The following is a 70,391-nucleotide window of genomic DNA, read 5'->3' as shown; positions in this document are numbered from 1 at the left end:
ACTCCTCCTCAGATTTTCCTGAAGATTCTGCACCATAAGGGACTGTGTTATCAGAGCTGAGTTTAGGATTTTCATTCACTGTTGGCTCCACAAAAATTTCATCAGAAACTTTTTTGTTTGTTTGCATTTGCTTCATTTGCATTACCAAATTTGTAATTGTGGATGAAGGAACAGCCTGGTAGAGATCTTCATCCTCCACAGCACTGCTAAGAAAGTCAGGCTGTGACACAGTCTGACGAGCAGGCAATTTATTGTGAATACTGATGGTGATCTTCTGTTTTCTTGACGTATCAGTAATTGAAGGCCTGGTAATTGCCTGGTTTTGAACACAGGCCATTGGTGGTGCTGAAGATGGCCTTTTTAGGGTGACACCAGTGGTCTTTGCGTCCTCTTTTATGGATCCATTTCCATTTAAACGGCTTGAATTCTGTATTTAAAAAGAAGAAATTGCAAGATGGATTAACGCAAACACTGCATGTAACATTTTGAAACACAAAACTCTCCTACTGAGTGTTTCTACAAATGGTCTTAACACCTAAAAAGAAAAACACACTGCCCGTTAAGGATAAATGCAAGTCCAATAAGCGTATTCAATTCCTGCTTTTGGTTTACTGCAGATTGGTATCAAATTAACATCATCTTTGAAAAACAGCCAAGCAACTTAACATTACCTGCTGCTATTCCCAAATATATTTATTTTCCCCTTTAAACATACCCTGAAAAGCCTGAAGTAATCGTTCTGGTGCTCAGGAATAAGACATTTAGTTTTCCCTGTCTTAGCTAAAGTGACGAGGATAGGAAAAACAAGTCCTCTTTTAAATGATTTGAGGATTAGTACACTCTGCTTAAATAGTCAAAGAGCGTAGCTCTCTGTGCTTTAGAAAGCTGTCTTGGAGGTATAAAGTAATGGAGTCGCATGGCTGCACAATTTAGCAGTAACCACTGTTTGAATGACTCTGGCTGTAGCATGAGGGCTGTGAAGAAAGCTGCAGCGTGGGAAGGAAAACAAAACTAAGATGCCGAAAACCAAACAAAAAACCCCACACCAAACCCCAAACCCACTAGCAGTTTGGTGCCGTTATCTGCCCTCCCGCTTCCCTGAATTACCTTAATCATATGAGGAAGAAGTCGTGGTCCCAGAAATCCAGCCTGCTTACTATTAGCCCCCTGCTGACCAGGAGGGAATGAACAGGGATAAGATGGTGCTGGCAAGTAAAACGCACGTTCTCCAAGTGTCAAATCATAGCGCCTTCAGAAAAGAGCAGTGATCGTAGTTTAGTTTTTCTTTCAGCCTACTCTTGGATTAAATCCCATCCTATCATTTTAGAGGAACAGCTCATACGATATGGAAGCCTTCTCTACAGAAGGCTTCGCCATGACTACAGACTGAAAAGTAGAGAACAGTCTTCCTACTAAGACTATCACTTGCACAGCAATAATTCATTCTTACAGCACAGATGGCCTTCATTTCTCTCCTTCTCTAAATTAGCCAGCTACAGATAACACATAGATAGCAATTTACACAAGTGCTGCAGTTTAAGGCCAAGCAACAAAAGATAATAAACGACACAGAGAATTTCAGGTTAGACAGAACTGAATTAGACAAATAATAATCTTCTCCCGGGATAGCAAGAAAAACACTTGCAAAACAGAAAAATATCAATAACAGGAAAGTAAATCTCTTCTGAACACATTTTAAGATTTGTTATTACCTGATATAAAAAAGTATGTAAGCTTGCTGACCAAGAACTCTTTTAATGTCAGTATGCACTACTTTAGCATCATTCATCTGATACCAAAGTCCATTACCAGCCTGCAAATAAAGACAACGATTTCTTTAGGTGAATTGCACGTTTTCCAATTGAAATCACGGATAGGAACAAAATACACACATGTCAAATAAAAATATAATGAAATCTTTTTCCCTAGAAACAGTAGCTGCTAGTCATGCTTTAATTGGTTTGCCAGCACAACCTTTACCCTGTTAGAAATGCTGTTGACTTCTACCTTTACATAGCATATATAGTGTCCTGAGTGACAGCTGACACCGTGATGTACCAGCACCGCGTATAAGGCATAGAGCAGTGGTTCTCCCATTGACTGCGACATGTAGGCTCTCAGGTCCAAATACTCCGGATATTTCACCTCCTAAAGAGACATCAAGAAGATAGAAAAATTATCCCAGAGTACTTCGTGGACTAGCCAGAGAAAAACACTTCCAAAAAACACAGACTAGAATTGATTTCTAGAATATATTTCTCGAATATATTTCTTGATTCACTACAAATAAGTCTTCCCATAAACAACGGTTAAGACTAGAAGTTGCAGAGAACTGTTTCCTGATGAATCAGCCTTCTCAGAGGAAAGCATATGCTTCTTGTCAAGCGGGAACTTTATTGATATTAAGAGAAAGAATAAGCCATAGTCGTTAGTCTACAATTATTGTCTGAAAATATTAACAACTTTCAGCTTTGGGGGATGTCCCATTACACAATGATATAGTTGCATTACAGTGGTAAATATACCTTGTTGATCTTTCCACCTGTGAAATCTGCAAATCTTTTCAGTGATATTGTGAGAACCTTGGAAGAACGGTGTATGGTAAATCTCTTGGACGCAGGAACCATCTTTTTACACCTTAAAACCAAGCAGAGATAAGTGTTTGAAGGCATCTTCTTTTTTCGCCCCCAAAACAAACTCCTTTTAATGTCTCACGCATGCCTATGCTATTTGAATGATATTTACTTGCATAATAGGTTGGTCTTTTTTCTTTTCATAAACCCATGCACTGCGTGTCAGGTTTGTTAATACACAGAAGAAGGTCAATTTTCCCAACAACTCAGAGCATAGCGGGAACAGGAATCTCTCACAAAAGGGTATGACCAGGTTGGATGGCAAGGTACCATTTCTTGGTCTACAAAAGTGGCTATTTGAACTCCAATCCTGGATACATTCTTTCAGCTTTCAAGGGAAATACAAATACTGAAAGCGGAACGAGAGAGCCTTGGTCCCCAGGGCTAGAAATTGCAAATAATCTCCAACATAGGTCGACTATCAACATCAAAAATACAACAGAAGCACATGGTCATTCTACAGGAGGGAGACATTTAACAGTAGGAAGTCTTCATGTACTGAGCTTGTCTGGAAAGACACTGAACCCATCTGCCATCCTTTGAAACAAAATAGTTCAGTTTGACACATTGCCCGCTCCAAGGTAGGACCTACGGTGTAAGCAGTGAAAATTAGCCACTAGCCCAGAGAACAACGGAAACTGGGCAGTTTACATCAAGAAAAGTACTGTCGAGAGCTAATAAATAGAAAGAACAAAAGTAGCTCTTTTTGAATTCTGATGGCAAAATACAAGCCAGAGAATTGCAAACCCATAGGGAATGCCTATGAACAAGACTTTTCCCCTCCAAGGAAACAAAAATCCAAGTCTTTTATAAACTTCCACAAAACTTGTAAGTAGATCCAAAGTTTAGAGGTAGTCCAACAGAGTCATGCAACATAGAAAACTGACATCTAGGATTAAGACCTAATTCGTCAAAATCTTACTCGCTACATTTATAGCAATTCTCTCCATCCAGCTCTTCAGGTTTCACAAAGAGTTCCAGAGCTCTGCTAACAGACGAAACCGCCTAGAGCAGCGAGAAAGAAGAGCGCAAAGTCACCGTAATTCAAAATTCCAGACACATACTAGTAGTTTATAAGAGAATCTTACTAACATACTCAAGCGATCTACTAGGAGCACTGTGAAGAAGGAGGCAGAAAGAGCATGCTCAGCATTGACCTCACCTGGAAGGCATTTGACTTTGGAACAAATACTTTTCCAGTAGCCTAGACAGCATCTACAGTGTGCTTTGTCATCAATACTGGGGACAAATTCATCAGTCTAACAATTAGATGTATATTGAGGTAGAACAACAAAGAAGTATGAAAGCATTATAATTTTTGCAGAAAGAGAATTCTTTCCCCTTAAACCCAATGCAAATGTGGAGACTATTTACATGGGTTCCACGGAAGGACAAAGTCCAATCCACTTCCTTAGCACCACCAAGCTCTTACGTTTTAACATTATATGTGGTTTGGTTTTTTAAGTTAAACAAGTTTAATTTAGAAAGTTATGCATGTACTTAAACATCATGAATTATATTTAGAAAACATCTTACCTTTATATCCAAAGTGATATCAAGAAATGCCTCATACGTATCCGAAACTGCTTTGCAATTCAAGCACTTCACTGGAAACAAAATATAAATGCTTAACATTATGTGAAGGAGACTAACTGTCCAAATTCAAGTTGTTGACAGATACTACTTTAGACAAACTACAGACTGCTTTACTACCGACAAAAGACACAGATCAGTTCTAAGGACAGGAATATTTTTTCAAGTACCTCTCGATCTTAGAAATCCTCCAAATATTTGATGAATGATGGTGGTAGCTTGAGAAGATCTGTCCAATCTGGAAATAAATTATAATCAGACCTCAGAAGATTTAAGGCACAGAGTTAACTCTTCAAAGAGTTTGATGAAAACCAAGGATGATGTAGACTTGCGTTGCTGATAGTAAATAAGGCACTAAAAGGTGCTAGAGATCATTTCTGAGAGTAAATAAAGGACTAGAAGGTGCTAGAGAATGTATGAAAGTGAACTTGTTTATGCTTACTCGGTGCTTCCGTTCAAGCACGCTTCCTGCATAGCATCAACAGTATAGCGCAAGAACTCGTGTGCGTCTTCTTGACTGCCAAAACGGAAATGTTGTCCTATTCCTAAATAAGAAGATGATAGTATTGACCTCATTTAAAAATGAAATCATTCTTGTATTTCTAAAATCTCTCTTCATTGGAGTGTTAAAACCACTTAGACACATCAAATAATTATTTGAAGATTACAAGCTATTGAAAAGAAACACATCTGAAGCCACTTACGACTGAGATTACTGATAACATGCGTAGGCTCGATGGCATCAACAGTGCAACGCAGGGCCTGGTTAATGTGAGTCTCCATCGTGCACATCATGCAAAAATCTTGTTCACGACCTGAAGAGTGAAAGAGCAAAGCATCCCAGTCCAGCGAAATATCCATACCTACAAACATCTAAGTACAATTTAAACTATAGATACAATATCCACTCTCCTTGCTACATTCTATTCTCCCAAGATGCCAATGTCCCAACAGTCTTGTAACATTTCATTTCACACAACTTGACAGAAGAAAAATATCCACTAAGCCTGTATTCAAATGCATTTTGTGATGAGAAATCTAAAAGACTACTGCAAAGTCGCAGTTGTAAAGGCTGACAGGAATGTGAACTCCACAGGCTGCAAAATGTATTACTCTCTAAAATTACTACCAAATGCATTACTGTCCAATGCACTTCATTATTCCCATGAAGCAATAAATGATCCTTTAATAAACAAACAAACAAACAAACAAACAAATAACTAACTAAATAAACCATGGTGCATTAATTGCACTCCATATGCTATTCGGAGCCCACTGCTAATACAGTGCTCAAAGCCAGCTGCTACAGGTAAAATCAGGCAAATAAGCTTATCTCACAGAATCACTGCTGTTCTTTCACCTTCAGAGCTATCCAACAGATTCAAAATACTGTTAGAAAGTACTCACATGACTGGCTGTGCTCAAGAGAAAGCATGTAATTGGCAAGTGGGGGTGTGTAGGTCAAACACTGTAGAGTAGAATTAAGAAAACATGTGTTGCCAAGATTGTACAGGCCAACTCCAACACTTTGTGTTTCTCGCCAATCCATACAAATCTTCTCAGGTGGAAAAAGAATGCTCTGTGGCGGAGCAATTCCATCATTAACGACTGCAAGAAAGTTAAATTTAAAAAGAGATCTTGTTTGTTTGTTTCGAAGAAAGGTATTTAAAAAAATACTATTCTGCAGGAGCACCTAGAGGAGCTAGCTACAATCCAAACCAGAAAAACTTATTGCAGACAGCTTTAATACCACCAAATTCAAATTGGCTGGTCAACACAATGTTTTGGGGAAAAAAAAAAAAAAACAAAAACAACTTTAGTCAACCATTTTAATTTTTCTAAGGCAAGGCTAACTGCCATTCTGTTTGTAGCACCTAATGCCAAGTTCCTCTCCATCTATAATCTTTAACCTGATTAACTCAACTACTGTTTTTTTCCTTATTATAACTTAAACCACAAACTTAGACTTGAAATTATACGGTAAAAACGTAAAAACTAGGAACTAGGAATGACGGTACCCCTACAGATACCAGATTTTTTCCTGAGCAATGTTATCCTTCAAAAAACCTGTGAAAAATGGAAGCTGTGAATAGCAACAATCAAACACTTTTCTCTGCAAAACAGAAAAGACATGGAGGAATCTGTGCATTACAAAAAGCTCCCCATATTTCTCTGTTGACTGTAAATATATCAAAATTAATTTCTGTAACATCAGTCACTTCAGTTGCCTTAGGGGATTCGCTTTTGAAGTCTTTGTTCACAGTAGTCCCCTTCTCTATCAGTGCAACAAGTAAGAACTGCATTTTCTACTTTTGCTTTGAAGAAAATGGAGGCAGGATAAAACACACACTTACTTAGATCTCTTGGGGCAAAAGCCTTAGAATTTTCAGATGATCTACAGTAAATAGCACCTCCACGTCCTTGGGCCACAGAGACTTGGCTTGAATCTTCTGCAGGCACTATCCGGCCCCAGTTGGCGGTGCGTGACATCAGTATTTTAGGACTTGGTTTCTTGGATTTGCCAGACCGCCTTGAAGAGGGCTTTTTAGGCTTTGAAGATTTGGGCTTCTTAGCTACGGTCATTGTTCACATCTGCAACAGAGACAGAAGTTCTGGCTGACGTAAGACTATCAAGAAGCATTCCAAGAAGAAAAGAGTAACAGAAGTCCTGTCACTTAATCTCAAAGAAACAGCCTTAAGAACTAAATCGCTGGTATGAATGATTTAAAAAGAATCCCCAAACTAAACACACAAAGTGAAAATTTCCATCTAAACTCTATCAGTATTACTTTTCGCTTCTGCAGAACTAGTGGCTGATGCCATTTCTTTCCCTTCCGTAGGATTTTAATCCATTACAACTCTGGAGTCTTTTTAATATAAAAATGTAGAAGACATTCTCTGAGGGGAATCAGTTATTTATTGATTTCCGGAGTTGCGCAATTATCTGTTAATTAGTACCTATGATCTAATAGATAATTGTTGCAATTATCTATTGCTGGCATTAGTAACGGAACACTATTACTTCACTGCCTGCGTTTTTCTGTTTCGTCTGCACAAAGGTACCCAGAACTCACTGCTACTTTTCTTCTGTCTTTCCAGGGCTCGCCCTCTACCTCACTGTCTACTGCACCAGTCATGAGGGGTTTGTTGTGATTCTATAATGAGCCTAGCTTTTAAATACACCTTTTCTGGGCGTCACTTGGTGACGGCAAGTTAATTTGTGAGGGCTCCTCAGTCTACATCATGCGGTCGCTTTTTCCAGGTGAAAAAGCGGAGCTGTAAGTGGCAGTACACTAAAGCCCTGGCATGCTGAGATCCAAGAGGAGAGATGTTTGGCCCTCCTTTTCACTCCTGGGAACCATATACCTCAAAACCCACAAAGGATGGGCTATATCTCAGAGAAATCTTGGGAAAGGAGAGCATGAAGAGCATGTTTGCAAATTTATTTCTCCCTGGGCTTCTTCTGCTTCTCCAAGAAAGACGAGTTTGAATATAACTTTGGCAGCAGTACTTCTGGTGTTTTACTCCTACCACATTTAAAACTCCTACGAAAAACTGAAAAGTTAGACTAAAAAGCAGCTCTTTCCGTTCTCCTTTCTAAAGTTGCACGCTTTCCTCATGCAAAATAACAGGGGAATGTAAGCTAGAAACGGAAATGCTGAATGTAAAACAAAACAAAACAAACCTCAGCCCTCCAGGACAAAAGCCAATAACTGCTACAAAGTCCTTTTTAAAATGCTGATTAGGTTTCAAGGTGATACCGCTTTAAATAAGCGTAGTTGTGTGTCCATAGGCAGAAGCTGAATAATGACAGGATGAACTTCTATACTTCATGTTTTGTTACTGTCTTACTGTAGCACACAGGGACTTGTTACCTTTAGGGAAACCACTAACCTCATGGAGGGTTTAAAACATAAGCTAGTTTGTTATACCAAAATGACGGAGAGAACAAAGCATAAAGTGCTTTCAGATTTCTAGCACGCCTTGATTGCTGTCCATTAAACTTCAGACACGTTAAACAAAACACAGTAAATAAGAAAACTCCTAGTCCCACGGCTGGCAAATTGTGTGCAGAGGTTGTAATTAGAACTTTTTTGCCTTGACGTTTTACATTTAAAATTGATTTTAAATCCATTCTATACACACTTTCCATTCCTGAAAAAACAATACGCAAACCTGACAAATGCATTTACATGAGAAATGAAGTCGTCCTTGTCCGATTGGAAGACTAAGGTGACAGCTCCTGGGCTCAGGGATAAGCTCCGATCTTCACCAGTGACAGCTCCTTTTGTAGGATTGAAAGGGAAAATGTTTCAGCAACACTTTGGAAACATACTTAAGGGACAAGAAACAAAATCAAGACTGCAGTGAGAAGGAGAACAGAAAAACAATACTGCAGGGAAAGGAAAGGAAAGGAAAGGAAAGGAAAGGAAAGGAAAGGAAAGGAAAGGAAAGGAAAGGAAAGGAAAGGAAAGGAAAGGAAAGGAAAGGAAAGGAAAGGAAAGGAAAGGAAAGGAAAGGAAAGGAAAGGAAAGGAAAGGAAAGGAAAGGAAAGGAAAGGAAAAAAGAAAAAAAGCGAAGGGAAGGGAAGGGAAGGGAAGGGAAGGGAAGGGAAGGGAAGGGAAGGGAAGGGAAGGGAAGGGAAGGGAAGGGAAGGGAAGGGAAGGGAAGGGAAGGGAAGGGAAGGGAAGGGAAGGGAAGGGAAGGGAAGGGAAGGGAAGGGAAGGGAAGGGAAGGGAAGGGAAGGGAAGGGAAGGGAAGGGAAGACCTTGATCTTTATACTGACCAATGAGATAAGCCTTACACATTTTTAAGTTTATTTTTGACAACTGGTTGAGGTGTTACCAGCTATTAAGTACGATTCAAGAGCAAATATTAACACTAGAAAGAAGAAATCCGATCCACCACCACTGTTTCAAAATACATCCATTTCTCATTTGGAGATGACGTCTCTCTGGCAAGGTAGTAGAAAAACTGTAAATACCGATGGAGCTTCCTCTCCCGATGTTCCATATACATACCGATGCTGTTCCTACACCTACGCTCTGAGCATAAATTTATGTTGACATGAGTGACAAGAGAGGGTGTTACTCCTCTCTTTGTTTGCCTTGAGAGACACACCTCTTGTCCATTGAAAAGTAAATTCAAGATTCCAGATCACTTAAGACAGTTGCTATCCCCCCATTCAGAGTTCTGCAGCAGCACTCTTCAGATGTGTTTAGCAGTCTCTTTAGAAAATGTTATCACTTAGGACCTGCTTCTCAGTAGGTCCACGTTTGGCCTCCGCTTAGCAGAGAGTCAATCCCAGCTTAAGCTTTCGTACAAGAGCCCCTTCACGAAACGGAGTTGAACCCTGACATAACTGAGTTGAACCTTTAACCTTGAAGCTTCCTTAAAGAAGAAAGCAGCACCCAGGCCAGGAAATAGAAATTAATCGTCACTTTACCCTGAAACGCAGTGGGCTATTCTGTGCTGGCAGGATTGCTGCCGGGCTGGCCGACGAGGCGGCGGGCAGCTCCCCGGGGCCACAGGGCCTGGCACAGGGAGCCGCCGGGGGTCTCCAAGGTCCAGGAACAGCGGCAACAGCGGCAACAGCAGGGACAGAGGGGACAGCAGCGACAGCAGCAGCCACCTCAGCCGGGGCCGTCTCCACAACCGCCACAACGGCCTCGGAACGCCGCCGAACTCGGAGCTCCAGCGTGACGCCTTGTGAACCTGGCCGCGCTGCTCATGGCTAAAACCAGAGCGTTTCCTCCGGCGTGTGTTTACTGTCGGTGCTGGATCGGCCCTCACCCCGAGCTCTCCCTGCCGGGAGGGCTTTGGGGTTGGGGTTTCCCTCCCGCCGCCGCCGCGGGCAGGCCCCGCGCGCAAGGGGTCCGCGCTGGGGAGCAGCATCTCACCCACGGCGAGAGACCGAGGGCACGACATGAAAAAGCCCCGACATGAAAAAGCCACGACATGCGGCCGAGGCGGCGGGGAGACGGCTCTGAGGGAGCTGCCACTTCGCCCCGCCGTCCTCCCCTCCCGGGCCGCCCCGCCGAGCCCCGTGCGCCTCAGGCGCTGCGCTGAGGGGGTGGCTGGCTACTGAGACAGCTGCCCAGGGCACTGCTCATGGCACCGAGCCTGACGGAGGTCAACAAGTGTTGAACAATGCTCTCAGACATCGGGTCTCACTTTGGGGTGGTCCTGTGTGGAGCCACCAGTTGGACTTGGTGATTATTGGGAGTCCTTTCCACCTTGGGATGTTCTCTGATTCTAGGTCAGCAATCCAGTAGCTGATGAGAAGTGTGGAGTCATTCAAAGGGAAGAGAGAGCACAACACTTCTCGTTTGCAGAAGCGGCTATTTGGTAACCAAACCGATGATTCCTTTGCTTCTAGAGCAACTAACAGCAGGGATCCGCTTTACAATGGAGGGAAAAGAGTCGTTGGCATGTCATGTGAAGTAAGCTTCAAATCCCAGAGGATGATTTTGTTGGAACTTTATTCAGCTGAAAACACAGAAGCCTTGCTTCTGCTTGTGTTAGGTACAGCTCCAGTTTACTTTGGTTGGGAGGGAAGGCATTCCAGGCTAATGTGCTGTACCTGTTCCTTCAGCTCATTGTCCATAAACGGAGGAGCAAACGAAATCAGTTTAATCTCCATTAAATGCAGCAGACAAAGCGGAGTAGAGGGCGATCTAGCACTTAATTTTTCCTGTAAGCAGGAAACCCAGAACTCAACAACACTTTTCAAATCTTGTCCTGCAGTAAATGACCAGCTGAGTGAAGCTTGCATTTAGAGGATGTGCTCCTCCAGTAGACGGAAATAGCTTTTCCTCTTCACAAGTGCAACTGAGTGGTGGACTGGCAGCTACGTGGTTAACTAGTTGTGCCAAAGGGGTTGTGTTGAATGCACAGAAAAATATGCAGGTCCCAACAGTAAAGGGTTGTCTGTAGGCATGACACTGAGTACAGATGTTGTCTGCAGGTTCGTGCAGAGTGCACCGCGCCAATAAGCACCGAGTCGGAATGCACACGAAGGTCTTTTAATTATATAATTACTTATAGAACTCTGCAGAGTCAGGTACTTGGCCATCTTTCGCAAAGCAAGCACACCTCTGACTCGAATCACCGTCATTTATACACAGGAAACTTGTGAAAACTCTCTCTTTGGCTCCTTTGGATTGGTTATTACAGCTCACCTAACTTATCTCCACTGAGCTTGTGCATTACAGAGGAATACCGGGGGGGAGGGGGAACAGGAGAGGGGGGACACACACCGAATCCCACATTAGCATAGATTAGCATTTTGACAGGTGTGATTTTTAATGTGCTAATGACCCTTAATGAGAAAAAGGTTACTAGAGGTCAGTCTGGAGCTGGTGTTCTCCTTCCTGTTTTTTCCCTTTTAGCCCTTCTCTTCCTTGCTTCTGCTAGCTCAAGGCTACCTGTCTCTCTCCTTCTTTATTTTCTCAGCTAAAAGACTGCACAAGCTACACGCCTCCCTATTTGCTTCAACATTTCCTTGGTTTTGTTTTTGTTTTTTTTTTTTTTTTCCCAGCTCTGGGACGACACAGGTGTGGTTTGATATTTGCCAGTATAGCTAAAACTCACGCCAGTCTGCTCACGCACAATAAGTAGTAAGATTTAAGGACTGGTTTCATCGGCTTCTTCCATACTAACATCCTTCTTATGTTTTAGATATGCTGTAGTTAAATCAACACTAAGTTACTACTTGTGGAGTAATCGCCTTAAGCGACTAGGCATCATAAGCACACCTCCATCCCAAAAGCTACCCGCCTCCAAGGTGCAACCACCCCTCACTGAGCACGCCCTCGGAATTTCTCAGAGCCTGTACCTTTAAACGCAAGTGAGATCATTTCTACCACGCACAACCAAGATATGCATGACTAGAGTCACTCAAGCTCCACCTTAAAGATAGAAAATAATATCAATTGCTTTAAGAGAAAGGGGATGTTAGGGAAGATACTATCAGGAAGGATTCCTTCTGACATCACTCGACAGGCTGAGCCTCTCACTCCCCCATCCCCACTCCATTGGGACGCCGTGGGGTAAGATCTGAACGCTTGCTTATGCCAGGCGTCTCTGTGGAATCTTAGAAATCTCTAGAGTTTTGATGCTTTTTCATGTCTTAATACCTAGGCTGTGTACCTGTGCATTTCATGCATGCTAGCTTGCTTTTGCAGACAGTGAATTTATCACTGACAATCCAAAGAACCTGTGTACCTGTCGCCGTAAGAAATTGCACTTAATTGCATTCTTCCTAGCTGTGAGAGTTCTCCTTGAATGCGACTAGAGCGAGGCCGTACTGCGTTGTTGGTGAATCCGTGACCGTGATAGTTCAGCACCCTGAATCCGACGGGACCCATGACGGTCAATCGGCTACACCCCTTAACGTGACACTACTAGACGAAGAAGATGACAGGGCTTGCATGCACTGCATTAGGCTTTGCATGTGAAAACACCCCCAAATAATTTCACGTACATTTAACGTTTTTAAAGGGAAAAAAACAGGAAGGTGTAGTCTCTCTGTAAGCTACAGCCCTACATAGTTAAGGCATCAGCATTCATTCCTTTGCTTGATAGCAAAGTATGAACATACAGAAGAGTTAAATATTTTCTTTGCATTCTTAAAGGCGATTTTTCAGACTTGGGCTTCAGTTGTTGGAGTTGAAGAGATCAGTAGACATCCTTACTTTTACGTTAAGACCAAAATCTTTATCTAAGATTGTGTTATCGAACGCAACTAAACTCCCACCCCCACATGGTTTTTTTGTAACTTCGCAATGATCTTGCTGCAGTCCCACTCTGATGGTCCTTCAGTAACATGCAAACTGCCGTGGCAGATTCTGTTACAGTGCTTTTCTATTGACAGTGTGCATAACACTCAAGGTAAAGCCCCTCATTTCGCAGTGGGGACATAAAGTGTTTCTTTGGACCCTGCTGCTTCTGTTAGTACTCATTTTTTCACAAACTTGTTGAACTTGAGCCATGCCTACTGAGCCAACGAATGCTTTGATGACACAGTATTTTGTCAAAGCAGTTTTGCTTCTTGGAGCTACAGAAGCAGCTCTGGCTACGTGATAGGGAATTGTGCTGCATTGGCAAAACCAGACTTAGCTACAGACTTACAACACTTGCTAACTCGATCTATTTCAAATCTCATTTTAACTTTAAAGGACAATCAGTTTTGTGGCTCCTGTCTTACTAATTTGCCTTGTTTTGCATGGAAGGGCAGCCTGTGAATGTTTTGCTTTATTGCATGCTTCAAAAAAAGGCTGAGGAAGAGACTGGAGGAACCTTTGCTATTCTATGGACTTTCCCCCGAGAGTGTGGAATTGCAGGCTACTTGGATGAATGTTCCAATATGAGTAAGGGAGCAGACCTCAGCCAAAGGAGGTGGAATCCTTGCTTAATAGTATCAGTGTGGGGACATCTTTGCTTAACGGGAGCCATTTAAACTCTTCATAGAAACAAAATAAGCTGGACATCTTATGCTTGGAAAGCAGTATGGTTACACAGCTGCTAACATAATGACTTGAGTCTTCTGCTCTGCAGCTTCAGGTTTTGTTTTCAAGCAGTGCATACATCAGTTTAAGCTTTGGACAAGGAGATTTGCAATGCAAATAGTGATAAACCAGAATCAGCGGCGCTGACGAGTGTAATGGTGAAATGCAGCAAATCAAGTATTCCTGGAGAAATGTGAGATTACAAAACTAGTAAGCCATGAAGCACTTTTGTGGTTGTTGTTGTTTTTTAAATCAATTCTTATATGCTGAAATAGCACCTTCAAGAAAATCTGTTTATCTAGCCAGGTAACGGTGTCTCCCTGTAAACAGGAAGGAAATGCCAGGAGCAGCCATACCTCTTTGCTGTCAGAATAAAGAGCAAGTCGAGGCCAACATCATGCCATAGTGCAAAGGCTTGCTAAGAAAGATCGTTCTAAGAGGTCTGCAAGAAAAGATGACTTACTTTGTCATAAGTTTGTCAAATAGAATGGACGAGTTAGTAGTCGAGTACCGACTGTGTCCGACTCTACAGCTGCGGCGCAGCTCCAAGTCCCTGTTTTCTCCGTGGACTCGTCTCACAGTTTTTGCACCAGCTCTACTCCTCAAGGTTCTGGTGACTGAAACGCAGAAACAAAGGATTTTGAAACAGTGAAGATGGGATTCTCCTTATTTCACCGTTGCTCTTGTAAAATGGAAACAGACAAACAAAAAAGGCACCCTGAAGTGGATTGAGTTTTCTTTACATTTCAGATCAGAAGTTGGTGTCACAACCACTGCATTCCACTTCTTTATCGCTATGCACATTTAAACTGTCTACTTAAAACTGGGACCTGTAGGGAAATTTTTAAAGAGACTGAAAGCTAGCCAGACAAAAACAAACGTGCAACTTTTGTTCCATGCAGGAGGGAAATCTACTCCAGTTATTTCTGTCTTGGAAAAGTGAGAACAATCAACACCTTTCTCTAAGGTGTTTTCACTCCATTCATGTCAAACTGTATCTAACAGTGCTCAAAACAAACACTAGGACATTGCAAGCCTCTTCCTAAGAGGTGTATGTTTGATTACTCTGTTTATGCATGCAGCACTTCCATTTCCTGCATTAGGATCTAACAGCTCAAGGAGGGAAGAATCGTTTCAAGAGAAACACCCAAACACCACATAACTCAAACTCGTGCTTTTTAGAAAAAAGCCTGCCCATTGTTTGCCATACAGCACCCTTTGGCACAGGTTGGTTGCTTGCACTGTCATTAAAAGAGCCAAGAGGACAAGGGGAAGGGAAGAGCTACACCGCTGTGCTGCTAGGATCACAGCTAAGGTTTACTTTTGTGCTTGCCAGCTATAAAACTAAGTTTGAACTTATCAAGTATCGATTTACTTTGCACAATTAGAACAGTTTGCTTTGTGCCTACCAAGCTGCAATTCACACTGCTCCCTCCCCAAGGAATCCATAAAATCTCCTATTTGCACCTACCTCTCTTCACAGAAAAGTCACTGAGGAGTGAATTCAGCTGACTACAGAAGGCTTTGGGGCCAAATGAAAGCCATGGAGTGACCAAGTGCCATCCTCTTCAGTAACCTGCGCAAATAGGTATCCCGGGTACTTACAGCCACTTACCTGTGCTATATTCTTTTTTTCGTTCCAATTTTGGCTTTCTCAACTGCCTACATTAAGAAAGAGGACAGGGCAGAGAAGGGAGAAAAGACTTGTTGTATTAGACCCATCAAGGATGGGAAATTTCACCATGTTTACAAGCCAGTGCTCCATGGTATACAAAGAGAAGCCTGTAGGCCTCACGCAGGATCCACATCCCAAGTCTGTTGCGTGCCATATACACGCGGTTCTGTATGTACCCCCATTTCCTAGCTTGCTCATGTTGAATTCTCAAAATTATGAGCAATAGCACCCAAGTGGAAAAGATACATGTCCTGGTTTCAGTTAGGACAGCGTTAGTTCTCCTCCTAGTAGCGGGTAGGTTGCTATGTTTTGGCTGAGGATGTGTGAAAGGATGTTTAGAAGAGTGCTGATACCACCCCGATGTTTCAATTGCTGCAGAGCAGTACTTACAACAAGCCAAGGACCTTTCGGTGTCTCACTGTCCTACTGGCGATCAGAATCGGCGCACAGCAACAGCTGCGAGGGGACAGACTCAGGATGGCCGACCCCAACTGGCCAAAGAATTCTATGCCTTATGGCAACACGCTGCACCATGGATAGGGCGGGGCAGCCGGGCTGCTAGGGGGTACGCTGGGCACTGGTCAGCGGGTAGTGAGCAACTGCATTGTACATCACTTGTTTTGTACACATTACTAGTAGCAGTACTATCATCATCATCATCATCATCATTATTATTATTTTCCTGTCTTAATAAACTGCCTTTATCTCAACTCGCGGGCTTCACTGTCCCGTTTCTCTCCCCCATCCCAGAGAGGGAGGTGGGAGGGTTGCAGAAGGGCTGTGTGGTGTTTAGCTGCCGGCCGGGTTAAACCACAACACCACCTCAAAGGGGTTGGGGAAAAAAACAGTTTTTTTTAGAAAAGCGGAAGACTTTCACTGAGAAGAGGGATGCTAGTTTTAAGGTACTGGTACGCCATCAGCATGCTCATAGGCCTCTGCTGATTTTAGCCGGAGGTTTATCAGGCCACAACTCACTGCACATGCTTTCTCTCTTGCTTTTCAATCTACAAATCGAACAGAGATTGAACATATAGAAATACAGTACCTTGAAAAGCATCTTCTCTTGACATTTCCCCTCAGTATCGCCATACTTTCTTCAAAGCTGGAGACTGAACACCGCAGGATGCTTTTGCTCATTGATCTTAAACGGTGTCCGTTGAAACATTCAATACTGGGAGAAGAATAATCCTAGGGAAAGAAGGAAACAAGAATATATTTATGTGAACCACGTAGATTCAGATAAAGAAATTATGCCTCATGCAAGTTTAATTGACCCTCCTGACTTGGTAGTGGGGCAACTAATGGCAGGCAGACACTGAAACGCTGCTGTGCTCAAGAAAAACTTGGAGAGAAAAAAAAAAAAAAAAAAAAAGCTTTCAAAACTAAAGCTTCCCTTTCCCCACCGTTTTCTTGTGGATAACTTAAGCTTAATATCCTTGGCAAAAAGATATTGCAGCAAAACCTTTCACATAAACTTAGTGTTTCGTGAAAAACAACAACAACAACAAAAAACTTTATATTCAAATGAATTTAAATTAAAAAAAATAAACTAATTAATTTAAATTAAAAAAAAAAATAATTCAATTGACTGTTCAGAGGAACAGTCAAGCTTGACATTATACATCCTAGAATTAAAATCGAGTTTGAGTTTTTCTCCCATCTCCAGACCTTGCTAAAGATGCTTATTAGGAGCTCTGTCAACAAAAGTGTAAGGCTTGTTATATCAAAGCTTCGAACCCTTCTTACTGCCCTTGACCTTCTTCACATTGCTGCTCCTACAAGGGTGAGTACTATCATTTTTAGTACGGGAGGGAAGCTGTCATATCCTTGAGTGGGGGGTCGTTCTGTTTACAAAATGAAGTTCCAGTAAGAGTACATCAAATGAACCAACTTTCTTTGAACTTTAATTCATCACTATATTGAATGAATGACCTCTGGATTTCTCTCTCCCATTTGGAAGTCAATTTGAAAACAAACTACCTCTGCCATAAAGAGCCAGGCATCAGAGACACCTGTTGCGCCTCAAGAACAGAGAAGGTATGAACGACAAGAGCAGCTGAATAAAATGCAACTTGCCATTAGAAATGGGTGTACTGGCATCTACAGGTGCCGCTGGCATCTCCTCATTTTCATTACTCTCTTCATCTGGTTTCTCGTCTTCAGTAGCAGGGTTCTGCTGTGGTAACTTGGAGTTGTCGCATGGAGCACACGCTGCAGAGGTGCGACCTTGCAAGAAAGAATAGATACCAAAGATCTTCGTCGTGCATTTTCAGTTACAAATGCAGAGACAAGTCTTCAAATCCTTAGCGTTAAAGCACGTACCTCTTTTCTCACGAGATTCTTTAATTTGTTCACAAAGTCGTCTAAACTCTGTATCCAGTTCGTTCCTCACCATTGAATATGCAGTGTCTTGCAAAACATAGGCGCTGTGACTATCTGAAATTTTACACACTTTAACTGAATGTTGTCTACCAACCAATGAAACTGTTTTGATCACAGAAAAAAATTGCTTTCTTCATAGGTTTGTTCCAAAAGGTTCTCTCAGTGAATATTTTCAGCATAACAACATCGAAGTTAATTAAAACAAAAGCATTAGTTCCGTGGGAACACTTATATCACAATTCCATGCCCAAGTAGCAAAATGATAAAATATTTACAGTCTGGACGTCCAAAATCATCTAATCCATCCGAAGTCTATTGTCCGCACACAGCATTTATCCATCTATATGTTTGACAGATTTTTTAAACTAGGGCTATAAAGCACATCCTCACCTGTAGATCTTTGATCCGGGTAGTACTCTAAGGCATTGTTACAGATTAGATCGATGTCCTTCAGCTAGTCTCCTGCAGCGAGGTACTGGCGCGAGTCAATTTGAGTCAGAACTGTTGAAAGATCCATCGGCTCTTTAATCCTTGTGGCATAGTCAGGTACCTGCAGATCAAATACAAGCATTCAGAGGTTTTCTTAACCTTGCACACTGTCTACCAAAATTATTCTGAAGACTTTAAATAAACGACTTCCTAAAAACTCTGAACATTTGCGATGCATCAGAAGATGCTGAAATTAACCAGTTTGCTTCTCAAAAATGGAAGGGCTTTTTCATTTTTCATTAGAGCGGCCACGAGAGGACAACAAGAAGTAGGGAGGTCAGAAGCACGTGCATGGTAGAGAAGAAACACTGAGGGTGGGAGATTCATTTCACTTTGCTTCAGAAAATCACAACAGTGAAAGCTGAGCAAGCCATCCGGCATTCTCTTTGTTGTCGACATTGAGGAAAAGGTGCATGAATTGCACCTGTGAAGTACCTATTGCAGGCATCTACTTTAGAATGAGATAACTGGGCCCTGAGGTGCTCATTTCTTCCCTCAGACCAGAAGAGGAGCCTAATGACCAGTTCAGATGAGGACATATGTATCTGTCTAGATTTTTCACAGCTCAAGAACCTAGGAGAAAAGGGGAAGAAAAGCCAGTGGAGGCCCACATGAAGACGACTTTGCTGATCCCCAGGTATATTCAAGTTACACCTGTCTTTGAAATATACGCCCCTAGTTTAGGCTTATCTCATAAATTAAGGAGAAAAAGGCATCTAAGCAGCCAATTGGAGGAAAAAGAAAACACACTGCACTTATGGTTGATTCCTATTGAGGAGTTCCAGATGAAACAGAGAACAGGATCTCAAAACTTATTTTTACAAACTGCTGCTCCTATTCCTGTTCCCACAGGAACTGACAGTCCAAGAAAGGGCTTCAGACTTCATTCAAGTAGTCCTGTAAATACTGTTTGTCATTATAAGGAAAGATCTCTGTGCTTTTCAGTGCTGTGACATGCCTACATATCAAAGCCTTTTCACGAGCAAACTGTGTTGGCATTTGGACTGGCTTTTTAGAATGAAACCAGGGCTTTCAGCAAATAATCCCATAAGAGACATTTGAGAGTCAGCAGAAGTAAAAGCACTGCCTCTGCTTCTTGCAAAATCCTAACAGTGCAGCCCTAAAAACAAAGTTGAACCTTCCCCAAAACGCTGAGAAGTACAAACACTGAGAAGTTACAGACACACACGGATCAGCACTACTTTACCTTCTGTGGGTCAACGGGCTTTGCAAATTCCCTGAAACGTCTGTCAGTGGCAAGTCTGTGAGTAACGTCCCTCAAGAAAATTCTAAGGTCACGCAAGGTATCCTCCTCTTCCTCCTCCAGCATCCCTACTTTTGTGGGGATCACTCTTGTGGCTTCTGAGGCTCAGCTGGTGGTGCTACAGGCACGACTTCCAATGTCCAATCAACTTCAATTCATCAGGAAAAATTGGCCAATTTACAGTACTCAAATACAAGCATATGACAAATTACTGACAGAAAATGACCACCAAAGCAAAGCCCAAAGAGCTAGTAACTTTGATAGGAAAGTTTTAGATGTACTTCTCATATCCTCCTCACCTCTTTTGTTTACAGGAGGCTTAGCCACTTCATTTAGAATTAGGTCCTCAGAAAAAGGCTGCTCTCTCTGCCCTACCAGGCAACTCAATATTGCACACTTCTCCAAATTCCGTATTAAATAATTTTTGGATCTAAAGCAGAAGGAGGAGAGACATTTCAGATTTAAGGCCACAAAAAACTCATCTTCTATTCCAAAAAGACGAGTACCTTTTCAAATTAATAATAACCTGAAGAACACAAACTGAAAAAAGTTATCTTCCTGGCCTTAAAAGGCTACATTTTCACAGGTTGGCACGGCAAATTCAAATATCACCTTTAAGAATCACCTGTAGAATTAAAGCTCGCTGAAGGGATTGTACGCTACACTGGTAAAGTAATGGCTTTCACCACATCCAACAGCGCTTCCTTTGTATTTACTTGCCTTGCTGCAGCCTTTACTTAGAACCTTTATGGCTATCGAGGGAAGAGACAGGCTTCAGCAGACAAGTGAGGGCTTTTTGCTGAGTTTTTATTTCTCTCCCAAAAGGTGTCTGAAGTAGCTAGTACCTCTACGTCTTCCTCCATTTTCAAGTTCTAGTATTAAAAGGTAGGTGAGGAATTTCACTACTTATTTTAGAAGGAATTTACAGCCTGTACAAAAACTTCTGTGGGAACTCAAGCACTTTCAAAGCAGTTGATAATAAACACGTCTAGGTAAGACCCGTTCTCTTCCCCCAGTGACTGAGACCAAATCATCAGAATGACAACAGCGTGGTCCTGTTTTGGGCACCTTCCCTTAATGTAAACTCTCAGAAGTCAATGAAGTTCTGCACGTACTTTTACTACAGTTTATTTAGGATTACAACTAGAATTCAATTCCAAAGTTACTTTAGCAGAAATTGGAACTCAGCTTTCCAGCTTGGAAAGCTTTGGCCTATATGAAGAAAGAAACTGATTTACTTATTTTTTTTTAATCAAAGTGTTTCAATTCTCTACTAAATTGCATTATTAGCAGTTTACCCAACATAGCATGGAATGGCAGACTGTCAGAAGAAATCTCTTCAGTAAAAACATCCTCTTGTCATTTCAAGCACTTCATATTCTTGACTGAACCACTTTGTAGCCACCAGAATTATTGTATTAATTTATTATTTGCATGTGTGAGAAGGGGGTGAAAGTCACTTGCTTGACTCAGGAAAAACCTTAAGCAGATGCTTTCACAGTATTCTTTTTCTCTAAGCAAATTTTAAGTGATTTGTTAGGGTGTCTGAGTAAAACAGTATGCATTTAAGAAAGCACACCAGTTTGATGTTGAAAGCATTCATAAATTACAAGACACTGAAGAAATAGTAAGGAAAGTATTGACAAATACCTCTTCTGGGAGATCTGAGTGACGTACATCAGACGGAGCAAGCAGCAAAACTGGCAAAAGTGCTGGAATGTTAAGTAGTAGAGTTAGAACAGTAAGTTTCAAGGCAGGTCCAGCGTTGTCCCACCATAAATGGATATCTGGGACATAAATTGTGCTTGGTGCTGTCTTCTGAGCATTTCGGATCAGCTAGTGAAATGGAAAGCTTGCGTAAGAAAACTAAAACACGTACAAGAACCTCTTAATACATAGCTACATAGCCATCTGACTGCCCCATGAAATGAAACTACGTGAACAGAGTGGCAAGCATCCTTTCACATAAGGAATTTCTCTGTGCACCCTTTCAGATTATCAGTATTCGGAGAACTCTAGTCAGAAGATGGGAAGGATATATTCAGGCAGTGGCTAGAAACCGTAGCTATATGGCCACAGCCACAATCATCGCATAACAAAGAAAGGAAATGTCCCTCTTAAGGGACACATCAGTATTCAGTCGTGTAACATGTCTGTCCTTACTTGTATGACTCTCAAACGTTTCCACTAAAGGTAAAAATATTTTAAGGTAGTGATGCCAAACAAGAAAATGGATTTCCTGCCTAAAAGTAAAAACACCAAATCTGGTCATTTTTTCTAGTTAAAACCACATCACCGTGCAAATGAAGTGTTTTCTGAATGTTAATGCTTTTAGTGCACATACTGCAACAGCACAAGTTGTGCATGTCCGTGCGAAAACAAAATAAACAGAAGCCCCAAACCTTGGTTGCCTTACTAATATAATCTAGAAGAAGGCTACAAAAAGTAGCCGACATGCAGTCTGATACAGAGCCATCTACTGGGAGCACACAGTCCTAGGAGGCAATGAGAACTACTTTCTGGATCCCAGTGAAATGAGCAGCATTTCTTTCCACAAAGAGATGTTTATTAGCAACACCGCCCAGCTTCCTGAGCTGCTAGCAACAGCCTCACTGTAAAATTGGGTATGGAAAATGTCGACATGTACAACATCCAGATTGTTTGTGGTGCTGTCTAAATGAAAAGGGGATTTTCAGACAGAAGCAAACATCCCAGCACATTAAAACAAGGCCACCTCCATTACCAATGAATTTTGCTCACCTTACTTGCAACTCGATTGATCCTTTACATACAGTCAGTGAATCCGATGAGAAGAAAAAGAAAAAAGGTACCTGTCCGCAGATTTCTTCTGGCGGTGCAACGTTTGTAAGCAGAACAGAAAGGTCCAGGGTGTGAACAGAAAACTTCTCCAAAGCGTGCAACACCACGGGTGCCACGTAAGAAACCTGGCCATACCCTTCTTTTCCTGCTATTAGCAGACGGGGCTGGCATGATGTTGGTTCGCAGAAAGCACTCCTAGAACAAGAGTTCAGAAAACAAGTTTATAAATGAGGTGCTGAATAGACACACAGATGTTCCAAGTAATTTTCCTATAGACTTTCTTTTCCCTCCCCAAATAATCCAAATGGCAGCGGTACATTAAATACATGTAAGATTTCCAGTTAAGTTATTCAGTCATTCCAATTGTTTCACCTTCTTCCCTTTGTTTCATCTTCTCCCCTTGTTTTTCCTATTCTTAACTAAACCAAGACTGCAAATTAATATCCCTGCAATCTTGCTTTACTACTAGGAAATAAATTGGTGAGGAGCATTTGTTTCCCCACTACAATCAGGCTGTACCTCTGCTGGCTTAAATCAAAGATGCTAGAGACTTAGCCTTGCTCTAAAGCACAGAAAATCTTCTGGACAGCACAGCAATAGAAACGGAGAAAAATGACTGATCCAGCTGTGACAACATGATCTAACTTTCCAACTGTGGGCTTGCATGACTTCCATACTAAAATAGCACAAGATTAACACAACTTGGTGGCTTAACAAATAAAGACACCATTCACATTTTTCTCAAGGTGTTTTAACAAGCCATTTCTCAGTTTTCTTTCTGCTACATAATTCACTACTGGTTTAACAATCCTGGAAAACAGAAGGGCAAAAGGTGGCAACACAAACCCATAAAGTTGGGGTATTTTTAGCTAAAAGGACAGACAGCACATTTATGTGGTCTTGAGTCTTTCAAAGAATGCCATGGATTAAGTCAACGTGTTCTGGTAGTCTACGGATCACTTTGGCTTACGAAGAGAAGCCTGGGCTTTTCAATTTGGTCATTCAGAGCAACTTCATTACAACTTTAGTCCCTCCACCCTTTCTTCTTGTGAATACCAAGCACCCCTTCAACACACAAACTTGATGTTGCCCCTTCGTCTACCACCCCTCGCACTTTTAACAGCTGGAACTGTTCACAAAGACTCGGCAGACCTGAGAATTTAAACGTAACAGGGATCTATCTTTCTTTACCTGCTGAAACAGAGGCATTTTTTCTCTGGTCCGTCAGGCATTCCATCTTTTAATTCATCTCCAGAAACCAAGGATGCATCGTCATCACTGTCAAACATATCATCTTGTAAAATCGGATTGAAATGCTCTGAAAGGCAAAAGAGGTTTGTTAACTTTCCTGAATAGCCTTTGTCTCTTTCTCTTCCATTAATACAGCTTCTAAATCAGTGCCAAAACCCTTTCTTCATTTGAGAGCACACACTGAAAGCTATTTCCTAGAGTTCAGCCCACCACAGATCTAAGGAGATGGCACAAGGCCCTACAAAGCTCTACTAAGTACCACTGATGTGTACGTGTAAGGTACGCTACTCTTGGTGATTTTTTTCTCCACCTTAGAATAAAGGAGATTACAAACACTTTCTGCAGTTGCTTAATAGCTAAAAAAGAAACAAACAAGACCATTTCTTTCTGGAGGAGGTTCCCACAATGAAAGCATGGGGATAAAGGATGTGATGGCCACAGAATTCCATTCATCTAGTAAGTATCAATGCTAATTGATCTCACGTGTATAGTACGATCCACAAACATTTAAATTAGGAGACTGGTTAAAAAGGACGATAGCTAAAACAATATTTAGCTTAGACCAGTTATACTTGTATCCTGGTTCTGACATTCTTAAGAAAGGAATTAGAAACATTGACCTAGAAATGCTTCCCCTCCAAAGATCTGAGTTTTGATTTTTTAAAGAAAAATAGGTGCCTTATACTTCAAACCTCAAGTCAACCTCTACAAATGCTAATTATCTTAGCTGCCCTCAGAAGCAGGATGCTTCAGTAGAGAACGCATCATCCTTTACTGTGTATTGAGTCATTCAGAGCTTCCATTTGGCATTTCAGTTTTGAATCCACAATAAAACCTATGTGTTATATTCCAGACTTGCCCAAAAAAAAGACACGCACATGGAAATAATAAAATTCTACCACCATTATGTCTGAAAGGTTTAAGTTGATTGCACAAACCACAAGTTTTTGCTTTAGCAGAATTATAAAGAAGTGGATGCTGTGGTTATACCTTGCTGTCGGTCCTCCTTTAGTGCAAGCTGTGCATGCGGGAAGATCTTCTGCACAACTTGTAAAATATTCTCTACTGATCTTTGAAAAAGTGGCTTGAAAATGGGTGAGAGTGCTTGTACGGGCGAAGTCTCGATCCTGTTTGAAGCTGGAACAACCTTCTTCATAGCCATGAAAAAGTCCTTTGCTTTTATTTTAATAGAATTAACGTCTAGTAGCAACTTCTCCCTACTTGCATAAATCTGAGGATAGCATCGGCGTAGAGAGCACAGCGCAGCTTCAGTACATAAAGATTTGATATCTGCACCACAGTATCCTAACAAACAAAAATCAAACGTTACATCAGTCAAGGCCCAGGTTTACAACATGCAACATTTAAAGAATTTGTAATGCCAAAACCAAACAGCTTAACAGGGAATTCAAAGTGCTACCGCTCTGCAGGGAAGTTTCATGTTGCTCACTGCCTGATATCCTGCGCTTATGCAGCTGAAGCAGACTCCTCATCAAAAACTATACTCTTGAGGAAGATGCCCCAGAACCATTTAACGTTCTTAGACAACAAAAGGAACGACAACAAAGAGTAAATAGATGAAAGCATCTCACTCTGATTGCTATGAAGGTGTGCCAGCTGCCTCGTTGACTACTTGTGCAGCAAGGCACAAGAGCATGGGTACTGCCTGGTACAAGCTAAGGTTCTTTACAACTTGGTCACAAGCAAGAATCCGTTTCTGTTTCAGTCTTACCAATGCATTTCTCAGCTAGTTCATCAAGCAACATGTCCGGTGGCTGAGGGGTCCAGTCACGAGTATGAATCTTGACAATTTCTTTTCTAGCCTGGAAGCAAAATCATTGCATTTTAGCTTGTCCCAAGTTTTCCTTAAAAATACCAACAAGAAACAAACAAACCAAAAAGCAAACAAACAAACAACAAAAAACAAAACAGTCCTCCCTCAAAACCCCTCATCTATTAATACGCTTTTCTTACTTGCTCAACTTTCAAGTATTTTACAGTTATTTAATATACACTCTGCATTGTCAACCAGGAAATTGAATATTTCTTATTTGTTATACTGAACTTTTTCTAGGAACCTACAGTGAAAGAAAAGGCATTTATAGCTTCAATAACAAGTTTCCAAACTACGAGACCTAAGGACCCAGAGGAAAATACTGTAATGAAAAATTTATCCAGAAACATTTCTTTGCTGTCCAAAAAACTTCTCTAAAACTTAGCAAGCTTTCATTGGGACAGTCTCATTACTTCATCACATTTGATTTTCAGTCAGTAAATTCACAGAAAGCACTTCTGGCACAATGCTTCCAATTGCTACAATTACTATAAAGAAGAAAAGAATTATGACTCAAACTACTACCACCGAGCAGGGGCACAATCAAATGCAAACACATCCCCTATTCATTCATAAGCGAAGGATTGAGACCAAAAACACAACTTCATGATGAAAACACCCAAGTGGACTAAATAATAAAGCAAACAGGTACAACTTGGGGAATGAAAGGTTTGATTATAGAACTAACTACTTGGTGGTATCATCCTGACCATATATATCCAGTACCAGATTTGCCCTCCATGGAACAATGCAGTGTCTCCACATATCACTCGTTTGTTCAAGTTGTCAATTATTTTTTTCCTATAAAGTTGGACTTTGCCATGGTAGCACTAACGTTGAATTTAAGTTCTCACCTCTTTATTTGGCAAGTTGAAGAAGAACTCTCTGCCAAAGCGTCCTGGTCTTTGTAAAGCAGGATCTATAGAATCCAGTCTGTTGGTAGCTCCGATTACCACGATCTCCCCTCTGTTATCTATGCCATCCATAAACATCTGAAGAGTTGAAACAATGGAAATAATAGAAAAATATAAGTTTTACTTACTGGTTCAGTACATTTTGTTACATTCCACATGACTTTCTTGATGCTGGAACTACCTTCTTCCTAGTGGTCATTCAAAACTGGGAAAAAAATAGTCTACCAAGTCGGGGTTTTTTTTGATTTGATAATAAATCTGCAGAATGTTAAGTCATCAAGCACTTCAAGACTGTTTGAAATAATCTCTACGTTAATATAAAAGGAGTACCGCACACTTCTGCTCAGGAAGAAAATCACGGAAAATGTCAACTTTGATTTTAGATGTTGAATTTGTTGCAGTGAGATCTTCCTCATCGCATGATTCTATTTGGATTTAAACCATATTATCTATGGAGAGACCAAGATTAGGACAAGAACAGCACAGAGTTCAGCATGAAGCCAATCAGGAGTTCAAGTTTGTATTCTTTGTATTCAACTTTACCCTTCTCTTGCTCGAAGGATCTGCTTTTTGAGTCTCCTTCTCTTCACTAGGAGCATGTTCCCTCTTGCTTCGGTAATGCTTTTTCTCAGTGGTTTTAGTCTCGTCCTTTGTATCTTGGCATCTCTCTGTAACAGCTGAGGAGGAAAGGTTTTTAGAGCTACATTCAGTGTCAGACTTGAGAGAGGAAGTTTGCCGCAATTTCTCACCAGGCTCACAAGACTCTTTGCCGTACAAAACGGTTTCTTTTGAAATGAGGTCACGTTCTTTTGATCTTCTTGGTTTCTCCTTGTCTCCACCGTCATCACATTGGTACTATGCGAGGTATTCATCGTTCCCAGGAGATTTCGGAGGGTCCGCGACACTGCACAAAATAAAATCACATTTCTCACTTCTGCTGAAGGATGTGAATATTAAGAGTAAAACCTTCCAACGTCAAACAAACAAACAAAAACCTCCGGACTACAGGAACCCTCGCAAAGATATGCCATTTAGAAACCTCTCCTGTGATTAGGACACCTTCTTCAGCTCCCAGAGAAAGTGCTTTTGCCCCTCTTGCTTCTGAAGCCATTGCACTAAAAAAGCAAACGCATCTGTCTCCCTCCACATGCTGCTCTGAATAAGAGCCAGAATATTCAAAACCACTCTATTTGTTCTCCCCACATAGCCGAAAAAACACCAGTTTAAAGAGTTTTCTACCTCTCTCCACGAATTTACATTCACATATCCTATGACTGCAAAAATAGAAGGCGGGGCTCAGGAGGAACAGCCAGTGCTGGAAATGAAAAAAAGCAGCCTGTTTCTTCAGAGTCTTAAGCCTATGCTACTAGGAACAAAACAAAACAAAACAAAACAAGAGGAGAGGAGAACAACGGCGGGAAATTTACCTATTCTCCAGGTGTTCAATTGCAAAGCCTCCTCTGGAGGATCAACAGTTGTGAATTCAGTGTGCTTAGGAGAAATCAGATCTACATCTGAACCACAACTATTTCAGTAGTATCACGAACTTCTGTTACTCTGAAGAAGCAGTCAGCACCGTTTCTATGTTAGGAAAGAGCTGAACAGAGTCTGTTATTCACATCAAGTAGTCAGGCAGGTTTCTTCTTCTTCAGGCTGGGTTTCACTAGAACATGACTAGCCTGTAAGCCTCATGGCATCACCTTCCATCTTGACTGCTGAACCTCCTTGCTCCCTACTATCTTCTTTGCCAAGATACAGCTGTCCACATTTACTTTTCCTACTTGGCTGGACTGAATTTAAGAAGATCTTGCATCTAAGAAAGGGAACAAAAGCTGCTGCCCAGCAGCGTCTGGCTCAGGGAGGAGTGAGAAAGCTCTGTGCAGCCCCCAAGGTCCGTGCAGCAGGAGGTGCTCCAGGCTCCCAGCAGCAGTTCCCCTGCGGCCTGTGCAGGGAGAGGCCCCTGGTGGAGCAGGCTGTCCCCCTGCAGCCCATGGGTCCCCCGTGGAGCAGATCTCCACGCTGCAGCCCCCCTGCGGGTGGAGGAGCCCCCGGTGGAGCAGGTGGCTGTGGCCTGGAGGAGGCCGCGGCCTGTGGAGAGCCCCCGCAGGAGCAGGCCCCGGGCTGGACTGGAACAGGCTGTGCTGAGCCTGCTTTGCCCGTGACGCTCCTTGTGGAGTGATCTCCCTGTCCTTCTGGCAGCCCTTGAGCCCTTGCCAGCCTCTTTTCTCCCCTTGGCGTTGGAGGAGGGGCAGGGAGAGAGCGCTTGTGCTGGAGCTCAGCTGCCCAGCTGAGGAAAACCACCACGGCTCTGTCTTGCCGCTGCTGCAGCACGCTGGTAGCAGCCAGCACCGTCTGTTCTTCGAGCCTCAGCAAGCCCACAGCATCTTCCCAGAAGGGATCCCTTTCCTTCACGCCTCCAGAGGCTGAGGGCTTGTGCCCTGTTTTCAAGCGCTTTCTCAGTGCCCCCTTCCCCAGAGAAGGATCCCAGCTGCTTGGCTTCCCTGCCCTCTGCTGCCAGGCTCCCGCAGCTGCTATCCCAGCAGCGCAGCAGCCAGCTGACAATGTGCTCGCCTGGAGGACAGCTGCAATCTTGTCCCATGGCTCGCAGCTCACCCAGGGATGGGGATCACCTGCTTCCTGCTGCTTTTCTCTCTGCTCTCCTTTCCAACAGCCTCCTGTGCCCTGGGATGGCCCTACCTTGGGGTAGGCTGCCTCGCCTTCCTCTTGCTCCTTCCCCTTCTTGGGAGGACTTTCTGCCCTTCCGAAACGAGATGACTTCTGCATGCATTCCTTCCCCTTGTGTGTATTGGTGCCTGAGACAGCAGTGGGGTCGTCCCCGGAGCCAGCTGTAGGGCCTGTGCCAGGCTTGGAGGGGCTGCAGGGAACATGCCAGGGGCTGGAGGGGCTGCAGGGAACATGCCAGGGGCTGGAGGGGCTGGATGTGAAGTACTATCAGTAAAGAATTTCTTTCTAACATATATTAGAAATCTAACTGTTCAGTGTAAAGCTATTACTCCATGTCCTGTCACTTCAGGCCCTGATAAAGACCCCCTCCCCAGCTTTCCTATAGGTTGCCTTTAAGTACAGGAAGGCTCTCAGCCTGGCACACAGTAAAAGTGATGGCAGATCCTTCACTATATTATTTGAATTTCATGTAAATAGAACAGACTATCAACTTACTTAGGAGAAGTAATACAATTTCAGAACTATTCAAAACCAAAGGCATTCCAAACTAAGTTTAAGTTCAGAGGAAATCCAAAGAAAAAACTAATTTTGAAACTAATAATCAGAGACAATAATCTTCTTCAAATGATAGATTTTCCTCCTGTACTGGGTAATATTGGTCTGTCTTTAATGCTCATCCAGACATGGCTTTGACACCGAGTATCTTGCTTTGCCTCTGCATTAAGTCTTCTTCTCATGTGAGGTAAATGTCCTGCTCTTATGGGATGGGCCTAGGAGACACACGCGCTGTGTCTCATGATGCTTGGATATCATCTTAATTCTGGGTGAAGATGAAAGGTCTCACTGCTTCCTGAACAGGGAAGTGGATGTCTGCAGTTAAGAACCCTCTGTCTAATCTAGAAACATGAAGGAAGAAGTTTGCTGGATTGCAAGTGACAGTGAAGAAAGCCACAGGTGACATATCAGACTGATTAAAATGTTATTTAGCTCAGGGCATGGCTAATGAAGTGGAGCTGGAATAGTTTGACGACTGTAATTACGCTCACTATCACTGTTACTTGTTTATAGGATGGTAATGCCTAAAGGTCCCACTGGAGCCTGAAACAAGGTTGTGCTGGGTGCTGCACGTGCATATCTCAGTAGCGCTTTGATAGCTAGTGATACAAACAGACAAAACAGAGATTGAAAGGAGAAACGGGGGGACAGAGATAAGAAGATCTTCCTGCAGGTCATTTAGGGTATGAGCCAGGACTTCAGTGCATCCAGCTCTCTAGTGCTCTGCTGGCCCAGTGAGATGAATGGAAAACATTGCAGCCTTGGAAAAATAGTGCTTCTTCTAATTCTTTGGCCAGTTTTGATGATTTAGGACTGCTCTATTTATTTATTTATTTATTTTACTTTCCCCATTTGTGCTGGAGAAGGTGAACTTTTTAAATACCTATTCTGAATTCAAATATCATTTTCATTGTTATGTTTCTGTTTTGTTGGCACTATTCGTAATGACTTCTACCCTTCAGTGGAAGCAAAAGCTTATCATACCATAAAACTGATAAAACAAAACATAAAACAAAACCAGGCTTAAAACGAAATTTTTGAGTCTTACAAATGCAAACTTTGAAATCTAAGGAAATGAATCATTGAGTCTGACTAAGCATCTCTGAGACTGGAGTGCAGAGAAGGCAGAGTTAAAATTCAAAATTCAGATGGGAAAAAAGCAATGAGAAAAGGTACATTTCAGAGGTTAAAAACTGCAAAAATAAAGTACGAATGACCCAAAACCTCCTTCACGTAGGAAATTAAACAATAATAGTAAATGATACTTAAGCCACAGAACCCAGGGGGAACAAAGAGAACAAATTAGGACAGTTGCATACTCGAGGCAAAAATAGATCAAAAGTTAATGATGTCTCAAATGCTGCAAATCTTATTTCCTGCATCTAACAGCAACAACAATGTGATATTAAGGGCAGTGACAGGATTCCCATTGCAAATGAGGGTAGGGCACTAGGCACAACATCATCTGAGGTGAAATAAAAATCTACAGTGATTCAAGTGAAAAATGACAAGCTGATATCTACCTAGCCTATTAACAGCATTGGCACACAGAACAAGTCAAGTAGGAAAAATACATCACAACTGTGCAAATCAGGGATAGTCCCCAGAATGGGAGAGTAACAAATACACTTCTGTCCAGGAGAATGTAAAGAGTGATCCAGACAAGTGCAGGCCTGTTAGTTTGACATCAACGCTGGGCAAAGTTTTGTAGCAAGAAGAGATAAGACTAGGGAAGTAGCGGGTAATGTGGAATTTACAAGATAATTTATTAAAGCTAATTTGTTTCCAGAGAATTTAGTAGCTTGCCTTTGTAGGACCAGTGCTCCCCTACACAGGGGATGAACTACATCTATTTCACTTTCTGTGAGCTTCTGATACCTTATCTATGGATTTGGGCTTTGGGGCTGCAAGTGAATCAAGGGAGTTTGCAATTGTTCACACTGTTCGAAGAGGGAATTACCGGCAAAGGAGAGGTTCCCTGTAGTGATTCTCAGAGACAGTTCTGAAACTGCAGCTGCTAAGGAGGCAAAGACTCATGGAGAAATGTAGGCTGGAAGGGAGCTCTGAAAACCCAACCTCCTATTCAGAGCAGAGATGACTTCAAATTTAGGTATGTTCAGTACGGATATGGTGGCCGAAGACTAAAAATTACATATGAGCTTTGAGATTTCCAGGTGACATAAAGTTGGGAAGTACTACCGAGCCTGACAGAAGGATATCCCTTGTGATTGAAATGGTTCAGGTGAAGTGACATTTGATAATACAAAGCAGAGCCATGCTAAGAGATTCTCAACCAAGGGTGGTTTTTTTTTTTTTTTTCTTTTTTTTTCTTTTTTTTTTGTCATGTTTGCTATATGGCAGTCAGGAGTTTAAAACAAACAATAAAACAACAAAACCCCATGTTCATGCACTGTTAACAGAAGAACTGAAAAAGTTAAGTGGTTATATGGTATGTATGGCTATTCTTTTTTTTTTTTTTTTTTTTCTCCAGTATAAATACACCTGACAGGGCAGCCCTGCCACACATATAAGACATGAGGCAAAATTCTGCCACTTGTATTCACATTGAACTTAGGAGGAAGTGTTCAGAAGACAGAAGGAACAAGTTGCCTATTGTGTGGAAGGGAATTAAAGGACATCATTCTGCTCAGCCAGATGCCAGTTGAGAGAAAAATATGATGTCTCTGTGAAAATGCATTTCTTGAGTAAATATCAAGGAGAATTAGGAAATGTGTAAGTTGGGAGATACATCTGAAATGATGATTGCAGTTGGCTTATGAGGAACTTTGGACAGGAAATTGGTAGAAACTTCCCATTTTAAGAATAAAGTGCACCATAGATATGAAGTCAGCATTCACCTAAAGAGTAGAGGCCAACTCAAAGCCCCCACAACAAAGCAGTGGACAAACCAGAACACTAACATGTTGTGGTCTAGAGTCACACAGATATACATAAGTTTACTATACCTAAACATCTGAGGGGTTCCTTTGAGAGGCGGAGGGCTTGTGCCCCATTTCCATTTCCACTCTCAGTGTCCCCTGCCTCAGAGAAGGATCCCAGCTGCTTGGCTTCCCTGGCCTCTGATGCCAGGCTACCAGAGCAGGTATCCCAGCATCGCAGCAAACAGGTGACAATTTGAGTGCCACAGCAGTCCTCATTGCGAGCTGGACGCTCAGGGCACTTGCGGCCACCCACCTTTGTGAGCTCCAAGGCTGACAGTGACTCTCTGCTGAGCTGCCACAGCTCTCAGGAATCCCGGTGACAGAGCATTTGGCGCAAAGCTGACTGCCAGGAGAAAAGGCTGCCGTGAAATGGCTGCTCCACAATGCCAGGAGCAAGGTCTGCTGGGCTGGGAGTTCACAGGGGAGCTCAGCCTTGGGCCTGGCAACTGCGCCTGGAAGCCAGGGACGGCCTTGGTGTGCAGCTGGACACCGGGGCCTGAGAAAGCAAGGTCTCTTTCCAGACACTTGGCACCATCGTCACCCAGTGGCTGTCTCAGGGGGATGAGAGAAATGCACAGAATCTCTTGCTTTCCTGAAAAAGGGATGCATTTTGACCTCAAAGCGAGCTCCTTTCTCTCGGAAGCATCACGTCCTCCTGTCTTTCTTGTATTTGGCTATGACTTTAGGAATCCCTGCAACCCCTGCAGCTGTGTCCCCTGCCAGCTTCTTGTGTGCCCCAAGCATCCTCGCTTGCAGGGCAGTAGAAGATGCAGAAAAGGCCTTGCCTTAGTGGAAGCACTGCCCTGCAGGAGCTCCAACATCCCTCTCAGCAGCACGCTGTAGCCCCCAAATGCCCCCGAAAGGGCACATTTCAGCTACTGGGAAGGAAATGAGCTCGCTCAAGGTGAGCTACCCGCTCAAGGCCCAGGTGTCTGTGAGGCAGTGTTGGCAAGGAGTCCTGTTGTGTGAGTCCGTTCTTTGTGGGTGCTCCGTCCCCACAAGGCTTGCTTTTCAAGGCCCAGGAGAGTCTTGTGGGCACTGGCCTGGGGTCCCAGGCTGAGCCAGCTGCTGGCTGGCAATCAGGGAGGCTCGCTCGGTGTCTTGGCTTGGGTTTGCGTGGCCAGGCTGTGGGAGCGGGGGGCTGCAGGGGTGTCCTCTGTGAGGAGAATGCAGCAGCTGCCCCATGGGAGCTCAGGGCCGCTGCCAGGAGGCTCCTTCCAGGAGGGACCCACCCGCTGCTGCCCAGAACGCAGAGCAAAAGGATGATGTTTGCGCCTGGGGGAGAGCCCATCTAAGAAAGGGAACAAAAGCTGCTGCCCAGCAGCGTCTGGCTCAGGGAGGAGTGAGAAAGCTCTGTGCAGCCCCCAAGGTCCGTGCAGCAGGAGGCAGGAGGTGCTCCAGGCTCCCAGCAGCAGTTCCCCTGCGGCCTGTGCAGGGAGAGGCCCCTGGTGGAGCAGGCTGTGCCCCTGGTGGAGCAGGCTGTCCCCCTGCAGCCCATGGGTCCCCCGTGGAGCAGATCTCCACGCTGCAGTCCCCCTGTGGCTGGAGGAGCCCCCAGTGGAGCAGGTGGCTGTGGCCTGGAGGAGGCCGCAGCCTGTGGAGAGCCCCCTCAGGAGCAGGCCCCGGGCTGGACTGGAACAGGCTGTGCTGAGCCTGCTTTGCCCGTGACGCTCCTTGTGGAGTGATCTCCCTGTCCTTCTGGCAGCCCTTGAGCCCTTGCCAGCCTCTTTTCTCCCCTTGGCGTTGGAGGAGGGGCAGGGAGAGAGCGCTTGTGCTGGAGCTCAGCTGCCCAGCTGAGGAAAACCACCACGGCTCTGTCTTGCCGCTGCTGCAGCACGCTGGTAGCAGGCAGCACCGTCTGTTCTTCGAGCCTCAGCAAGCCCACAGCATCTTCCCAGAAGGGATCCCTTTCCTTCACGCCTCCAGAGGCTGAGGGCTTGTGCCCTGTTTTCAAGCGCTTTCTCAGTGCCCCCTTCCCCAGAGAAGGATCCCAGCTGCTTGGCTTCCCTGGCCTCTGCTGCCAGGCTCCCGCAGCTGCTATCCCAGCAGCGCAGCAGCCAGCTGACAATGTGCTCGCCTGGAGGACAGCTGCAATCTTGTCCCATGGCTCGCAGCTCACCCAGGGATGGGGATCACCTGCTTCCTGCTGCTTTTCTCTCTGCTCTCCTTTCCAACAGCCTCCTGTGCCCTGGGATGGCCCTACCTTGGGGTAGGCTGCCTCGCCTTCCTCTTGCTCCTTCCCCTTCTTGGGAGGACTTTCTGCCCTTCCGAAACGAGATGACTTCTGCATGCATTCCTTCCCCTTGTGTGTATTGGTGCCTGAGACAGCAGCGGGGTCGTCCCCGGAGCCAGCTGTAGGGCCTGTGCCAGGCTTGGAGGGGCTGCAGGGAACATGCCAGGGGCTGGAGGTGCTGCAGGGAACATGCCAGGGGCTGGAGGGGCTGCAGGGAACATGCCAGGGGCTCGAGGGGCCGCAGGGTGTGTGACAAGGCTTTGAGGGGCCTCAGGTCCTGCCGCAGTGGTTGAAGTCGATGTAGGGAACATCAGAGTTGTTGGAGGGGCTGCAGGTAGAATGCCAGGGCTTGCAGCAGCTGCAGGCTGCGTCACAGCTTTGCATCAGGTCAAGACGCATTTTCCTAGAACCATACATTTCCTCCTGAAGGGGCTGAAGAGCATGGAATGGTCTTCAAAATGCACAGAGCAGACCCCAGCAAATGTAGAGCTGCTGCTAGCAAGTAGGTAACTTTATTGTTCCTGTTGTTAATTTTGTTTCACAACAACAGATGCAAATATGTATCTTGAATGAGGGCAAAGGTGACCTTGGATCTGAAGCACACAGGCGTTCGCTAGTGTCCCCCCATCCGGAGTGAATCCAGAACGACTTGGAAGGAAAAATAAAATCCAAACCAGTGCGTTGTGATAAAGAGAGTTTAATAGGGTAGAAAAGGAATAAAAACCAACAAAATAATAAATAATGATACTTACAGTTTATAAGATATTAATATATAAAAATATTTAATGCTATTAAATACTTATAATTTTATAATAATAAAACAATGCCGTACTGTACAACACAGTCAATAAAGTGGATTTAATTAAATAAATAAGAAAACCAATAAATTAAATGAAAATTTAAAAATTTAAATTTAATACAAATAAAACCCATTTGTCCCATTCCAATGAATTGCTATCCCCATCATCACTTCCCATCCCACTGATCATTTGCTATCCCAAAGACCTCCCAGTTCTTATCCCCTCGGCATGCCAGTGCAAGAAGAAGTGCTCTGCAGGCAGAGGCCTTGCTGAGTGACCACCTAAGGAGAGGAATTTAATCCAGAAGGCAGGAAAGAAGAGCAATGCCCCGAAAGAAGAAGCAAGTCTTGTCTCTCAGCCCTTTGGTGTCCCAAGCAGCAGTTGCCATGGCCAAGCTTTCCCAGCCCAGCTGCTGCCAGCATCTCCCCAGCTTGCCATTGCCACCTTCCTGGGTGAGGCGCGCGCGCATTTGCCATTGGCGCTGTTGCCATCGCTGTGAGTGGCAAGCCCATCCCCTAGCTCCAGCACGAGAGAGGGGAGAGGGCAAGCGAGAGGGGCAAGGGCTGAGGAGCGTGGCTGAAGCTGGAGCAGGTGCCTGCAGAGGTCTCTGTGCCTGCCTGGGTGCTGCGGGGGCCGTCGAGGAGAAGCCCGAGGTCGGTCACGGGTAGCTGGAGCCTGGCACTGTCGGCGGGGCGCTGGGCATGCTGCTGGGGCTGCTGGAGGTGGGCTGCGGCTGCACACAGGCCAGCTGGCACGCTGGCCCCAGCGCCTTGGCCCTGGCCCCCAGCGGCTGCAAAGTCTCGCTGGGGGTCTTTGTCCCCGGCTGCTGGCGCTGCAGCGTCCTGGCCCCACTGGCCTGGGGACAGAGCCTGTCCTGGGGCCGCACGGCACGGGGCTCCCCACTCGGAGTCTCCGGCAGCAGCCGCGCTCTGCGGGGAGGTGGCGCCGCTGCTCCTTGCCCCCCTGCAGCCCCCGGGCTTCGCGCTCTCTTGCTGGGTGCCGTGGTGCTGTTGATCGCCAGCTGCTGCCCGCTGCTGCCTGCTTCCCTGCTGCTGCCAGCCACCGTGCTGCTGCCAGCCGTCTTCCCCTGGCACGGTCTCTTGCGGCCTTGGCCAGCCTGGCCCAGCAGCGTCTTCCTCTCCTTGCCGGGGGGGTTCTCTGTCGTCGGCCTCCTGTGCTGGCAGCTCTGCGCTGTCCCGGGGGTGCTGCTGGGCGCAGGGCGCTTGGCCCCCCGCTTGGTGCCGGTGGACGCAGGGGCAGGCGGGGGGCTCTTGAGGGGACCCAGGGGGCGTTTGGGCAGGGGTCTCCTATGGTCACTGCGGCCCTTGGGGTTGGGGCGTTTCTTGGGGGAACTCGGGGGGGATTTGGGCTGGGGTCTACTAAGGGCACTGGGGACCTTGGGGTTGGGGCGGGTCTTGAGGGAACGCTGGGGGGGTTGGGGCAGGGGTCTACTAAGGGCACTGAGGAGCTGGGTGTCAGGGAGGCTCCTGGGGGGACTCAGGGGTGGACTGGGTAGGGGGCTCCTAAGCGCACTGGGCAGGGGACTGGCTGCAGGGCTGAGCGGGGGGCTCACTGCTGGCACGACGGGGGACTGCAGCGACAGCCCACCCTCAAGCTTCTCGGGGCGCAGCCCAGGGGTTGAGGGGACCTCACCGAGGGCTCCTGTGGCTTCCAGTCCCTGCGTGCTCGGCTCCTCGATGTCCTCGCAGAGGTCGGGCAGCTGCGAGAGGAAGTGGCTGAGGGCAGGACTGCTGGGCAAATCGGGGAAGGCGTCCTGGGGCTCCACGGCATCGAGCCAGCTGAGCAGCTCCTCCATGCCGGGGATGGGGATGTCCAGGTCGGCCAGGAGCTCGTCCTGCATGTGCTGCAGCTGCTGGCTGTCCCCTGCCAGCTCTGGAAAGGCCTCGGCAAAGGCATCAGGGCCCAGCTCGGGCAGCTGCGGGGGCTCCTCAGGCACCTGCGGGGCTGTCGCCGCTGAGGACGAAGCAAGAAAATCCCCCAAGACGGGCGATGTCAGCTTTCCCATGGCCCCTGGGTGTGGGGCGCCCAGCGGCCGGCTGTGCCAGCCCCAAACTCACCGTCAGGCGTCGCCGTCTGGGTGCTGGCGGTCCTTGGAGCCTGGGCAGGCTTGGGGGCAGTGGGGCCGGGCAGCGGGGGCCCCTGGTCCTCGCTGAGCCCCACGGCGTGCAAGCAGGGCTCCGGCAGCTGCCCCCGGCTGCTGCTCAGGGTGCGGGGCGTGGGGAGCGCCTGCCCCCGCAGCGGAGGCCCCGGGACGAGGGGTGGCGGGGGGTTGCGCTGGGCGGGGGCCTGCAACAGGCAGGTGCCTGCGGGGTGCAGGAGCTCCCCATGGAGCACGGCCCTGGGCCCCAGCCCCAGCGCATGGTGGGGTACCAGTGTCCCCGTCACCATGGGCTGTCCCCACTGATGGACACAGGGGGCACAGGGAGGAGCGGTGTGGGGGAGCTGCCCCCCGGCAGGGAGCTGCACCAGCTGCAGCTGGTGCCCCATGGTTGGGAGCTGCACCAGCTGCAGGTTTTGCCCCACAGCGGGGAGCTGCACCAGCTGCAGCTGGTGCCCCATGGTTGGGAGCTGCACCAGCTGCAGGTTTTGCTCCACAGCGGGGAGCTGCACCAGCTGCAGGTTTTGCCCCACAGCGGGGAGCTGCACCAGCTGCAGCTGGTGCCCCCCGGCGGGGAGCTGCCCCACAGCAGGGAGCTGCCCCCCGGCGGGGAGCTGCCCAAGCTGCAGGTGGTGCCCCTGGGCTGGGAGGTGCCCCCCAGGTGGCAGCTGCACCCCGGCGGGGAGCTGCAGCACCTGCCCCTGGACCCCCGGCACCACGTGCCAGACGGTGGCCTGGGGCAGCGCGGAGGGGAGGGTGGGTACCTGCGGGGGCTGCAAGGGCAGCGCCGTCGCTCCGGGGAGGGAGGGCAGCAGCCAGGCAGCCACCGTTGGCGGCACGGCTGGGACGACGAAGGGGGAGTTTTGCGTCTGCGCAAGCCGCGGAAGCCGTCTGGGGAAACCCTCTGTGGGAAAAAGGGCGCTGGGCTGAGCTCTGGGGCGCTGGGCTCGCCAGCAGGGCCGCAGCCCCGGGAGGAGCGGGAGCCGGCTGCTGGACCTGCCATGGTGGCTGGAGAGTGGGGCGGTTGCTTGGGGAACCCGGGCAACGGGGGTTCCGTCCCAACGGCTCACCAGCCCCTCGCCGACATCTTGGGGAGGACTGCAGGCTTTGGACCCAAGCAGGCTGCCCAGCGCAAGACTTGGCCATCCCCAGCAGGCTTGCCCTCCCACGCAGCACTTGCCATGCCCACCACGCTTCCACACCGCCTCTTTCCCGTCCTGAGCATTTCCCATGCCAGGACCAGCTTTCATCCTCATGGTCATTTCCCATTCTGACAAGTTCACATGAGAACAGATTCCCAGACAAAAGATTTCCCATCAACTCGAAGCGTTTCTTCATCCAAAGAGATCTCGTCCCAAAGAATTTCCCTCTCTTGGATGACTTTTCCAAGTATTTCCTTCCTCAGCGAATGTTACCCACCCCTTTCAAGACTTCCCATCCCAATGTTTTCCCATCCCAGGAGCGATTGCTCATCCCAATGCTTTTGCTTCCCAGTGCTTTCAAAGCCCGGGAACATTTCCCACCTCTCTCATTTCCTAGCCCAATGCCTTTCCACGCCAAGGAAACCTTCCCATCCCAGCAAGGATTTCTCGGCCCACTCAGCCTTCCCCATCCCAAGCATTTCCCAGCTTCACCATCCAACACACAGCTTGGCCAGCCCACAGCTCTAGAGAGGGATTTGGACGATGCTGATAGACACAAGGTCACGGGGATTTGCTGTGCTGATGATTGCTCTTTATTACAGATCAACACAGATCCCCAGTCCCAAGGGTGCTAGGATGAATCTGGCAAATATGTAGATACGAGGCTCTTCCATTTCTTACCGGGAAAGAAAGAGATCTGTGCGTTTCTCTCTCTCCACCTTAGGAAAAACATAGGAAGGGGAGAGTACTAATGAACAGGAGCATGCTCAGCTCAGCCACCACGAAGGAGGCTGCCCGCTCCTCAGCACCTCTAAGCAGCAGCACCTTCAAGTCTCCTCCTGCAGCAGCAGCACATCAGTGTCTCTTGTCCCACCAGCAGGACAGTGGCGTCTCCCATTGCACCATGCCGACCTCCACGCCTCGAGTGCCAGCACCAGTCCTCATTGCGAGCTGGACGCTCAGGGCACTTGCGGCCATCCACCTTTGTGAGCTCCAAGCTGACAGTGACTCTCTGCTGAGCTGCCACGGCTCTCGGGTGTCCCGGTGACAGAGCTTTCGGCGCTAAGCTGACTGCCAGGAGAAAAGGCTGCCGTGAAATGGCTGCTCCACAATGCCAGGAGCAAGGTCTGCTGGGCTGGGGGTTCGCAGGGGAGCTCGGCCTTGGGCCTGGCAACCGCGCCTGGAAGCCAGGGACGGCCTTGGTGTGCAGCTGGACACCTGGGCCTGAGAAAGCAAGGTCTCTTTCCAGACACTTGGCACCATCGTCACCCAGTGGCTGTCTCAGGGGGACGAGAGAAATGCACAACATCTCTTCCTTCCCTGAAAAAGGGACGGATTTGGACCCCAAAGCAAGCTCCTTTCTATCAAAAGCATCACGTCCTCCTGTCTTTCTTGTATTTGGCTATGACTTTAGGAATCCCTGCAATCCCTGCAGCTGTGTCCCCTGCCAGCTTCTTGTGTGCCCCAAGCATCCTCGCTTGCAGGGCAGTAGAAGATGCAGAAAAGGCCTTGCCTTAGTGGAAGCACTGCCCTGCAGGAGCTCCAACATCCCTCTCAGCAGCACGCTGTAGCCCCCAAATGCCCCCGAAAGGGCACATTTCAGCTACTGGGAAGGAAATGAGCTCGCTCAAGGTGAGCTACCCGCTCAAGGCCCAGGTGTCTGTGAGGCAGTGTTGGCAAGGAGTCCTGTTGTGTGAGTCCGTTCTTTGTGGGTGCTCCGTCCCCACAAGGCTTGCTTTTCAAGGCCCAGGAGAGTCTTGTGGGCACTGGCCTGGGGTCCCAGGCTGAGCCAGCTGCTGGCTGGCAATCAGGGAGGCTCGCTCGGTGTCTTGGCTTGGGTTTGCGTGGCCAGGCTGTGGGAGCGGGGGGCTGCAGGGGTGTCCTCTGTGAGGAGAATGCAGCAGCTGCCCCATGGGAGCTCAGAGCCGCTTCCAGGAGGCTCCTTCCAGGAGGGACCCACCCGCTGCTGCCCAGAACGCAGAGCAAAAGGATGATGTTTGCGCCTGGGGGAGAGCCCATCTAAGAAAGGGAACAAAAGCTGCTGCCCAGCAGCGTGTGGCTCAAGGAGGAGTGAGAAAGCTCTGTGCAGCCCCCAAGGTCCGTGCAGCAGGAGGCAGGAGGTGCTCCAGGCTCCCAGCAGCAGTTCCCCTGCGGCCTGTGCAGGGAGAGGCCCCTGGTGGAGCAGGCTGTCCCCCTGCAGCCCATGGGTCCCCCGTGGAGCAGATCTCCACGCTGCAGCCCCCCTGTGGCTGGAGGAGCCCCCGGTGGAGCAGGTGGATCTGCCCTAGAGGAGGCTGCGACCTGTGGAGGACGCCCCAGAGGAGCAGGGTGTTCAAGGACAGGTTGGAGCTGGTGCTTAGGAACATGGTTTATTGGGTGACATTGGTAGTACAGTGAGGACTAGACCGGACAAATGTGAAGGTCTCCTCTAACAATTGTGATTCTATGATACCTCCAGCACGTCCTCCTCCACCACTTCCTCCTCATCATCCACGGCCTTTTTCTTGTCCACTGCCTCCTCCTCATTCGCTGCCTCCTCCTTGTCTACCGCATCCTCCTCGTCCCCCGCCTGCTAATCCTATTTCTCATTTTCCTCCTCCTTCTCCTCCTTCCCTGCCTCTTGCACCTCCAACACCTCCTCCACCTCCACTGCCTCTTCCTCCTTCTCCTTCTCCAGCCCTACGGACTATTCCTCGTCCACAGCCTCCTCCACCTCGGCAGAAACTTCCTGGCCAACTTCCTCTGCATGCTCCTTGCTAAGGCATGCTGGTAGCAATGATGGTGAGCCCAGAGATGTCAGGAAAAGTTGCCACGAACCAGGTGTGCCAAGGCGGCTTCTCTGGGAGGCTCTGGTTGTGAGCGCTGCCCACCGCTCCTAATTCTAGTTCCATTTGTCACCCCACAGGACCATGGCACTGTGGCCCTGTAAGGTAGCAGCTGGCGGCTCCTATCATCTTGATGACGCTCTGTGATGCGTTGCTTGTTGCCTGGGTAGCGATTGTTAGCTATTATGCAAATGGCTTGTCATCAGTCAGGGGTGTGGCTGCTCCTCCCTATAAAAGGGCCAAAGGGGGGCAGTGGGAGCCAGAGTGCTGGAGAGGGGAGATGGGAGAAGATGGAAACAGAAAAGGAGGAGGATGAGGAAGAGGCATAGGTGGAAAAGGGGGGGGGTAAGAGGGGAAGGGGGCAGTGGAGGAGGTGGCGGAGGAGGAGGTGGTGGCGGAGAAGATTGAGGAGGTGGCGGCATTTCTGGAAAAGGAGACAGATGAGTAGGAAGCAGTGACAAAAGAGGAGGTGAGCAAGGGCTAGGCAGAGGGACACGATGGAGGTGGAAGAGGAGAGAAGAAGGTGGAGGAGAAATAGTAGAATGTGAGAGAAGGAAGTGGCAGCAAAAAAGAAAAACAAAAAGGAGGAGGTGGAGGAGGACTAGGAGGTGGTGGAGGAGGAGGCCAAAAAAAAACAAAAAACAAAAGAGAAGGAGTAGAAGGTGGAGGAGGAGAAGGAGGTGGAGGAGGAGGTGGTTGAGGAGGAGGAGGCGGAGGACTCCAAAACAAAACACCCTCTCTGGCGCTGAGCGTTGACCACCGCTCCTAATTCTAGTTCTGTTTGTAATCCCACAGGACCATGGCACCGTAGCCCTGTAAGGTAGCAGCTGGCGGCTCCTAGCAACTTGATGACGCTCTGTGATGCATTGCTTGTGGCCTGGTTGCCTGGGTAGCGATTGTTAGCTATGATGCAAATAGCTTGTCATCAACCGGGGGTGTGGCTGCTCCTCCCTATAAATGGAGAGGAGGAGGAGGAGGCGGTGGAGGAGGAGGAGGAGGCGGTGGAGGAGGAGGAGGAGGAGGAGGAGGAGGCGGCGGCGGTGGCGGCGGCGGTGGCGGTGGAGGAGGAGGAGGAGGAGGAGGAGGCGGTGGAGGAGGAGGAGGCGGTGGAGGAGGAGGAGGCGGTGGAGGAGGAGGCGGTGGAGGAGGAGGAGGAGGCGGTGGAGGAGGAGGAGGAGGAGGAGGAGGCGGAGGAGGAGGAGGCGGTGGAGGAGGAGGAGGAGGCGGTGGAGGAGGAGGAGGCGGTGGAGGCGGAGGAGGAGGAGGCGGAGGAGGAGGAGGCGGAGGAGGAGGAGGCGGAGGAGGAGGAGGAGGAGGCGGAGGAGGAGGAGGAGGAGGCGGTGGAGGAGGAGGAGGAGGAGGAGGAGGCGGTGGAGGAGGAGGAGGAGGCGGTGGAGGAGGAGGAGGAGGCGGTGGAGGAGGAGGAGGAGGCGGTGGAGGAGGAGGAGGAGGAGGCGGTGGAGGAGGAGGAGGAGGCGGTGGAGGAGGAGGAGGAGGCGGTGGAGGAGGAGGAGGAGGCGGTGGAGGAGGAGGAGGAGGCGGTGGACGAGGAGGCAAAAAAAAATCGAAAAAATAACAAAATAATAGTAGGAGGACGTTGCGGAAGGAAAGGTGTTTGAGGTTGAGGCCAAAAAAAAAGAATCCAGACAAAAGAAGCATAGGTGGAGGAGGTGGCGGAGGAGAAGGTTGTGGAGGAGGAGTCCAAAATAATAATAATAATAAAAAAAATATATATATATATATAGTAGTATGTGGTGGAGGAGGAAGAGGAAGTGGTGGAGGAGGAGTTGAAAAGGAGGAAGAGGCCAAAATGTAAAAGACAAAAAAAGAGGAGGAGGAGGACGTGGAGGAGGAGGAGGTTGTGGAGAAGGAGGCCAAAAAAATCACAAATACAAAAAAAGTGGGTGAGGAGAAGGAGGTGGGAGAGGAGGAGGCCAAAAAATAAAAAACAGAAAAATCCTAGAAAATGAGGAGGAGGAGGATGTGTTGGAGGAAGTGATGGTGGAGGAGGAGGCCCCAAATAAAATATATGAAAATATTTTAATTTGAAAAATGGATGGATTTGGACCCTAAAGCGAGCTCCTTTCTCTCGGAAGCATCACGTCCTCCTGTCTTTCTTGTATTTGGCTATGACTTTAGGAATCCCTGCAATCCCTGCAGCTGTGTCCCCTGCCAGCTTCTTGTGTGCCCCAAGCATCCTCGCTTGCAGGGCAGTAGAAGATGCAGAAAAGGCCTTGCCTTAGTGGAAGCACTGCCCTGCAGGAGCTCCAACAACCCTCTCAGCAGCACGCTGTAGCCCCCAAATGCCCCCGAAAGGGCACATTTCAGCTACTGGGAAGGAAATGAGTTCGCTCAAGGTGAGCTACCCGCTCAAGGCCCAGGTGTCTGTGAGGCGGTGTTGGCAAGGAGTCCTGTTGTGTGAGTCCGTTCTTTGTGGGTGCTCCGTCCCCACAAGGCTTGCTTTTCAAGGCCCAGGAGAGTCTTGTGGGCACTGGCCTGGGGTCCCAGGCTGAGCCAGCTGCTGGCTGGCAATCAGGGAGGCTCGCTCGGTGTCTTGGCTTGGGTTTGCGTGGCCAGGCTGTGGGAGCGGGGGGCTGCAGGGGTGTCCTCTGTGAGGAGAATGCAGCAGCTGCCCCATGGGAGCTCAGGGCCGCTGCCAGGAGGCTCCTTCCAGGAGGGACCCACCCGCTGCTGCCCAGAACACAGAGCAAAAGGATGATGTTTGCGCCTGGGGGAGAGCCCATCTAAGAAAGGGAACAAAAGCTGCTGCCCAGCAGCGTCTGGCTCAGGGAGGAGTGAGAAAGCTCTGTGCAGCCCCCAAGGTCCGTGCAGCAGGAGGCAGGAGGTGCTCCAGGCTCACAGCAGCAGTTCCCCTGCGGCCTGTGCAGGGAGAGGCCCCTGGTGGAGCAGGCTGTCCCCCTGCAGCCCATGGGTCCCCCGTGGAGCAGATCTCCACGCTGCAGCCCCCCTGTGGCTGGAGGAGCCCCCGGTGGAGCAGGTGGATCTGCCCTAGAGGAGGCTGCGACCTGTGGAGAGCCCCCTCAGGAGCAGGCCCCGGGCTGGACTGGAACAGGCTGTGCTGAGCCTGCTTTGCCCGTGACGCTCCTTGTGGAGTGATCTCCCTGTCCTTCTGGCAGCCCTTGAGCCCTTGCCAGCCTCTTTTCTCCCCTTGGCGTTGGAGGAGGGGCAGGGAGAGAGCGCTTGTGCTGGAGCTCAGCTGCCCAGCTGAGGAAAACCACCACGGCTCTGTCTTGCCGCTGCTGCAGCACGCTGGTAGCAGGCAGCACTGTCTGTTCTTCGAGCCTCAGCAAGCCCACAGCATCTTCCCAGAAGGGATCCCTTTCCTTCACGCTTCCAGAGGCTGAGGGCTTGTGCCCTGTTTTCAAGCGCTTTCTCAGTGCCCCCTTCCCCAGAGAAGGATCCCAGCTGCTTGGCTTCCCTGGCCTCTGCTGCCAGGCTCCCGCAGCTGCTATCCCAGCAGCGCAGCAGCCAGCTGACAATGTGCTCGCCTGGAGGACAGCTGCAATCTTGTCCCATGGCTCGCAGCTCACCCAGGGATGGGGATCACCTGCTTCCTGCTGCTTTTCTCTCTGCTCTCCTTTCCAACAGCCTCCTGTGCCCTGGGATGGCCCTACCTTGGGGTAGGCTGCCTCGCCTTCCTCTTGCTCCTTCCCCTTCTTGGGAGGACTTTCTGCCCTTCCGAAACGAGATGACTTCTGCATGCATTCCTTCCCCTTGTGTGTATTGGTGCCTGAGACAGCAGCGGGGTCGTCCCCGGAGCCAGCTGTAGGGCCTGTGCCAGGCTTGGAGGGGCTGCAGGGAACATGCCAGGGGCTGGAGGTGCTGCAGGGAACATGCCAGGGGCTGGAGGGGCTGCAGGGAACATGCCAGGGGCTCGAGGGGCCGCAGGGTGTGTGACAAGGCTTTGAGGGGCCTCAGGTCCTGCCGCAGTGGTTGAAGTCGATGCAGGGAACATCAGAGTTGTTGGAGGGGCTGCAGGTAAAATGCCAGGGCTTGCAGCAGCTGCAGGCTGCGTCACAGCTTTGCATCAGGTCAAGACGCATTTTCCTAGAACCATACATTTCCTCCTGAAGGGGCTGAAGAGCATGGAATGGTCTTCAAAATGCACAGAGCAGACCCCAGCAAACGTAGAGCTGCTGCTAGCAAGTAGGTAACTTTATTGTTCCTGTTGTTAATTTTGTTTCACAACAACAGATGCAAATATGTATCTTGAATGAGGGCAAAGGTGACCTTGGATCTGAAGCACACAGGCGTTCGCTAGTGTCCCCCCATCCGGAGTGAATCCAGAACGACTCGGAAGGAAAAATAAAATCCAAACCAGTGCGTTGTGATGAAGAGAGTTTAATAGGGTAGAAAAGGAATAAAAACCAACAAAATAATAAATAATGATACTTACAGTTTATAAGATATTAATATATAAAAATATTTAATGCTATTAAATACTTATAATTTTATAATAATAAAACAATGCCGTACTGTACAACACAGTCAATAAAGTGGATTTAATTAAATAAATAAGAAAACCAATAAATTAAATGAAAATTTAAAAATTTAAATTTAATACAAATAAAACCCATTTGTCCCATTCCAATGAATTGCTATCCCCATCATCACTTCCCATCCCACTGATCATTTGCTATCCCAAAGACCTCCCAGTTCTTATCCCCTTGGCATTCCAGTGCAAGAAGAGCTGCAGGCAGAGGCCTTGCTGAGTGACCACCTAAGGAGAGGAATTTAATCCAGAAGGCAGGAAAGAAGAGCAATGCCCCGAAAGAAGAAGCAAGTCTTGTCTCTCAGCCCTTTGGTGTCCCAAGCAGCAGTTGCCATGGCCAAGCTTTCCCAGCCCAGCTGCTGCCAGCATCTCCCCAGCTTGCCATTGCCACCTTCCTGGGCGAGGCACGCGCGCATTTGCCATTGGCGCTGTTGCCATCCCTGTGAGTGGCAAGCCCATCCCCTAGCTCCAGCACGAGAGAGGGGAGAGGGCAAGCGAGAGGGGCAAGGGCTGAGGAGCGTGGCTGAAGCTGGAGCAGGTGCCTGCAGAGGTCTCTGTGCCTGCCTGGGTGCTGCGGGGGCCGTCGAGGAGAAGCCCGAGGTCGGTCACGGGTAGCTGGAGCCTGGCACTGTCGGCGGGGCGCTGGGCATGCTGCTGGGGCTGCTGGAGGTGGGCTGCGGCTGCACACAGGCCAGCTGGCACGCTGGCCCCAGCGCCTTGGCCCTGGCCCCCAGCGGCTGCAAAGTCTCGCTGGGGGTCTTTGTCCCCGGCTGCTGGCGCTGCAGCGTCCTGGCCCCGCTGGCCTGGGGACAGAGCCTGTCCTGGGGCCGCACGGCACGGGGCTCCCCACTCGGAGTCTCCGGCAGCAGCCGCGCTCTGCGGGGAGGTGGCGCCGCTGCTCCTTGCCCCCCTGCAGCCCCCGGGCTTCGCGCTCTCTTGCTGGGTGCCGTGGTGCTGTTGATCGCCAGCTGCTGCGCGCTGCTGCCTGCTTCCCTGCTGCTGCCAGCCACCGTGCTGCTGCCAGCCGTCTTCCCCTGGCACGGTCTCTTGCGGCCTTGGCCAGCCTGGCCCAGCAGCGTCTTCCTCTCCTTGCCGGGGGGGTTCTCCGTCGTCGGCCTCCTGTGCTGGCAGCTCTGCGCTGTCCCGGGGGTGCTGCTGGGCGCAGGGCGCTTGGCCCCCCGCTTGGTGCCGGTGGACGCAGGGGCAGGCGGGGGACTCTTGAGGGGACCCAGGGGGCGTTTGGGCAGGGGTCTCCTATGGTCACTGCGGCCCTTGGGGTTGGGGCGTTTCTTGGGGGAACTCAGGGGGGATTTGGGCTGGGGTCTACGAAGGGCACTGCGGCCCTTGGGGTTGGGGCGTTTCTTGGGGGAACTCGGGGGGGATTTGGGCTGGGGTCTACTAAGGGCACTGCGGCCCTTGGGGTTGGGGCGTTTCTTGGGAGAACTCGGGGGGGATTTGGGCTGGGGTCTACTAAGGGCACTGGGGACCTTGGGGTTGGGGCGGGTCTTGAGGGAACGCTGGGGGGGTTGGGGCAGGGGTCTACTAAGGGCACTGAGGAGCTGGGTGTCAGGGAGGCTCCTGGGGGGACTCAGGGGTGGACTGGGTAGGGGGCTCCTAAGCGCACTGGGCAGGGGACTGGCTGCAGGGCTGAGCGGGGGGCTCACTGCTGGCACGACGGGGGACTGCAGCGACAGCCCACCCTCAAGCTTCTCGGGGCGCAGCCCAGGGGTTGAGGGGACCTCACCGAGGGCTCCTGTGGCTTCCAGTCCCTGCGTGCTCGGCTCCTCGATGTCCTCGCAGAGGTCGGGCAGCTGCGAGAGGAAGTGGCTGAGGGCAGGACTGCTGGGCAAATCGGGGAAGGCGTCCTGGGGCTCCACGGCATCGAGCCAGCTGAGCAGCTCCTCCATGCCGGGGATGGGGATGTCCAGGTCGGCCAGGAGCTCGTCCTGCATGTGCTGCAGCTGCTGGCTGTCCCCTGCCAGCTCTGGAAAGGCCTCGGCAAAGGCATCAGGGCCCAGCTCGGGCAGCTGCGGGGGCTCCTCAGGCACCTGCGGGGCTGTCGCCGCTGAGGACGAAGCAAGAAAATCCCCCAAGACGGGCGATGTCAGCTTTCCCATGGCCCCTGGGTGTGGGGCGCCCAGCGGCCGGCTGTGCCAGCCCCAAACTCACCGTCAGGCGTCGCCGTCTGGGTGCTGGCGGTCCTTGGAGCCTGGGCAGGCTTGGGGGCAGTGGGGCCGGGCAGCGGGGGCCCCTGGTCCTCGCTGAGCCCCACGGCGTGCAAGCAGGGCTCCGGCAGCTGCCCCCGGCTGCTGCTCAGGGTGCGGGGCGTGGGGAGCGCCTGCCCCCGCAGCGGAGGCCCCGGGACGAGGGGTGGCGGGGGGTTGCGCTGGGCGGGGGCCTGCAACAGGCAGGTGCCTGCGGGGTGCAGGAGCTCCCCATGGAGCACGGCCCTGGGCCCCAGCCCCAGCGCATGGTGGGGTACCAGTGTCCCCGTCACCATGGGCTGTCCCCACTGATGGACACAGGGGGCACAGGGAGGAGCGGTGTGGGGGAGCTGCCCCCCGGCGGGGAGCTGCCCAAGCTGCAGGTGGTGCCCCTGGGCTGGGAGGTGCCCCCCAGGTGGCAGCTGCACCCCGGCGGGGAGCTGCAGCACCTGCCCCTGGACCCCCGGCACCACGTGCCAGACGGTGGCCTGGGGCAGCGCGGAGGGGAGGGTGGGTACCTGCGGGGGCTGCAAGGGCAGCGCCGTCGCTCCGGGGAGGGAGGGCAGCAGCCAGGCAGCCACCGTTGGCGGCACGGCTGGGACGACGAAGGGGGAGTTTTGCGTCTGCGCAAGCCGCGGAAGCCGTCTGGGGAAACCCTCTGTGGGAAAAAGGGCGCTGGGCTGAGCTCTGGGGCGCTGGGCTCGCCAGCAGGGCCGCAGCCCCGGGAGGAGCGGGAGCCGGCTGCTGGACCTGCCATGGTGGCTGGAGAGTGGGGCGGTTGCTTGGGGAACCCGGGCAACGGGGGTTCCGTCCCAGCGGCTCACCAGCCCCTCGCCGACATCTGAACTGACTGGAGAAGGCGGCTTCCAAAGTCCTCCCATTAAACGGACTACATTTGAATTCTATGCTAAAATTGGTGAGCTGTACAGAATATTAGGACCAAGCTACCTGCTTTGATAGCAAACGGTTGACCTTAGGTAAGTTACAGTCATATGAAGGTTTGACTGGACGGCATCCTTGGTTTACTAGTGATCAAAGCTGACCAAATCCTAGCCACAGAACAGAAGCGTTCACTAACTTGCTAGAGAGAGCACTTAGGAATGCAGGAATTTAACTGCTTTAATGCTGCTCTTTCTCTCACGTATCTGCAATTTCCTTAAATCACAAATTGTCACTAGCTATCCTTGTTCATTTATTCAAAGGAACATGATTCCGGTTTAAAAGGCACTCTAACAAGTCCTCCGTTGCTCCTAGTCTGTCCCTAGCTTCTTTAAGAGGTTCAATACAGTAGAAAATTAAAAATAATAAACTAGCAAATAATTAACGTGTGGAAGTGGTCTTTTTTCAGATTAGATTCCACCATTCAGAAAATCCTGCTTAAGAGACATTTTTTCTTTGCTTTGAAAGACTGACCTTCCCCAAAAGGAAACTAATTAGTATCTTCAGGCTTGACAAAATACTTGAATTCCTCAATTTAACAGAATTGCTTTGCACAGCCCTCCTATCCTGCTTACCTTGCAAGCAGTGTATCCAAGTGGGGCGGGTACTGCTGTATTTATCAACGAACATCTCTTTCACGTATATAGCCCAGGGATCCCCATGCCCCGCACTTGTGTAATGCATGCAAGACGTTGACTTTCTTCCTCTACTTTGGACTGGTTTAGAGAGAACGAGTTCGCCATCTGCTGGCCAGAGAATTCACTGAAGCCCGAAGAGCAGTAGAGCAGAGGCATTTTCTTCTGTGCTCTTCCTGATTTTTCAGCTAGAAGAGATACTTCCAGTCTAGTACAATCAGGATTCTTTTGACATTAGTATCGTAAAAAGTCCATTTTTGCAACACTGGAATTTGAAAGACCTCCGTTCAGTCCCTAATTTTGTTCTTGATAATGGGACAGATTGCATGAATGTTGGCAAGAATGTGTGAACAACCAGCCTCCCCTCCATGTCATATTTTAAGATGACAACTTCTGGTGCTCCCTGTCTCAGAAAAGAAAAATGCTTGGAAACAATTGCACTCGCTCTTAAGCTTGAAGAAACTTGTCAGTGCCAGAATCTACTGACTCTGGCAATTTACTTCATCATCCAAACTGGGCAAAAGATATGAAAACCTCTTCCGAGATTTTACTTCTCCAAACATTACGTAAAAGGCATTCAGCTGTACAGCAAGAAGCTGAAATAGCTGAAGGTAGTATGTTATTCACGTGAATTGTTCAGGCAGGTTTTTTTTAGGAAGGCTGTGATTCATTAGAACATTACTAGCCTCTAAGCCTCATGGCATCACCTTCCATCTTGACTGCTAAACCTCCTTGCTCCCTACTATCTTCTTTGCCAAGATACAGCTGTCCACATTTACTTTTCCTACTTGGCTGGACTGAATTTAAGGAGGGAGCTTGCAACTCTTCCTCTTGTTTGCCACTTCATCATCAAACCAAATGAAAACCATTTGCCTTTAACCTCTTTATTTCAGGCCTTCTTTCCTAGTGGCCATTCAAAACTGGGAAAAAAATAGTCTACCAAGTGGGTTTTTTTTTTGATTTGATAATAAGTCTGCAGACTGTTAAGTCATCAAGCACTTCAAGACTGTTTGAAATAATCTCGAGATTAATATAAAAGGAATTCCTCACACACGCTGCGGCCGCTTACCTTTAGTATAGTCGTTGGATGCGATGGAGCAGTATTTCTTGCTTTCGCCTGCACTGGAAGTCTTCCCTTCCTTGTAAGGTTGTTTACTGCTCTCACTTCTGCATTATTCACATGAAGAGCCATCTGGAGGATGGGATTCTTCCTTCTTCTCCCGCGTTATCTTCTGGAAACGAGGATCTAAGTGTTCCAAGGAGCCTTTTGCTTTCCTGGTGTTTCTCCTTTTTCTTCTTTTTCTTCTCCTTTTTCTTCTTTTTCTTACGCTTGCGATTGGCATTGTCAAAGCGGAGCGCACAGAAACACAAATCATGAAGTCTGAAAGAAACATGCAAGTTAAAAAGGGAAAAAAAGATGTGGCACTTGTTGCCTATATGAAACCTGATTTATTTTACCACAGGTGATGATTTGCAGCATGTCAGCTATTTTGTGGTGCTTTGTGCACACGCAACTTACTTTAGATGCAGCAAACTTAAGCCGTCAGATTGAAGGACCATAGGTCCTGGTTTGTACACAGATCATTAACAACGGCTAGCTCTGGAATACGTGCAAGCAGAAAAAATCTTTTAACCTAATCTGGAATGGTGTACGGATGTGATTCGAACTATGTGGTCCAAAGCTAGTGCTCTGACACAATTCAGCAAGAGCTTTCCTGTCTTCACTGATCAACCTAACAACATGATCCCCAGCCAGCTGGTGCTATCTAAAGAACTTAGAAACTACCAGAAAAAAAAAAAAAAAAAAAAAAAAAAAGACATGAGAAGCACCCAGAAAAGAATTAGGATAAAAAATGCGGAGTATGCTGGAATCCTTGCTTACTTGGAATCCTTCTCTCCATGTTTATCCTTAGACTTCTTTTTCTTCCAGAACTTGTGATATTTTTGCATTTTTTTCACCACCTACAAGCTCCTTTTCTATCTTTCTGTCTTTCCTTTCTATTTCACTTTCACTACCTTCTGCACGGGTATATTTTCTTTTTCTGTTTCCTTCTGTTTCAGTTTTCTGGCGACAGTTCTCCAAATGAGCTGACACAGGTGGAAGCGCATGTCTTTCACGAGAATGTCTTCTGGAATGTTGCTGAGGTACCGAGCAACGATGCAAGTCTGCTCGGGGTGTGCCAAAGCGACGTACATCTTCCTCTCTCAAGAGGGAACCGTGAGGCCATCCGCTTTTGTAATGATAATGCTTATGTGACCTGCTGTAGTAAGTTGCAGTCGATCTGTCAAAGGCTGAATCGCCGTGAGAGAACTTTCTCTCTCTACTGTCTCCTGTCGCATGAGGTGAATAGTAATCCTTGTAATAGCCACATCTTTCCCATCTCCGTGCTTCGTCTCGATAGTATCTTTCTCTGCTCCAACTTCTTTCCCCTTTGGATCGGTAGTACCTATTGCTACCTTGTTCTGATCTTCCTCCGCTGCCAGATCTGTACTTTGAATATTTGACTGCTCTTCTGCCATTCTCAGGGCTGTTTCTTTCACGAGGGAAAGATCTGTACCTGCTTCCCTCCCAGTACTCCTGCTTGTGACTCTTTTGCTCAACAAATTCCACGCTCTGAGAACACCTCCTCTTGCTGGAAGGACCTGCTTTTTGACTCTCCTTCTCTTCACTAGGAGCATGTTCCCTCTTGCTTCGGTAATGCTCTTTCTCAGTGGTTTTAGTCTTGTCCTTTGTATCTTGGCGTCTATCTGCAATAGCTAAGGAAGAAAGATTGTTAGAGCTACATTCAGTGTCAGACTCGAGAGAGGAAGTTTGCCGCAATTTCTCACCAGGCTCACAAGACTCTTTGCCGGACAAAACATTTTCTTTTGAAATGAGGTCACGTTCTTTTGATCTTCTTGCTTTCTCCTTGTCTCCACGGTCATCACATTGGTACTGGGCGAGGTATTCATCATTCCCAGGAGATTTCGGAGGTTCCGCAACACTGCATAAAATAAAAACCCATTTCTCACTTCTGCTGAAGGACGTGAATATTAAGAGTAAAACCTTCCAAAGGCAAACAAACAAACAAAAACCTCCGGACTACAGGAACGCTCGCAAAGATATGCCATTTAGAAACCTCTCCTGTGATTAGGACACCTTCTTCAGCTCCCAGAGAACGTGCCTTTTCCCCTCTTGCTTCTGAAGCCATTGCACTAAAAAAGCAAACGCATCTGTCTCCTTCCACCTGCTGCTCTGAGAAAAAAGGCATAGGGGCGAGCGGGGAACAGCCAGTGTTTCTCCAGACAGTGGAGAAAAATGGAAAAACATTCTATAAAGGAACACAAGTTCTCCTTGAGGCACCAACCTGCATCAGAGTGATATGCTCAGTGCTGATCATTAGTTCTGTTCGTGACACTGGACACACAGTATGGAATTGTACTAATTTAAATCCTTCCATTAAATACTATTAGTAGACAGATAAAACTGTAACGAACTTCCATAAAGTCTTGTCTTAATCAGACTGTGCTCATTTTACCTCATTTCCTCTGACAAGCTGTTCAGCTGGCTGGCTCTGAAGGACTCCGTGATGACTTCTCGATTGACTGAAGGCATAGCTCCAGGCATCTGCAATTAAAACGCACAAGTCAGCAGACAAAAAAATACTATTTGTAGTAGTACTGAGGACTAGTCTTGTCAGAATGTCTCCATTAAATGGTAAGCAAGACCGCTGTGAGTTGTATGCATTATCTACACTTCAAAGATAACCCCAACTCACCCCCCAAAATCTACTTTATGAAACTTAGGAATTTTTATCTCAGCTGAGCTTAAGTTGACAAGTTCTAATGTAAGCTCAGGTCTGCAAATTCTAAGGGGATAATACCACAAAGTCTTACGATCACATGTGTGCTGTGTTTTCTCAGTATTTCACCTGAATTAGGAACACAATAAACACTCCCGAATACATCGTAGGTGAGAAATTCTCGATGGAGCAAATCTATGTTTCAAGCGATCCATTTGTTTTAGAAAAGAACATCTCAGAAGGTTTAACAGGTTCAACTCGGCAAGTGGAATCATCAAGTTTCAGTCCGTTATCTTTAGATTCATTAACTAACCTAATAGCACCATTTAGTGAATCTGTTTTTGGCAGCTCATGCTGGGATCTTCCTTTGTCAGCATTCTGACAGGAAGAATTGGAATGCTGCAATGTACGGACTACCTTTCACACCAAAATTCCATTAGAGGACATTGCATTGCATTTCAAATTCCTTTGAAATAAGCCCTTTGACTCCTCCTCAGATTTTCCTGAAGATTCTGCACCATAAGGGACTGTGTTATCAGAGCTGAGTTTAGGATTTTCATTCACTGTTGGCTCCACAAAAATTTCATCAGAAACTTTTTTGTTTGTTTGCATTTGCTTCATTTGCATTACCGAATTTGTAATTGTGGATGAAGGAACAGCCTGGTAGAGATCTTCATCCTCCACAGCACTGCTAAGACAGTCAGGCTGTGACACAGTCTGACGAGCAGGCAATTTATTGTGAATACTGATGGTGATCTTCTGTTTTCTTGACGTATCAGTAATTGAAGGCCTGGTAATTGCCTGGTTTTGAACACAGGCCATTGGTGGTGCTGAAGATGGCCTTTTTAGGGTGACACCAGTGGTCTTTGTGTCCTCTTTTATGGATCCATTTCCATTTAAACGGCTTGAATTCTGTATTTAAAAAGAAGAAATTGCAAGATGGATTAACGCAAACACTGCATGTAACATTTTGAAACACAAAACTCTCCTACTGAGTGTTTCTACAAATGGTCTTAACACCTAAAAAGATGCTTAAAACCAAACAAAAAACCCCACACCAAACCCCAAACCCACTAGCAGTTTGGTGCCGTTATCTGCCCTCCCGCTTCCCTGAATTACCTTAATCATATGAGGAAGAAGTCGTGGTCCCAGAAATCCAGCCTGCTTACTATTAGCCCCCTGCTGACCAGGAGGGAATGAACAGGGATAAGATGGTGCTGGCAAGTAAAACGCACGTTCTCCAAGTGTCAAATCATAGCGCCTTCAGAAAAGAGCAGTGATCGTAGTTTAGTTTTTCTTTCAGCCTACTCTTGGATTAAATCCCATCCTATCATTTTAGAGGAACAGCTCATACGATATGGAAGCCTTCTCTACAGAAGGCTTCGCCAAGACTACAGACTGAAAAGTAGAGAACAGTCTTCCTACTAAGACTATCACTTGCAGAGCAATAATTCATTCTTACACCACAGATGACCTTCATTTCTCTCCTTCTCTAAAGTAGCCAGCTACAGATAACACATAGATAGCAATTTACACAAGTGCTGCAGTTTAAGGCCAAGCAACAAAAGATAATAAACGACACAGAGAATTTCAGGTTAGACAGAACTGAATTAGACAAATAATAATCTTCTCCCGGGATAGCAAGAAAAACACTTGCAAAACAGAAAAATATCAATAACAGGAAAGTAAATCTCTTCTGAACACATTTTAAGATTTGTTATTACCTGATATAAAAAAGTATGTAAGCTTGCTGACCAAGAACTCTTTTAATGTCAGTACGCACTACTTTAGCATCATTCATCTGATACCAAAGTCCATTACCAGCCTGCAAATAAAGACAATGATTTCTTTAGGTGAATTGCACGTTTTCCAATTGAAATCACGGGTAGGAACAAAATACACACATGTCAAATAAAAATATAATGAAATCTTTTTCCCTAGAAACAGTAGCTGCTAGTCATGCTTTAATTGGTTTGCCAGTACAACCTTTACCCTGTTAGAAATGCTGTTGACTTCTACCTTTACATAGCATATATAGTGTCCTGAGTGACAGCTGACACCGTGATGTACCAGCACCGCGTATAAGGCATAGAGCAGTGGTTCTCCCATTGACTGCGACATGTAGGCTCTCAGGTCCAAATACTCCGGATATTTCACCTCCTAAAGAGACATCAAGAAGATAGAAAAATTATCCCAGAGTACTTCGTGGACTAGCCAGAGAAAAACACTTCCAAAAAACACAGACTAGAATTGATTTCTAGAATATATTTCTCGAATATATTTCTTGATTCACTACAAATAAGTCTTCCCATAAACAACGGTTAAGACTAGAAGTTGCAGAGAACTGTTTCCTGATGAATCAGCCTTCTCAGAGGAAAGCATATGCTTCTTGTCAAGCGGGAACTTTATTGATATTAAGAGAAAGAATAAGCCATAGTCGTTAGTCTACAATTATTGTCTGAAAATATTAACAACTTTCAACTTTGGGGGATGTCCCATTACGCAATGATATAGTTGCATTACAGTGGTAAATATACCTTGTTGATCTTTCCACCTGTGAAATCTGCAAATCTTTTCAGTGATATTGTGAGAACCTTGGAAGAACGGTGTATGGTAAATCTCTTGGATGCAGGAACCATCTTTTTACACCTTAAAAACAAGCAGAGATAAGTGTTTGAAGGCATCTTCTTTTTTCGCCCTCAAAACAAACTCCTTTTAATGTCTCACGCATGCCTATGCTATTTGAATGATATTTACTTGCATAATAGGTTGGTCTTCTTTCTTTTCATAAACCCATGCACTGCGTGTCAGGTTTGTTAATACACAGAAGAAGGTCAATTTTCCCAACAACTCAGAGCATAGCGGGAACAGGAATCTCTCACAAAAGGGTATGACCAGGTTGGATGGCAAGGTACCATTTCTTGGTCTACAAAAGTGGCTATTTGAACTCCAATCCTGGATACATTCTTTCAGCTTTCAAGGGAAATACAAATACTGAAAGCGGAACGAGAGAGCCTTGGTCCCCAGGGCTAGAAATTGCAAATAATCTCCAACATAGGTCGACTATCAACATCAAAAATACAACAGAAGCACATGGTCATTCTACAGGAGGGAGACATTTAACAGTAGGAAGTCTTCATGTACTGAGCTTGTCTGGAAAGACACTGAACCCATCTGCCATCCTTTGAAACAAAATAGTTCAGTTTGACACATTGCCCGCTCCAAGGTAGGACCTACGGTGTAAGCAGTGAAAATTAGCCACTAGCCCAGAGAACAACGGAAACTGGGCAGTTTACATCAAGAAAAGTACTGTCGAGAGCTAATAAATAGAAAGAACAAAAGTAGCTCTTTTTGAATTCTGATGGCAAAATACAAGCCAGAGAATTGCAAACCCATAGGGAATGCCTATGAACAAGACTTCCCCCCTCCAAGGAAACAAAAATCCAAGTCTTTTATAAACTTCCACAAAACTTGTAAGTAGATCCAAAGTTTAGAGGTAGTCCAACAGAGTCATGCAACATAGAAAACTGACATCTAGGATTAAGACCTAATTCGTCAAAATCTTACTCGCTACATTTATAGCAATTCTCTCCATCCAGCTCTTCAGGTTTCACAAAGAGTTCCAGAGCTCTGCTAACAGACGAAACCGCCTAGAGCAGCGAGAAAGAAGAGCGCAAAGTCACCGTAATTCAAAATTCCAGAGACATACTAGTAGTTTATAAGAGAATCTTACTAACATACTCAAGCGATCTACTAGGAGCACTGTGAAGAAGGAGGCAGAAAGAGCATGCTCAGCATTGACCTCACCTGGAAGGCATTTGACTTTGGAACAAATACTTTCCCAGTTGCCTAGACAGCATCTATAGTGTGCTTTGTCATCAATACTGGGGACAAATTCATCAGTCTAACAATTAGATGTATATTGAGGTAGAACAACAAAGAAGTAGGACAGCATTATAATTTTTGCAGAAAGAGAATTCTTTCCCCTTAAACCCAATGCAAATGTGGAGACTATTTACATGGGTTCCACGGAAGGACAAAGTCCAATCCACTTCCTTAGCACCACCAAGCTCTTACGTTTTAACATTATATGTGGTTTGGTTTTTTAAGTTAAACAAGTTTAATTTAGAAAGTTATGCATGTACTTAAACATCATGAATTATATTTAGAAAACATCTTACCTTTATATCCAAAGTGATATCAAGAAATGCCTCATACGTATCCGAAACTGCTTTGCAATTCAAGCACTTCACTGGAAGCAAAATATAAATGCTTAACATTATGTGAAGGAGACTAACTGTCCAAATTCAAGTTGTTGACAGATACTACTTTAGACAAACTACAGACTGCTTTACTACTGACAAAAGACACAGATCAGTTCTAAGGACAGGAATATTTTTTCAAGTACCTCTCGATCTTAGAAATCCTCCAAATATTTGATGAATGATGGTGGTAGCTTGAGAAGATCTGTCCAATCTGGAAATAAATTATAATCAGACCTCAGAAGATTTAAGGCACAGAATTAACTCTTCAAAGAGTTTGATGAAAACCAAGGATGATGTAGACTTGCGTTGCTGATAGTAAATAAGGCACTAAAAGGTGCTAGAGATCATTTTTGAGAGTAAATAAAGGACTAGAAGGTGCTAGAGAATGTATGAAAGTGAACTTGTTTATGCTTACTCGGTGCTTCCGTTCAAGCACGCTTCCTGCATAGCATCAACAGTATAGCGCAAGAACTCGTGTGCGTCTTCTTGACTGCCAAAACGGAAATGTTGTCCTATTCCTAAATAAGAAGATGATAGTATTGACCTCATTTAAAAATGAAATCATTCTTGTATTTCTAAAATCTCTCTTCATTGGAGTGTTAAAACCACTTAGACACATCAAATAATTATTTGAAGATTACAAGCTATCGAAAAGAAACACATCTGAAGCCACTTACGACTGAGATTACTGATAACATGCGTAGGCTCGATGGCATCAACAGTGCAACGCAGGGCCTGGTTAATGTGAGTCTCCATCGTGCACATCATGCAAAAATCTTGTTCACGACCTGAAGAGTGAAAGAACAAAGCATCCCAGTCCAGCAAAATATCCATACCTACGAACATCTGAGTACAATTTAAGCTATAGATACCATATCCACTCTCCTTGCTACATTCTATTCTCCCAAGATGCCAATGTCCCAACAGTCTTGTAACATTTCATTTCACACAACTTGACAGAAGAAAAATATCCACTAAGCCTGTATTCAAATGCATTTTGTGATGAGAAATCTAAAAGACTACTGCAAAGTCGCAGTTGTAAAGGCTGACAGGAATGTGAACTCCACAGGCTGCAAAATGTATTACTCTCTAAAATTACTACCAAATGCATTACTGTCCAATGCACTTCATTATTCCCATGAAGCAATAAATGATCCTTTAATAAACAAACAAACAAACAAACAAACAAATAACTAAATAAATAAAACATGGTGCATTAATTGCACTCCATATGCTATTCGGAGCCCACTGCTAATACAGTGCTCAAAGCCAGCTGCTACAGGTAAAATCAGGCAAATAAGCTTATCTCACAGAATCACTGCTGTTCTTTCACCTTCAGAGCTATCCAACAGATTCAAAATACTGTTAGAAAGTACTCACATGACTGGCTGTGCTCAAGAGAAAGCATGTAATTGGCAAGTGGGGGTGTGTAGGTCAAACACTGTAGAGTAGCATTAAGAAAACATGTGTTGCCAAGATTGTACAGGCCAACTCCAACACTTTGTGTTTCTCGCCAATCCATACAAATCTTCTCAGGTGGAAAAAGAATGCTCTGTGGCGGAGCAATTCCATCATTAACGACTGCAAGAAAGTTAAATTTAAAAAGAGATCTTGTTTGTTTGTTTCTAAGAAAGGTATTTAAAAAAATACTATTCTGCAGGAGCACCTAGAGGAGCTAGCTACAATCCAAACAAGAAAAACCTATTGCAGACAGCTTTAATACCACCAAATTCAAATTGGCTGGTCAACACAATGTTTTGGGAAAAAAAAAAAAAAACAACAACTTTAGTCAACCATTTTAATTTTTCTAAGGCAAGGCTAACTGCCATTCTGTTTGTAGCACCTAATGCCAAGTTCCTCTCCATCTATAATCTTTAACCTGATTAACTCAACTACTGTTTTTTTCCTTATTATAACTTAAACCACAAACTTAGACTTGAAATTATACGGTAAAAACGTAAAAACTAGGAACTAGGAATGACGGTACCCCTACAGATACCAGATCTTTTCCTGAGCAATGTTATCCTTCAAAAAACCTGTGAAAAATGGAAGCTGTGAATAGCAACAATCAAACACTTTTCTTTGCAAAACAGAAAAGACATGGAGGAATCTGTGCATTACAAAAAGCTCCCCGTATTTCTCTGTTGACTGTAAATATATCAAAATTAATTTCTGTAACATCAGTCACTTCAGTTGCCTTAGGGGATTCGCTTTTCAAGTCTTTGTTCACAGTAGTCCCCTTCTCTATCAGTGCAACAAGTAAGAACTGCATTTTCTACTTTTGCTTTGAAGACAATGGAGGCAGGATAAAACGCACACTTACTTAGATCTCTTGGGGCAAAAGCCTTAGATTTTTCAGATGATCTACAGTAAATAGCACCTCCACGTCCTTGGGCCACAGAGACTTGGCTTGAATCTTCTGCAGGCACTATCTGGCCCCAGTTGGCGGTGCGTGACATCAGTATTTTAGGACTTGGTTTCTTGGATTTGCCAGACCGCCTTGAAGAGGGCTTTTTAGGCTTTGAAGATTTGGGCTTCTTAGCTACGGTCATTGTTCACATCTGCAACAGAGACAGAAGTTCTGGCTGACGTAAGACTATCAAGAAGCATTCCAAGAAGAAAAGAGTAACAGAAGTCCTGTCACTTAATCTCAAAGAAACAGCCTTAAGAACTAAATCGCTGGTATGAATGATTTAAAAAGAATCCCCAAACTAAACACACAAAGTGAAAATTTCCATCTAAACTCTATCAGTATTACTTTTCGCTTCTGCAGAACTAGTGGCTGATGCCATTTCTTTCCCTTCCGTAGGATTTTAATCCATTACAACTCTGGAGTCTTTTTAATATAAAAATGTAGAAGACATTCTCTGAGGGGAATCAGTTATTTATTGATTTCCGGAGTTGCGCAATTATCTGTTAATTAGTACCTATGATCTAATAGATAATTGTTGCAATTATCTATTGCTGGCATTAGTAACGGAACACTATTACTTCACTGCCTGCGTTTTTCTGTTTCGTCTGCACAAAGGTACCCAGAACTCACTGCTACTTTTCTTCTGTCTTTCCAGGGCTCGCCCTCTACCTCACTGTCTACTGCACCAGTCATGAGGGGTTTGTTGTGATTCTATAATGAGCCTAGCTTTTAAATACACCTTTTCTGGGCGTCACTTGGTGACGGCAAGTTAATTTGTGAGGGCTCCTCAGTCTACATCATGCGGTCGCTTTTTCCAGGTGAAAAAGCGGAGCTGTAAGTGGCAGTACACCAAAGCCCTGGCATGCTGAGATCCAAGAGGAGAGATGTTTGGCCCTCCTTTTCACTCCTGGGAACCATATACCTCAAAACCCACAGAGGATGGGCTATATCTCAGAGAAATCTTGGGAAAGGAGAGCATGAAGAGCATGTTTGCAAATTCATTTCTCCCTGGGCTTCTTCTGCTTCTCCAAGAAAGACGAGTTTGAATATAACTTTGGCAGCAGTACTTCTGGTGTTTTACTCCTACCACATTTAAAACTCCTACGACAAACTGAAAAGTTAGACTAAAAAGCAGCTCTTTCCGTTCTCCTTTCTAAAGTTGCACGCTTTCCTCATGCAAAATAACAGGGGAATGTAAGCTAGAAACGGAAATGCTGAATGTAAAACAAAACAAAACAAACCTCAGCCCTCCAGGACAAAAGCCAATAACTGCTACAAAGTCCTTTTTAAAATGCTGATTAGGTTTCAAGGTGATACCGCTTTAAATAAGCGTAGTTGTGTGTCCATAGGCAGAAGCTGAATAATGACAGGATGAACTTCTATACTTCATGTTTTGTTACTGTCTTACTGTAGCACACAGGGACTTGTTACCTTTAGGGAAACCACTAACCTCATGGAGGGTTTAAAACATAAGCTAGTTTGTTATACCAAAATGACGGAGAGAACAAAGCATAAAGTGCTTTCAGATTTCTAGCACGCCTTGATTGCTGTCCATTAAACTTCAGACACGTTAAACAAAACACAGTAAATAAGAAAACTCCTAGTCCCACAGCTGGCAAATTGTGTGCAGAGGTTGTAATTAGAACTTTTTTGCCTTGACGTTTTACATTTAAAATTGATTTTAAATCCATTCTATACACACTTTCCATTCCTGAAAAAACAATACGCAAACCTGACAAATGCATTTACATGAGAAATGAAGTCGTCCTTGTCCGATTGGAAGACTAAGGTGACAGCTCCTGGGCTCAGGGATAAGCTCCGATCTTCACCAGTGGCAGCTCCTTTTTTAGGATTGAAAGGGAAAATGTTTCAGCAACACATTGGAAACATACTTAAGGGACAAGAAACAAAATCAAGACTGCAGTGAGAAGGAGAACAGAAAAACAATACTGGGGAAAATGAAAAGGGAAGGGAAGGGAAGGGAAGGGAAGGGAAGGGAAGGGAAGGGAAGGGAAGGGAAGGGAAGGGAAGGGAAGGGAAGGGAAGGGAAGGGAAGGGAAGGGAAGGGAAGGGAAGGGAAGGGAAGGGAAGGGAAGGGAAGGGAAGGGAAGGGAAGGGAAGGGAAGGGAAGGGAAGGGAAGGGAAGGGAAGGGAAGACCTTGATCTTTATACTGACCAATGAGATAAGCCTTACACATTTTTAAGTTTATTTTTGACAACTGATTGAGGTGTTACCAGGTATTAAGTACGATTCAAGAGCAAATATTAACACTAGAAAGAACAAATCCAATCCACCACCACTGTTTCAAAATACATCCATTTCTCATTTGGAGATGACGTCTCTCTGGCAAGGTAGTAGAAAAACTGTAAATACCGATAGAGCTTCCTCTCCCGATGTTCCATATACATACCGATGCTGTTCCTACACCTACGCTCTGAGCATAAATTTATGTTGACATGAGTGACAAGAGAGGGTGTTACTCCTCTCTTTGTTTGCCTTGAGAGACACACCTCTTGTCCATTGAAAAGTAAATTCAAGATTCCAGATCAGTTAAGACAGTTGCTATCCCCCCATTCAGAGTTCTGCAGCAGCACTCTTCAGATGTGTTTAGCAGTCTCTTTAGAAAATGTTATCACTTAGGACCTGCTTCTCAGTAGGTCCACGTTTGGCCTCCGCTTAGCAGAGAGTCAATCCCAGCTTAAGCTTTCGTACAAGAGCCCCTTCACGAAACGGAGTTGAACCCTGACATAACTGAGTTGAACCTTTAACCTTGAAGCTTCCTTAAAGAAGAAAGCAGCACCCAGGCCAGGAAATAGAAATTAATCGTCACTTTACCCTGAAACGCAGTGGGCTATTCTGTGCTGGCAGGATTGCTGCCGGGCTGGCCGACGAGGCGGCGGGCAGCTCCCCGGGGCCACAGGGCCTGGCACAGGGAGCCGCCGGGGGTCTCCAAGGTCCAGGAACAGCGGCAACAGCGGCAACAGCAGGGACAGAGGGGACAGCAGCGACAGCAGCAGCCACCTCAGCCGGGGCCGTCTCCACAACCGCCACAACGGCCTCGGAACGCCGCCGAACTCGGAGCTCCAGCGTGACGCCTTGTGAACCTGGCCGCGCTGCTCATGGCTAAAACCAGAGCGTTTCCTCCGGCGTGTGTTTACTGTCGGTGCTGGATCGGCCCTCACCCCGAGCTCTCCCTGCCGGGAGGGCTTTGGGGTTGGGGTTTCCCTCCCGCCGCCGCCGCGGGCAGGCCCCGCGCGCAAGGGGTCCGCGCTGGGGAGCAGCATCTCACCCACGGCGAGAGACCGAGGGCACGACATGAAAAAGCCCCGACACGAAAAAGCCACGACATGCGGCCGAGGCGGCGGGGAGACGGCTCTGAGGGAGCTGCCACTTCGCCCCGCCGTCCTCCCCTCCCGGGCCGCCCCGCCGAGCCCCGTGCACCTCAGGTGCTGCGCTGAGGGGGTGGCTGGCTACTGAGACAGCTGCCCAGGGCACTGCTCATGGCACCGAGCCTGACGGAGGTCAACAAGTGTTGAACAATGCTCTCAGACATCGGGTCTCACTTTGGGGTGGTCCTGTGTGGAGCCACCAGTTGGACTTGGTGATTATTGGGAGTCCTTTCCACCTTGGGATGTTCTCTGATTCTAGGTCAGCAATCCAGTAGCTGATGAGAAGTGTGGAGTCATTCAAAGGGAAGAGAGAGCACAACACTTCTCGTTTGCAGAAGCGGCTATTTGGTAACCAAACCGATGATTCCTTTGCTTCTAGAGCAACTAACAGCAGGGATCCGCTTTACAATGGAGGGAAAAGAGTCGTTGGCATGTCATGTGAAGTAAGCTTCAAATCCCAGAGGATGATTTTGTTGGAACTTTATTCAGCTGAAAACACGGAAGCCTTGCTTCTGCTTGTGTTAGTTACAGCTCCAGTTTACTTTGGTTGGGAGGGAAGGCATTCCAGGCTAATGTGCTGTACCTGTTCCTTCAGCTCATTGTCCATAAACGGAGGAGCAAACGAAATCAGTTTAATCTCCATTAAATGCAGCAGACAAAGCGGAGTAGAGGGCGATCTAGCACTTAATTTTTCCTGTAAGCAGGAAACCCAGAACTCAACAACACTTTTCAAATCTTGTCCTGCAGTAAATGACCAGCTGAGTGAAGCTTGCATTTAGAGGATGTGCTCCTACAGTAGACGGAAATAGCTTTTCCTCTTCACAAGTGCAACTGAGTGGTGGACTGGCAGCTACGTGGTTAACTAGTTGTGCCAAAGGGGTTGTGTTGAATGCACAGAAAAATATGCAGGTCCCAACAGTAAAGGGTTGTCTGTAGGCATGACACTGAGTACAGATGTTGTCTGCAGGTTCGTGCAGAGTGCACCGCGCCAATAAGCACCCAGAGTCGGAATGCACACGAAGGTCTTTTAATTATATAATTACTTACAGAACTCTGCAGAGTCAGGTACTTGGCCATCTTTCGCAAAGCAAGCACACCTCTGACTCGAATCACTGTCATTTATACACAGGAAACTTGTGAAAACTCTCTCTTTGGCTCCTTTGGATTGGTTATTACAGCTCACCTAACTTATCTCCACTGAGCTTGTGCATTACAGAGGAATACCGGGGGGGAGGGGGAACAGGAGAGGGGGGACACACACCGAATCCCACATTAGCATAGATTAGCATTTTGACAGGTGTGATTTTTAATGTGCTAATGACCCTTAATGAGAAAAAGGTTACTAGAGGTCAGTCTGGAGCTGGTGTTCTCCTTCCTGTTTTTTTCCCTTTTAGCCCTTCTCTTCCTTGCTTCTGCTAGCTCAAGGCTACCTGTCTCTCTCCTTCTTTATTTTCTCAGCTAAAAGACTGCACAAGCTACAGGCCTCCCTATTTGCTTCAACATTTCCTTGGTTTTGTTTTTTTTTTTTTTTTTCCCAGCTTTGGGACGACACAGGTGTGGTTTGATATTTGCCAGTATAGCTAAAACTCACGCCAGTCTGCTCACGCACAATAAGTAGTAAGATTTAAGGACTGGTTTCATCGGCTTCTTCCATACTAACATCCTTCTTATGTTTTAGATATGCTGAAGTTAAATCAACACTAAGTTACTACTTGTGGAGTAATTGCCTTAAGCGACTAGGCATCATAAGCACACCTCCATCCCAAAAGCTACCCGCCTCCAAGGTGCAACCACCCCTCACTGAGCACGCCCTCGGAATTTCTCAGAGCCTGTACCTTTAAACGCAAGTGAGATCATTTCTACCAAGCACAACCAAGATATGCATGACTAGAGTCACTCAAGCTCCACCTTAAAGATAGAAAATAATATCAATTGCTTTAAGAGAAAGGGGATGTTAGGGAAGATACTATCAGGAAGGATTCCTTCTGACATCACTCGACAGGCTGAGCCTCTCACTCCCCCACCCCCACTCCATTGGGACGCCGTGGGGTAAGATCTGAACGCTTGCTTATACCAGGCGTCTCTGTGGAATCTTAGAAATCTCTAGAGTTTTGATGCTTTTTAATGTCTTAATACCTAGGCTGTGTACCTGTGCATTTCATGCATGCTAGCTTGCTTTTGCAGACAGTGAATTTATCACTGACAATCCAAAGAACCTGTGTACCTGTCGCCGTAAGAAATTGCACTTAATTGCATTCTTCCTAGCTGTGAGAGTTCTCCTTGAATGCGACTAGAGCGAGGCCGTACTGCGTTGTTGGTGAATCCGTGACCGTGATAGTTCAGCACCCTGAATCCGACGGGACCCATGATGGTCAATCGGCTACACCCCTTAACACGACACTACTAGAGGAAGAAGATGACAGGGCTTGCATGCACTGCATTAGGCTTTGCATGTGAAAACACCCCCAAATAATTTCACGTACATTTAACGTTTTTAAAGCTACAGCCCTACATAGTTAAGGCATCAGCATTCATTCCTTTGCTTGATAGCAAAGTATGAACATACAGAAGAGTTAAATATTTTCTTTGCATTCTTAAAGGCAATTTTTCAGACTTGGGCTTCAGTTGTTGGAGTTGAAGAGATCAGTAGACATCCTTACTTTTACGTTAAGACCAAAATCTTTATCTAAGATTGTGTTATCGAACGCAACTAAACTCCCACCCCCACATGGTTTTTTTGTAACTTCGCAATGATCTTGCTGCAGTCCCACTCTGATGGTCTTTCAGTAACATGCAAACTGCCGTGGCAGATTCTGTTACAGTGCTTTTCTATTGACAGTGTGCATAACACTCAAGGTAAAGCCCCTCATTTCGCAGTGGGGACATAAAGTGTTTCTTTGGACCCTGCTGCTTCTGTTAGTACTCATTTTTTCACAAACTTGTTGAACCTGAGCCGTGCCTACTGAGCCAACGAATGCTTTGATGACACAGTATTTTGTCAAAGCAGTTTTGCTTCTTGGAGCTACAGAAGCAGCTCTGGCGATGTGATAGGGAATTGTGCTGCATTGGCAAAACCAGACTTAGCTACAGACTTACAACACTTGCTAACTCGATCTATTTCAAATCTCATTTTAACTTTAAAGGACAATCAGTTTTGTGGCTCCTGTCTTACTAATTTGCCTTGTTTTGCATGGAAGGGCAGCCTGTGAATGTTTTGCTTTATTGCATGCTTCAAAAAAAGGCTGAGGAAGAGACTGGAGGAACCTTTTCTATTCTATGGACTTTCCCCCGACAGTGTGGAATTGCAGGCTACTTGGATGAATGTTCCAATGTGAGTAAGGGAGCAGACCTCAGCCAAAGGAGGTGGAATCCTTGCTTAATAGTAAGTATCAGTGTGGGGACATCTTTGCTTAACGGGAGCCATTTAAACTCTTCATAGAAACAAAATAAGCTGGACATCTTATGCTTGGAAAGCAGTATGGTTACACAGCTGCTAACATAATGACTTGAGTCTTCTGCTCTGCAACTTCAGGTTTTGTTTTCAAGCAGTGCATACATCAGTTTAAGCTTTGGACAAGGAGATTTGCAATGCAAATAGTGATAAACCAGAATCAGCGGCGCTGACGAGTGTAATGGTGAAATGCAGCAAATCAAGTATTCCTGGAGAAATGTGAGATTACAAAACTAGTAAGCCATGAAGCACTTTTGTGGTTGTTGTTGTTTTTTAAATCAATTCTTATATGCTGAAATAGCACCTTCAAGAAAATCTGTTTATCTAGCCAGGTAACGGTGTCTCCCTGTAAACAGGAAGGAAATGCCAGGAGCAGCCATACCTCTTTGCTGTCAAAATAAAGAGCAAGTCGAGGCCAACATCATGCCATAGTGCAAAGGCTTGCGAAGAAAGATCATTCTAAGAGGTCTGCAAGAAAAGATGACTTACTTTGTCATAAGTTTGTCAAATAGAATGGACGAGTTAGTAGTCGAGTACCGACTGTGTCCGACTCTACAGCTGCGGCGCAGCTCCAAGTCCCTGTTTTCTCCGTGGACTCGTCTCACAGTTTTTGCACCAGCTCTACTCCTCAATGTTCTGGTGACTGAAACGCAGAAACAAAGTCTTTTGAAACAGTGAAGATGGGATTCTCCTTATTTCACCGTTGCTCTTGTAAAATGGAAACAGACAAACAAAAAAGGCACCCTGAAGTGGATTGAGTTTTCTTTACATTTCAGATCAGAAGTTGGTGTCACAACCACTGCATTCCACTTCTTTATCGCTCTGCACGTTTAAACTGTCTACTTAAAACTGGGACCTGTAGGGAAATTTTTAAAGAGACTGAAAGCTAGCCAGACAAAAACAAATGTGCAACTTTTGTTCCATGCAGGAGGGAAATCTACTCCAGTTATTTCTGTCTTGGAAAAGTGAGAACAATCAACACCTTTCTCTAAGGTGTTTTCACTCCATTCATGTCAAACTGTATCTAACAGTGCTCAAAACAAACACTAGGACATTGCAAGCCTCTTCCTAAGAGGTGTATGTTTGATTACTCTGTTTATGCATGCAGCACTTCCATTTCCTGCATTAGGATCTAACAGCTCAAGGAGGGAAGAACCGTTTCAAGAGAAACACCCAAACACCACATAACTCAAACTCGTGCTTTTTAGAAAAAAGCCTGCCCATTGTTTGCCATACAGCACCCTTTGGCACAGGTTGGTTGCTTGCACTGTCATTAAAAGAGCTAAGAGGACAAGGGGAAGGGAAGAGCTACACCACTGTGCTGCTAGGATCACAGCTAAGGTTTACTTTTGTGCTTGCCAGCTATAAAACTGAGTTTGAACTTATCAAGTATCGATTTACTTTGCACAATTAGAACAGTTTGCTTTGTGCCTACCAAGCTGCAATTCACACTGCTCCCTCCCCAAGGAATTCATAAAATCTCCTATTTGCACCTACCTCTCTTCACAGAAAAGTCACTGAGGAGTGAATTCAGCTGACTACAGAAGGCTTTGGGGCCAAATGAAAGCCATGGAGTGACCAAGTGCCATCCTCTTCAGTAACCTGCGCAAATAGGTAGCCCGGGGACTTACAGCCACTTACCTGTGCTATATTCTTTTTTTCGTTCCAATTTTGGCTTTCTCAACTGCCTACATTAAGAAAGAGGACAGGGCAGAGAAGGGAGAAAAGACTTGTTGTATTAGACCCATCAAGGATGGGAAATTTCACCATGTTTACAAGCCAGTGCTCCATGGTATACAAAGAGAAGCCTGTAGGCCTCACGCAGGATCCACATCCCAAGTCTGTTGCATGCCATATACACGCGGTTCTGTATGTACCCACATTTCCTAGCTTGCTCATGTTGAATTCTCAAAATTAGGAGCAATAGCACCCAAGTGGAAAAGATACATGTCCGGGTTTCAGTTAGGACAGCGTTAGTTCTCCTCCTAGTAGCGGGTAGGTTGCTATGTTTTGGCTTAGAATGTGTGAAAGGATGTTTAGAAGAGTGCTGATACCACCCCGATGTTTCAATTGCTGCAGAGCAGTACTTACAACAAGCCAAGGACCTTTCGGTGTCTCACTGTCCTACTGGCGATCAGAATCGGCGCACAGCAACAGCTGCGAGGGGACAGACTCAGGATGGCCGACCCCAACTGGCCAAAGAATTCTATGCCTTATGGCAACACGCTGCACCATGGATAGGGCGGGGCAGCCGGGCTGCTAGGGGTTACGCTGGGCACTGGTCAGCGGGTAGTGAGCAACTGCATTGTACATCACTTGTTTTGTACACATTACTAGTAGCAGTACTATCATCATCATCATCATCATTATTATTTTCCTGTCATAATAAACTGTCTTTATCTCAACTCGCGGGCTTCACTGTCCCGTTTCTCTCCCCCATCCCAGAGAGGGAGGTGGGAGGGTTGCAGAAGGGCTGTGTGGTGTTTAGCTGCCGGCTGGGTTAAACCACAACACCACCTCAAAGGGGTTGGGGAAAAAAACAGGTTTTTTTAGAAAAGCAGAAGACTTTCACTGAGAAGAGGGATGCTAGTTTTAAGGTACTGGTACGCCATCAGCATGCTCATAGGCCTCTGCTGATTTTAGCCGGAGGTTTATCAGGCCACAACTCACTGCACATGCTTTCTCTCTTGCTTTTCAATCTACAAATCGAACAGAGATTGAACATATAGAAATACAGTACCTTGAAAAGCATCTTCTCTTGACATTTCCCCTCAGTATCGCCATACTTTCTTCAAAGCTGGAGACTGAACACCGCAGGATGCTTTTGCTCATTGATCTTCAACGGTGTCCGTTGAAACATTCATTACTGGGAGAAGAATAATCCTAGGGAAAGAAGGAAACAAGAATATATTTATGTGAACCACGTAGATTCAGATAAACAAATTCTGCCTCACGCAAGTTTAATTGACCCTCCTGACTTGGTAGTGGGGCAACTAATGGCAGGCAGACACTGAAATGCTGCTGTGCTCAAGAAAAACCGGTAGAGAAAAAAAAAAAAAAAAAAAAAAAAAAGCTTTCAAAACTAAAGCTTCCCTCTCCCCACCGTTTTCTTGTGGATAACTTAAGCTTAATAT

At 46.5% G+C, this 70,391-nt stretch overlaps 2 protein-coding genes, 2 long non-coding RNA genes and 1 pseudogene across 5 annotated transcripts; all 5 read right to left on the bottom strand.

Annotated features, from left to right (window-relative positions):
* Window positions 1–4,664: 4,664 nt before the first annotated feature.
* On the bottom strand, window positions 4,665–15,311 carry LOC311428477 (ubiquitin carboxyl-terminal hydrolase 42-like; the record flags this gene model as incomplete). The annotated part of the gene is made up of 7 exons (XM_084539908.1): window positions 15,207–15,311; window positions 14,199–14,352; window positions 8,420–8,511; window positions 6,581–6,818; window positions 5,634–5,834; window positions 4,931–5,041; window positions 4,665–4,771 (listed from the first exon to the last, which is right to left on the bottom strand). The coding sequence occupies exons 4-7, from the start codon at window positions 6,807–6,809 to the stop codon at window positions 4,665–4,667; spliced, it is 648 nt and encodes a 215-aa protein (XP_084396034.1). The 5' UTR covers window positions 6,810–6,818; window positions 8,420–8,511; window positions 14,199–14,352; window positions 15,207–15,311.
* Window positions 15,312–19,540: 4,229 nt separating this feature from the next.
* LOC311428501 lies at window positions 19,541–21,225 on the bottom strand. Its single transcript, XR_014687747.1, has 3 exons — window positions 21,196–21,225; window positions 19,845–19,975; window positions 19,541–19,693 (listed from the first exon to the last, which is right to left on the bottom strand). It is a non-coding gene; the product is annotated as an uncharacterized lncRNA (long non-coding RNA).
* An 11,625-nt stretch (window positions 21,226–32,850) lies between these two features.
* Window positions 32,851–48,469, bottom strand: LOC311428476 (uncharacterized protein; the record flags this gene model as incomplete). The annotated part of the gene is made up of 5 exons (XM_084539907.1): window positions 48,348–48,469; window positions 47,506–48,243; window positions 38,463–38,602; window positions 36,580–37,299; window positions 32,851–32,889 (listed from the first exon to the last, which is right to left on the bottom strand). Exons 2-5 carry the CDS (start codon window positions 48,128–48,130, stop codon window positions 32,851–32,853), a joined length of 1,524 nt encoding a protein of 507 aa, XP_084396033.1. The 5' UTR covers window positions 48,131–48,243; window positions 48,348–48,469.
* Window positions 48,470–48,924: 455 nt separating this feature from the next.
* Window positions 48,925–51,250, bottom strand: LOC311428496. Its single transcript, XR_014687742.1, has 3 exons — window positions 51,026–51,250; window positions 49,897–50,359; window positions 48,925–49,040 (listed from the first exon to the last, which is right to left on the bottom strand). It is a non-coding gene; the product is annotated as an uncharacterized lncRNA (long non-coding RNA).
* A 584-nt stretch (window positions 51,251–51,834) lies between these two features.
* Window positions 51,835–62,260, bottom strand: LOC311428504 (ubiquitin carboxyl-terminal hydrolase 42-like; annotated as a pseudogene). The gene is made up of 16 exons (XR_014698873.1): window positions 62,166–62,260; window positions 60,327–60,564; window positions 59,384–59,584; window positions 58,681–58,791; window positions 58,419–58,521; window positions 58,147–58,214; window positions 57,920–57,990; window positions 57,306–57,388; window positions 56,276–56,387; window positions 55,758–55,898; window positions 55,463–55,563; window positions 54,858–54,999; window positions 54,369–54,650; window positions 53,475–53,563; window positions 52,841–52,940; window positions 51,835–52,687 (listed from the first exon to the last, which is right to left on the bottom strand). The product of XR_014698873.1 is annotated as a ubiquitin carboxyl-terminal hydrolase 42-like (transcript).
* Window positions 62,261–70,391: the final 8,131 nt, after the last annotated feature.

The sequence above is a fragment of the Aythya ferina genome, assembly GCF_964211825.1.
Source record: "Aythya ferina genome assembly, contig: HAP1_SCAFFOLD_86, whole genome shotgun sequence".
NCBI lineage: Eukaryota > Metazoa > Chordata > Aves > Anseriformes > Anatidae > Aythya > Aythya ferina.
Note: the sequence above shows the minus strand (reverse complement) of the source record. Positions and strands in the feature narration are given on the sequence as shown.